General features: G+C 43.8%; 2 protein-coding genes across 4 annotated transcripts; both read left to right on the top strand.

Annotated features, from left to right (window-relative positions):
• The first annotated feature begins 11,421 nt into the window (after positions 1 to 11,421).
• SIRT7 (sirtuin 7) lies at positions 11,422 to 37,357 on the top strand. 3 transcript variants are annotated; one of them, XR_003942364.1, is made up of 12 exons: positions 11,422 to 11,516; positions 13,223 to 13,360; positions 14,214 to 14,318; positions 15,077 to 15,147; positions 17,740 to 17,812; positions 17,934 to 18,032; positions 18,116 to 18,352; positions 18,480 to 18,560; positions 20,891 to 20,997; positions 21,975 to 24,019; positions 25,616 to 25,618; positions 37,345 to 37,357. XR_003942364.1 is itself a non-coding variant. In XM_030205170.1 (10 exons), exons 1-10 carry the CDS (start codon positions 11,424 to 11,426, stop codon positions 22,204 to 22,206), a joined length of 1,236 nt encoding a protein of 411 aa, XP_030061030.1. In that variant the 5' UTR covers positions 11,422 to 11,423; the 3' UTR covers positions 22,207 to 25,809. The 3 variants fall into 3 exon arrangements, 2 of the variants coding, with proteins under 2 accessions (XP_030061030.1, XP_030061031.1); XM_030205170.1 differs by lacking the exon at positions 37,345 to 37,357 and having other exon boundaries at positions 21,975 to 25,809; XM_030205171.1 differs by lacking the exon at positions 37,345 to 37,357 and having other exon boundaries at positions 11,436 to 11,516; positions 13,214 to 13,360; positions 21,975 to 25,809.
• On the top strand, positions 35,120 to 66,812 carry PCYT2 (phosphate cytidylyltransferase 2, ethanolamine). Its single transcript, XM_030205172.1, has 13 exons — positions 35,120 to 35,258; positions 45,220 to 45,308; positions 50,689 to 50,850; positions 51,489 to 51,555; positions 54,838 to 54,922; positions 58,793 to 58,837; positions 59,200 to 59,338; positions 59,924 to 60,006; positions 63,514 to 63,591; positions 64,293 to 64,358; positions 64,466 to 64,531; positions 64,659 to 64,747; positions 66,355 to 66,812. The coding sequence occupies exons 1-13, from the start codon at positions 35,179 to 35,181 to the stop codon at positions 66,467 to 66,469; spliced, it is 1,164 nt and encodes a 387-aa protein (XP_030061032.1). The 5' UTR covers positions 35,120 to 35,178; the 3' UTR covers positions 66,470 to 66,812.
• The last annotated feature ends 2,233 nt before the right edge of the window (positions 66,813 to 69,045 follow it).

The raw sequence follows: 69,045 nt of genomic DNA, 5'->3' as shown, positions 1-69,045 counted from the left end.
TGCCCAGAGTCACAAGGAGCTGCCTGTGCCTGCAGTGGGAATCAAACCCAGTTCCCCAGGACCAAAGTCCACCACTCTAACCACTAGGCCACTCCTCCACTCTTGTAGCAGCGGTCATCTTGGAGCCCCATGGGTTCAGTTGTGTCCTCTATCTCCACCTGCTTGTAGATGGGCATAACCCTTCAGCTTCTGGATTCATCTTCTATGACTAAAGAAAAATAATTTTTCCATCATCCCAAAGAGAGCAGTGTTTTGTTTTATAGGTTCCTTGTGAAATCTGGTTCCCTTGTTGTGTAACGTCCTCATGTGACTGTGTTCCCCCAGCTCTTGGTAGCAAGCTCTCTTTCCAGTTACAAACTGTCTCTTAAGAGATGGATCAATCTGTGAATCTTCATTGATGTGTGTTTAGATAGTACTTTGAAGCTTCTTGTGGTCTGAGACCATTATAGACTCCTTTGATTCTGGATGTCAAACTTCTTCACATGTTTTGTGGTCTCCAGGTTCCTTCCTGGAGGCCCTGAACTATGGCCTGTGCTCATGTGATCTTTGTCTGTCTTCCAAGCTGCCTGTACCTTATCAACAGGAGGTTCTTCCTTGCAGAAGGCAGACTCTTTCCTCCATATTGGAAACTTTTGATATGCTAGTGGATTTAGCTGGTCTTGAAGAGCCTGAATGTGACTTTCTGGGTTTTTGTTTATTTATTACATTTGTATCCCACATTTTCCCACATAGCAGTAGGTTCAATGTTGCTTACAGTTTCTGGAGAGGAGAGTACCAACTCCGGGAATATATACAGAATGGAAAATAGAGTAACAGTAGGTGCAAGGAAGCTGATAAGGTTCCGGAAAAGAGAATACAACTCTGGGACGAATATATAGTAGCATATAGAGAAAAGTAATCCCAATGAGGCTGATAAGTCTCCGGGGATGGGACTACAGCTTCTAGTGAGCAATGCAGAGTAGGATAAGGGTAGAAGTTCACTTAATTATAATTGGAGTGGTAAAATTTGTACAGTTTGAAGGAATAGGATTATGTGGAAGGGGTATTGTTCATTTCTTAGATCGAAAGATGTGATGCATTGTTCATGAATTAGTTCGGGTCTGCTGGGTAGGCTTTCTGGAAGAGGTGAGTCGAGGTCTTTTCACAGTTTGTCTCTGCTTATGTAAGAGGAAATGTGCCTCACAGATTTGTTCTGTTGTACACCGCTCTGCAGCCTTCTGGAAATGCTTGAGTGCCAGGTCATGGTTAACTGGGACACCTCTTCCATACAGATAAGCCATGCCCAGTCCACTCTGTCCAACAGGATTGCCCATGTCAGCAGCTTTCTTAAAGTACTTAAGGGCTGTCTCATTGCTTTGTGGGACAGTGTCACTGGTCTATGGTACCAGCTTTGTTTGAGTACATCGAGTGTTGGGTGCATGCCATACCCTATATGGACTATCCTTCCTGTGTGCTTACACAGCACTGACCTTCATAGCTTCACCAGCCACTTTCAGATGCTTCCAGCACTGGTGAGGAAGACTTGAAGGGGATGGATGGGCTCCTTTAAACTTCTGGTTTGAAAATTTCCAAATGTAAAGAAAGAAACTCTTCCAGGCATTGTGAATAATATGTTGACATTTTCAGCCCTGCCTGCCCTGGCTGCCAAAAAGGCAAATAAGGATGATCCAAAAAGGGTTAAAGAACAAAACTGGAAATATCATTATGGTCTGTATCAGTCTCTGAGTACTGTGTGCAGGTCTGGTCACCTCGAAAAGATATTGAACAACTGGAAAAGAGAAGAGCTGGAAAATTTCCCTTATGAAGACAGAGCTTGGAGAAAAGACGACTGAGAGGAGATATCATAAAAATGTATAATATGGGACGATCTCTGGGAAAAGCTGATCATTGGAAGCAAAAAAATGAGCTTTTAATGAATTCTGTTAATGCAAACAATTTCTAATATAACAGTCCAAACCCCTTCTTTTATGACAGAAGTTCAAACATGCAACTTTTGCAGACTAACGTAATAAATCGTCCGTTCTCAATACTTTGGATCTGCCGCTTTAGTCACCTTTTCCCAGAGATGATCACAAATTATTATTGGGGTAGAATGGTTAAATAGGGAACAGTTGCTTAACAAGAGGACACTCCATGAAACGTATGATTACCAGATTGAATCACGGAAACAGTATTTTTTTTTTCATAGAGTGCATAATTAAGCAGTGGAATACGTTGCTGGAGGAGGTGGACTAGGGGACCAGCATAGCAGGATTTAAGAGGATTGCACAAATTCCTGAAGGAAAAGTCCATAAAAAAAATTATTAGCCAGGTAGACTTGGGAAAGCCATTGCTCATCCCTGGAAGTGAGCTGTTGGAAGTAAATGTACTTTTCAAATCTGTTGGGTACTTGTAACCTAGACTCACTGCTGACAGAGACAGGATGCTGGACTCAATGGCCTTGGTCTGGCTCAGCAGGGCATATTATATGTTTTTAGTATTCATTTGTTGTTATTAACCGTTAAAATGCCTTTAGAAGCATAGATGAATCATTTTCAACAAGCTAATTATTATCTGTGTGATGAGGCCTGGTCAAGACACACAAGGCTTCTCTGAACTTACATTACACAGAAACTCCATACCACGGCTTCTGCATTCTGTTGGGAGGCTAGAAGAAACACACGGTTTATTTTCAAAATGTTTCATACCCAGAAGCTACGTTGAGAGATCTGTATGGTCCCCTCTTCATTCATACTGAATCTCTGGAGTGCACCTTCTAACCCCAAGACTCTTAGCACTTTGTCTGAGTGAATCTGGGATGTTTCTGCTTTTGCAGTTGTATTTATCTGGCTGGTTTTACTGCCATGAAAGGTGAGTTTTCTCCCTCCTTTTCACTCTTTAGTGCATTGAAGTAGAATTTTGCAATGCTCTTTTTGGGAGGGTGCTGAGGGACCCTGGAGTATGTGAGCAGAGGGCAGTCTGCGGCTGTTTGTGCTGTTGCTACTGGACTGGCCTTTACAAAGGTGGTTTCGCTGCCTGCACTCCCCCTCCACAATAGCCCGACTTCTCCTCCTCTTCCTACTGGTTTCCATACCAAGAATATTTGTTAGTACAGTGTGTTTATAGTCCTGTTTTTTCTTTAGCACATACTGTTTGATACGTGTGGTTTTGTGCTTCTGTGCATTGTAGTTTCTTGCTGCTTCTGATGACGTGGGTATGAATTAGTGTGGCAGAGCAGCGAGAGGAATGTAAGCTTAAAAGTGAGTCATTATTCTAAAATGAATTTTCACTTAATAAATTTTCAAAATGTTTAGAAATGCATTTCTGCAAACTCAGCGTTACAAAACATTCAAATGATACGCGCTCTGTGGATTAGTAAGTGGTTTTACAAGTATTTATATGAAGAAATCACTGTATCCTGATGGCAGCACAAAGCCCAACATAAGCTTATGACAGCACCTGCGCCAGCACTTGCACTCAGCCTGCTAAGTAGGTACCCGTGGTCAGTACGTGTGTGGAAGCACTTAGAATCAGGGACCCAGAGATCTTCTGGCTGAGCTAACCATGGTTTACTTCATTGCAGCCATGGACTTGCAGTTGGTTTTCCTAGAGAATTTTAAAGTATAAGACTTAAGCCAGGATGCACATAACACTCCATCCAGCATACGTACACACAGGGAAGCACACTGTCCAGCATGTTTACGAACACACGGAATCTAACATGCATGTTCTAACAAAAGCACAAAGAACCTTTCTGAGCAGGGAAGGGCAGGAAATGGCACTTTTCTGTGTTGGTGGACGCAGACTTGCCATTGTGACTAGGAGTGAGAGGTGCTGTGGATTTTGTGATGGCTGGACATTCCCCTCAATGTGTGGTTGGGGAACAGCAGCAGCAATTAAAGTGACTGAATATTCCCCTTTGTATGTCTAGAGCATGGTTGTCTAACCTCAGTCCTTGAGGGCCACAATCCAGTCGAGTTCTCAGGGTTTCCCCAGTGAATATTCGTGAGATCTGTTTGCACACGCTGCCTCCATTGTATGCAAATAGATCTCATGCATATTCATTAGGGGAATCCTGAAAACCTGACCTGGTGAAGGCCGAGGTTAGACATCCCTGGTCTAGAGGCTGAGTGAAGAGTTCTCTGGATGGATGATCCCCTGTAAATACTCTCTACTGAAACCTTCTTACAATCTTAATGAATGTTCAAACTCTCTGTCTTCACAAATGTTTGATCTTTCTTACTAGGACTGGGTTGATATTGCTCTGTATGTGGGTGGAGGTGAGGTGGGATTAGAGTTGATATTCCCCTGTATATGTGTGAATAGGGTGTAGGAATCGGGTTGGGTTGGTATTCTTCTGTATGGGTTGGGGGGGGGGGGGGGGTTGATAGTCCTTGTATCTGAGTGGGGGCTGAGTCTAGGTCAGTAATTCCCAAATTTTTTTTTTACTATGGTGGAATCCCTAAAATATGTTTTCATACATCGAGGATCCCTCAATTTATGAAAATATATGTTCACCCAATCTAGTTTCTTGAGGAATCCTGAAGAGAATTTGAGGAACCCTAGGGTTCTTCGAAACCCAGTTTGGGAATTACTGGTCTAGGTTGATATTCCCCTGTACGTGTGTGTGAGTGAAGGTGGGACTGGGTTGGTACTCCTCTGTATATGTGGGGAAGGGGTCATCCCTGGATAGGTGAATGGATATTGCCTCCATGGATTAATGATCTTTGATGGGATTCTTGATGCTTCTGGACTTGTGTGAATGAGGTGGGGACAGATGTCAGAGTGGATGGTTGGATGGGTGAGTTTCCCTCTGCATCATGTATGGGCATAGGAAGCTGTTTGAATGAGTGGATGGTTCCCTCCATCAGGCTGTTGCGGTGGGTAAAGGGATACTCCCCTGCATATGTGTTTGCTGGACAGTAGGCTCCCTCCTGGGGTGCTGCTGGGGCCTTTTTTTGGTGGGCTGTATGTGCCAGATACTGAGTGTGACTGCAGCGCTGTCTTCTGAACACTGAAGTATCTTTGAGTAAAAAGTAAATAGCCAATTCTGACATGGAAAATTTATTTTATTAAACTTCTAATAATTTGTAAATATTGTGCAGTAATACGAGTCTAAGCGGTGTTTACTAAATGTTTGGTCCGTGTGTCCTAGAGGGTGTAATAAAATTGCATATCACAGTATGCTGTTCTAATAAAAACAAAATCCAATTAATAATCATATTTATTGCTAAATTATTATACTTTTCATTCTGTAGAGAATTGTCTGTTTCTGACTGTTTGGAATTTGACAGTGTTGCCAGCTGGAGATATTAATTTATTGATGTATATAAATGTATGTTGATATAAGATGTACTTTATTTTGTATATGAGAAATAAATATCTTGTAAAAATCTTCTTTGAGTTTTTCTTGGGATTTGGTGATTGAAGTGTTGTTTTCTGACTGTTCTGAGACTGTTGAATGGGTGAATCTATACTGCCTTTCTTGCTGGATCATAGAAAATGACTAGCAGGGGATGGTGTGGTGGGAAAAGGAGAGAAAAGTTATAGTGTAGTACAGGAGTGGGGAGAAGGATAGTATTGGGGAGGGAAAGAGATAAGGGCAGAGATAGTGTAAGATAGAAGAAATTGGAAAGGGTAGGGAACTGGGGAACAAAGTGATAAATTGAGAGTGGTAGATTATATAGTAAGAACAGGAATGGTGGGGGAAAGGAGGATGGTATGAGGAAATGGTTTAGATCAGGGGATGCAGGGAGGAAATGGAACCAAATGAGTAGGTGGAATGCTGGAGGAGGATAATCTGGGGCAGGGAATAGTTGGGGATAGCGGAGGGTATAGGATGGAGGAATGAAATTAGAGAAAGAAGATGACAGGCAGAAAGCTGTAGGGTGGGGAGATGGTCTGGAGAGAGGACTGATATTGGGGAAGGAGATGGAGCAGTGTAAATAGAAGTGTGGGAGGAGAATGGCAAGGGGGGGGTGGGATGAGGGGGAGCAGGATGCTGGCCACACGCACTGCTTGGAGCAGCCCCACTGACATCTTGAGCAGTCAGTGGGCCTAAAGGGTCAGGTTTGATATACCGCATTTCTGTGATATAATCAGAGTGGTTTCAAGTTTATTATAGGCTGGTACTTTCTCTTTCCCTAGTGGGCTCACAATTTTGTACCAGAGGCAACAGAGGGTTAAGTGACTTAGTGGAGTCACAAGAAGCTGCAGGGGAAACAGCTCACTCCACTAACCATTAGGCTACTCCTCCACTCCTTCCCCCAGCTTGGAAGGGTTCTGACTGGTCTAGAGGGATGTAAAGAAAGAAAATTAGCAGGTAAGACCTAATTTCACTTTCCTCATTGTCCCTTCACTCTACTCCAAACGTGGGATCTACCAAAGTAATGCCTTGGTGGGGCTGACCTATAGCATTGCACAAAGGAATGCAACAATGACCAGTTGGGGCTGCCATATATAATCAGGCAACAGCTTCTGCCCTAGTGGAATGTGCTTTCAGAACTAAGGGCACTGCATGCCCTTAAATGATACACTCTACCGCAATGGCCTACTGGACTACTGTTTCCTCAGAGGCTCCTCCATACAACACAGACTTTCCAAGCAATGAAATTCATCAGTTCTCTTCAGATATCAATGCAAGGCCCTCCTAACATCCAAGTGATGCACACCTTGCCTCCTCTATGAGGCCTGGCTCCCTACACCACTGGTAGTGATTAACATGGAGAGAATACACTACTTTAGGCAAAAAAAAAAAAAGAAGAGACTGGATGCAGAAAGGGTCTGCACCTCTGAAATCCTCATAGCTGAGCAAATAGCCAGAAGAAATAGTCTTCAGCATGACATTTTTGAGGGGACGCCTGTGTTAGCAGCTCAAAAGATGCCTGTACCAAAACTGACAGATTCAAATCCCATAGTGGCACCAACAGCCTCTGAGGGAGTCTTAAATACTTTATCCCCTTCAAAAATGAGAGACATCCAGATGAACTGCCAAGGGAAGTCCCTGTCTTGTCTTCATAGCACGCCACAGTTGCTAACTGAACTCTCAGGAAGGCCAGGGTCAGACCTTTGTCCAAATCATCCTATTAATAATTTCAAAATCTCCTCTGATGACGTTGCGAGCCCAGCGATTGAAACACTGCCTATTACTCCTGCCGGAGGTGACATCACAAGATACACAGATTAAAGCTAATACAATTTTGCGTCTGAGGAGCGCACACAACGACCGGGAGCTTGCCTTTAGTGCATTTTGACTGTGCATCCTGTTTTTTTTTAATCAAAATGCTAATATTTTATTCCTCCATCTTCTGGCAGTTTGCTTTTATTTTTACTACCCACTTTATTTATTTATTTATTTTATTTATAGCATTTATACCCCGCTCTTTCCCGCTCAATAGCAGTTTCAGTGCGTCTTACAAAGTATCACAGAGATGACCCAAAGTATAGTACAAAGTATCACAGAGGTAACATAAAGTGTGGTACAAAGTATCACAGAGGTAACCCTGGTATATAGAGTAGGACAATAGGTAGAGACTTGGGGGAGAGGGTAGGAGTATGGATAGTGCTGGTAGAGAATTAAGTTGGGTTGTTTGGGTAAGCTTGTTTGAAGAGGTAAGTTTTCAGCAGCTTTCGGAAGGGTAGGTGTTCATTGGTTGATCGGATGTGTCGAGGTATGGCATTCCAGAGTTGGCTGCCTATAACGGAGAAGTTGGATGTGTAGTGGGTTTTGTATTTGAGGCCTTTGCAATTGGGAAGATGAAGATTGAGATATGTTCGAGAAGATTTGGACCAGTGCCTGGCTGGGAGATCGATCAACATAAAGCTTGGAGATTCACCATGGAGGATCTTGTGGATCATTGTGTTGGCTTTGAAGTTTATGCGTTCCTTGATAGGGAGCCAGTGAAGTGGTGTTGCACTTTCAAATCATGATTTGCCAAAAATGAGTCTGGCTGCTGTGTTTTGGGCAGTTTGAAGTTTTTTCATGATTTGGGCTTTGCAACCGATGAAGATGCTGTTGCAGTAGTCGGCATGGGTGAGTACTGTGGATTGTACTAGAGTGCGGAAAGTTTTCTGTGGGAGGAATGGTTTTACTCTTTTCAGTACCCACATCATGTTGAACATCTTCTTCGTCGTGGCTTTTGCATGAGTATCCAAAGTTAGGTGGTTGTCTAATGTTACTCCTAGGATTTTTAGATTGTCAGATATTGGGATTGTAACGTCGGGGGTGGTCAGGGTGGTTGGGGGCGGAGAAGCATGTTGTGATGAAAAGTTTAGGCATTGAGTTTTTTCTTTGTTCATTTTCATCTTGAAAGCGTTGGCCCAGGATGCTAGGATGGTCATGGCAGTGATTATTTTCTCCGAGATTTCTGTATGGTTTGATTGGAAAAGGATGAATATTGTGACGTCATCAGCGTATATGAAGGGGTTGAGGCCATATTTGGATAGGGATTTGGCCAGAGGAATCATCATGAGGTTGAAGAGGATCGGGGATAGGGTGATCTATTGGAATAAATCTATTGGACCATGACCCAGAAGCTGTCTCCAGGTAAGATTTCTATCTCCCATTTTACCTGTCCATGTTGCTAACCCTGTAGCTCACACTGTGTAACTATCATCTCGGGCAGACTTTCATCTAATCAAGACTTGGCTATTGGAGCAGAAGTTAGACGTGGAGGGGCATAATCGAATGGAAACGCCTATCTCCATGGGCGTTTATCTCCGAGAACGGGTCCATGAAGGGGCGGGCTGAACTGTATTTTCGAAAAAATGGACGTTTTTGAGCTGGGTGTTTGTTTTTTTTAGCGATAATGGAAACTAAAAACGCCCAGCTCAAAAACGTCCTCATCCGAGCCATTTGGTTGTGGGAAGGGCCACGATTCATAGTACACTCGCCCCCCTGATATGCCAGGACACCAACTGGGCACCCTAGGTCAGTGCAGTGGACTTCAGACAACGCTCCCACATGCATAGCTCCCTTACCACGGGTGCTGAGCTCCCAACCCCCTCCCCCAAAACCCACTACCCACAAATGTACAACACTACCATAGCTCTTAGGGGTGAAGGGGGCACCTACATGTGGGTACAGTGGGTTTTGGAGACCTCCCATTTACCAGCACAAGTGTTACAGGTGAGGGGGGGATGGGCCTGGGTCCACCTGGCTGAAGTGCACTGCGGTACCCACTAAAAGTGCTCCAGGGACCTGCATACACGCAGGCCTCTAGGACTGGTTGCTGCTATATAACATTGGCACACCAGTTGACACCTGAAGACTAATCTCTCCAAAAACGTCCTTTATTGGAATAACCGCGTTTACTCACAGTTAACTACAGATCAGAGGTTGTGCCCCACTGACAACGAGTCTCCCTGGTACTGAGATGAGCAGTAAGTCAGAGCTGGCAGAATGCTGTACAATGCCCTCTTTCAGCCACATTCAAGGGAAGAACTAAGTTCTGTAACGTGGCTAACACAGGAAAGGGAACTAAAACTGGCTTACAAAAATGGCCACTACCGCATGTACTACAACAGGAAACACAACAGGGCACACTCTGACCCAGTAGGCAGGGGGAAAAGCACCATGGGAGAAGAGCCTACCAACTACCAACATCGTGAGACTGTAACACAAGCTAATGAAATCACGGAGCCCAATACCCTACACCCACCACAATGCAATGCTGATGTGACCCTGTACTGCACCCGAGAGCCACATCTGACCCAGGGAAAGGCTGTGACAGGATCGAACACATTCTGCTGTCATGGAGGTGGGTACAGCATTTGAGCCTGGCATAGAGGCTGGAAAAAAAAGTTTGTAAAGTGGGGTTTTTTTGGTGGGAGGGGGTTAGTGACCACTGGGGGAGTCCGTGGAGGTCATCCCCAATTCCCTCCAGTGGTCATCTGGGCAGTTGGAGCACTTTTTTGGGACTTGTTCGTGAAAAAAAAGGGTCCAAAAAAAGTGACCCAAAATCGCGGTAAAAACGCCTTCTTTTTTCTGATTATCAGCTAAAGACGCCCATCCCTCCTCGGCTGATAACCACGCCCCAGTTCTGCCTCCACCATGCCTCCGACATGCCCCCGTCAACTTTATTCGTTTCCACGACGGAGTGCAGTTGGAAACGCCCAAAATCGGCTTTCGATTATACCGCTTTGGGCGCCTTTGCGAGATAAACGTCTATCTCCCGATTTAGGTCGCACTATAGGCGTTTTTCTCTTTCGAAAATAAGCAGGTTAGTATGCCTGACAGAGACTTGGCTCTCTGATGCTGACCTTTCCTTTTAAATTCAGGCTACACCGCCAGGTTTTAAATACCTGTTTAGTAATCCTGTCAGGCAAAAAGGAGGAGGTCTAGCAGTCATATATTCAGACTCAAGGAATAATAGCATTCTATTATTGAAATACTGTCCTTTATGTCAATGTCTCCATTGATTGTGGAATTCTTATTAATTTACCAACCACCCTCAGTGACTTAAAATATCCTAGGGGATTTACAGAACATTATAGCATGTCATACCTCTGATCTCTATATCCAGTGCGTACACGATCTTGCTGCATTGCAGACATTAGATTTTCTCTCATTTGCCCAGTACTCGGCTCTGGTTCAACTCGTTCTGCTGGCTGTACTTTAGATTTGGTCTTTTCATCTAAATATTCTTCTCTTGTCTTAGTGTAGATAGAGTGGAGGAGTAGCCTAGAGGTTAGTGCAGCGGACTTTGATCCTGAGGAACTGGGTTCAATTCCCACTGCAGCTCCGTCTGACTCTGGGCAAGTCACTCAACCCTCCATTGCCCCAGGTACAAATAAGTACCTGTATAAACTATGTAAACCACTTTGAATGTAGTTGCAAAAAACACAGGTGGTATATCAAGTCCCCTTTCCTGTCTTTGCCTTGGACAGACCACCACTGTCATAAAACACCTAGCCACCCACCTGGGGTTACCAGGGTCTATCCCCAGCACAGCTCAGGTCCACCTGCCGCCTGTGCTCTACACGCACCCTCCTCCCACCAACTGGGTCACAACCACATCTGGGCAAGTCTTCTGCTCTCAAATTATCCCCAGTGATTTCTAGGTTAGTGGAGGCCAAACTCCCAGTGGTCCCTCAGTTCCCAGTGTGTATGAAAAGTTATTCAGTTATTATACTTCCTCTGTGCAGATCCGTGTGCTGTGGCACGTTTGAAAAGGTGAGACGAAATAATAAATGCTGCTACCAACAATAAAGATGAACAACGTGGATGCAGCAGCCTTACGTTGATTGTACTAGATGACGGCTGCGCGGGGAAGAGGAATCATAGATTACCCTAAGTGGCTTCAACGTTTTGACGGCATGCCTCAATCACACCTCCTTGGGGTTCGCCAATCAAAAGTATGACGTCACTTCCGTTTTGGCGTGCTGTAGCCAATGATTGTTGCGAGTAGGCGGAAGTCGGAAGTCATTTCTTGTTGCCGGTGCTAATGGCTGCTGGACGGGTGAGTCGCTCGGAGAGGAAGGCGGTGGAGAGGGATCGGATCCTGCGGCGGGAGCAGCATCGAAGCTGGCGTAAGAAGGTATCGACCTCCTGGCAGGGAGGGAGTCAGGGAGTCATCAGAGAATTGAACGGTAGTGACGTTATGGAGCTGTCAGTGAGTCTGGCCCCGCCCCAAATTCCCCAGACACAAGAAGGGCTGTGGATTCGGAGTTAGTCCTACCTCCCTCCTTTTCCTCCCTCTTTTACCTCTCCACTGATATTCTTTGGTGTGATTACCTGATTATTTCTTGTAATTTGTATTTCCGGCCCCTGTTATTAAAACTTAATAAAAAAAATTGCTAAAAATGAAATGAACATATGTTAGTGTATCTGAGAAATTCGTCACTTTGTTGGTACTAATATATTTACCAGTATTTTACATCCAGAAGAAAACATTTTAAGCCTCAAAGTTGAAGGTTTGGTCTACCAACTTCACAGCCCTGCTTACAAAATGTATTTTATTTATTTGTTACATTTGTGTCCCACATTTTCCCACATATTTGTAGGCTCAATATGGCTTACATAATGCCGTGAAGGCATTTTTATCGATAGTTGTCCAATAGCCAGAGATTCTAAGCTGGGTGAACTAGTGCAGTAGAGGCTCGTTCTTAAGTTGTCCAGTGTCAACTGATGAAAAATGAGGAGCAAATTATTTTTTTTCTATAGTGGTGATTAATCACGTTAGTTTGTTTTCAGCACTGGGATTCTAGATCTGTGTGCTTTTAAAACAGGATAAATTATTAGAGCTATGTAACAGTGAATGATGATGGATTCCAGACCACCAACTTAAACATAGAAATCGGTGGTAGATGCAGACCATATGACAACCTGTCCAATCTGCCTTTCCCTTCAGACATCTTTTGAACTTGTTCCATGCTTTCTTGAATTCAGATACAGTTATTGCCTCTCAGTTCTGCTGGGAGGCTGTTCCACACATCCAACAACTTTTCCGTAAAGAAGTACTACTTATCCTCTTTCACCTTATCCTGTGCTCCCTCATTCTAAACCTTCTTTTCAGTTGAAAGAGACCCACCTCTTGTGCATTTATGCCAAAGTGGTGTTTAAATGTCTTTATTATTTCTCCCACCTTTCTTCCAGAATGTACATATTTAGATTTTGAAGTCTATTCCTATACGTTCGCTGAAAATACCTCTGACCATTTGACAGCTGCCGTCTGTGCAGGCTTCATCCAGTTTATATCCTTTTAAATAGGCAATCACCAGAAATGCAAGCAGTACGCTGATTCAAGTCTCACCAGAGATAGAGGCCCCATGACTTATGTTCTGTTGTTAGCATTTCTCTCACTGTACACTCAGTAGCCTCCTGGCTTTGGCTCTTTCACCCTTAGCTGTTTATTCACCTTAAGATTACATATTACAATGATTCTCCTCCCCCCCCCCCCCCCCCCATTTTTTTGTGCACTGAACAACTTGCCATCCATCTGTATTTTTCTCAGTTAGTGCGTGACTGGGAGGAAAAAGAATTCTCAGAGGATTTAATTGTACCTAGTTAACTTCTAATTAATGTGCTGGTTTAATGATTTAAGCTGCCGTTTGTATATTAAAATCAGGAATTTTTGTTGTCCTTTTTCAGTGTTGCAACTATATAATATCTAGTTTTACTCCTTGTTGTCCCCCTACCCCAGCGGCTAGGCAATCAGAAGAAAGGTTAGAATTGATAGTGCCCTGATTTTCTTTCAGGCAAGGCTAACTGTAATTCTCTTTCTCCTCCTGGGAGTGATTGTAGATTTCTTGGATTCTTAAGAAAGCAGTGGAAGAGCGAAGTCATGAGGAATGCCTAATGCTTAGTGAGAGCGAAGATCTGGTGAAAGAACTAGAATGGCGTAGTAAGAGATGTGAAAGCTTAAAGAGAAGGCAAGAAGAGGTGAGTCCCAGAATTGATTTGAACTGAAGTCCGAGAACTTTCTAAATCTTCCAGTTGATTGGAAAAAAAGTTTGCTTTACAAGTGGAAAATTATAACTCATTCTATTGCATGAGTCCTGTACATTTCCAATCACTATAAAAGGCAGATTCCTTCAAGACTTACCACCCCCCTGTGCATGCTGTTATTACATAGGTCAGTGAGATATGTATGACTAGATTACATCAGGTCTTTACTTATTATTCCTAAACATATTACATGGTTTAACTGTCTGCACTAGGGCAAGTCCTTGGTTACATTTCCCTGTAGGTCTGTAGCAATGATCAAAGCAAAGTTCCATGGGTAGAACTTCCTTTCTCAGATGTGCACCTAATTTTGAAAATACAAAACTATGCATGGTGGTGTCTACCCCTGAGCTAAGACTGCTCATACTTCCTGTAGTACTGTAGTATGTGGATAAAAATGTATACTCTTACTCCTGTAAAAGATGGACAGAAAAATAAGTTTCCACAGTTGTATCTGAAGAAATGACTTTAAAAAATGGTCTCTGATGATAATTTGTAACAGATCCCCTAGACTTGGAAGGCTGTGGTTGCATATGCTGCACTTCTTGTGAAGCAGAAGTAACTGTGCTAGTTCTCTGGTTATTTCTCATATGTCTCATTTAATCCACCAACCAGGCTTTCTCATATGTCTTCGGATCAAGCTGTTAGTGCTGTCTTTAAAAGATTAAAAGCACATTGAGTGATTTTTTATTTAGTGATGGATACTATCACTAATCACATGTGTAATTAAATGAGAATCCCCTCCTACATTTGGCAGAGGAAGTTTAACAGCACTTGATATGAACTGTAGGTGTTTGATGAGCCAGAGGAGCTGCGGAGAAAAGTGCGGGAATTGGCATTTGCAGTCCAGAGTGCCAAACACTTGGTGGTGTACACAGGAGCAGGCATCAGCACGGTGAGACCCCTTTTTCAGAATGCATGCGACTGTCAGACTGCCTCTGAATACACATTCACATCTTAGCAGTCTCTTGGTGACACTTCAGCCTGATCCAAGTGAGAAAACAGCAGGATGTACTACTACTACTACTTAACATTTCTAAAGCGCTACTAGGGTTACGCAGCGCTGTACAATTTAACGGAGTTCAAACATGCGTGGGATATGCATAGAGGAATCCTGTGCAGAAGGAATGGATCCTCAGAAGCTTAGCTGAAATTGGTGGCGGAGCAGGTGGGGGAAAGAGGGGGTGGTGGTTGGGAAGCGAGGATAGGGGAGGGCAGACTTATACAGTCTGTGCCAGAGCCGGTGCTGGGAGGTGGGACTGGTGGTTGGGAGGCGGGAAATACTGCTGGGCAGACTTATATGGTCTGTTCCCTGAAAAGGACAGGTACAAATTCAATTCAAGGTAAGGTATACACATATGAGTTTGTCTTGGGCAGACTGGATGGACCATGCAGGTCTTTTTCTGCCGTCATCTACTATGTTACTATGTTAACATAAAAGGACAGGCCCTGCTCAAAGAGCTTACAATCTAAAGGACAAGTGAGTAGACCTGTAAGAGGATCCGGTGCAGCTCATACACCTGAGGTTTAATAGGACCTAGTGTTGCTTATTTGTTTGAAGCTCACCTACTTATCCTAGTGTCAGTCTTTATAGATATGATCAACTTGAACCCTTTTTATGCTACCTAAGTTTTTGTGCTTTTACGGATGCAGGCGGCTTCCATCCCAGATTACAGGGGCCCGAATGGCGTGTGGACCCTGCTTCATAAAGGAAAATCTACTCGGTAAGACGAAGTGGAAAAGTATACTGTGTACATGGTATTGTATTATACAACAGAGGTGTTCTTGTATTTCTTTGAGCAGATATTTGGATGAAAGAAATATTGCTTCTGTATAATGTTGTGCTTTGATCAGAGACACATTGGTTTGTGATGAATTTATTTTGGATTCTGCATTTTCCAGAAACGAAAATACTCTAAGCAGATCAGTTACGGCAACAATGAAAACCCCAACAAATGGCTTGCAGACTACAGAGTACTAATACTCAAAATAAAATATGTCTGTTAACTAGTAGTACCTAACTATGTATATTTACTAAAGGTGGAGAAAATACGTCAGTAAAATAAAAAAGTGCTACTTTTTTTGCATAGCTACTTTGTACACATCACCAGTCAACAAACCCTTTTTTCTATGATTTTAATTCAATTTGCTAGATAACATTTTTTTTTCATTCTTTCACTGTTTCTCTTTCTTTCAAAAGCAAGTACGAAAATCGCAATTTCTTTTTCTTTCAAAGACAAATGCTAAACTTACATAGCTTAAATGGAGACTTCTGCTCTCGTATTTGAATGAAGACTGCTGCATTTAAACTTCGGCTAAAGAAAGACATAGCTCATACTCTACGGAGCACCTCCGTTTCACAGGGTACTGCTTCCTCAGTTGCTGTCGTCATTTAGCCCTGGCGTCTTCCAATTTAGTGTCTTCAAAATATATATAGCTCTGTCTTCAGATATGAAAGGACGATGAAAAATACATAGTTAAATTACTTAAAATAAATATACTGTCATGAACTTTCCCACAGAATGCTGAGGGACTCGCCCCCAATCCCAAACGCTTCAATCGGAGCTTTACTAAATCCCAAAATGGCACTGCTGCTATTTAGACGCTAGTGACATCATATCCCACCAAGCACTGCCATGGGCTTCCATCATATTAAAAGATTTCTCCACTCAAGGGGCTGTTTCGGTAGGGTATGTAAGGCGGGACATGGGCGTGGTTATGAGATGGCCAGCTTCGGCCGATAATGGAAAAAAGAAGGCCGGCTCTGACGAGCACTTTGCCTGCTTCACTTGGTCTATTTATTTTTAGGACCAAGCCTCAAAAAAGTGCCCAACTGAGCAGATGACCACCGGAGGGAATCGGGGATGACCTCCCCTTACTCCCCAGTGGTCACCAACCCCCCTCCCACCACCCCAAAAAAAATTAAAAATCATTTTTTTGCCAGCCTCTATGCCAACCTGAAATGTCATACCCAACTCCATGACAGCAGTATGCAGGTCCCTAGAGCAGTTTTTAGTGGGTGTAGTGCACTTCAGGCAGGTGGACCCAGGCCCATCCCCCCCTACCTGTTACACTTGTGGTGGTAAATGTGAGCCCTCCAACCCCCCCCCCCCAAACCCACTGTACCCACATGTAGGTGCTCCCCTTCACCCCTTAGGGCTAAGGTAGTGTCGTACAGTTGTGGGTAGTGGGTTTTGGGGGGGATTTGGGGGGACTCAGCACACAAGGTAAGGGAGGTATGCACAAGAACAGAGTGAGGGAATCATTGAAGGACAAAGGGGGGAATATTAGGGAAGGGAAGGTACGAAGAGAATGTAAGAAGATGTGAGAGTGCAAGGGGAGGTGTGGATTGTGAGTAAGCAAAAAGGTGGGATTCGATCCTCCTTCCCTTTCCCCATCCTGAGGTTCAAAGGAAAGGTTGTCGCTGTTTAACTAATGAAAGCTTATGAAGCTTTGTTAGACAACATTTGCTACTTGTGTTTTCATTTCTAGTCACTGAATCAAAAATAATTCCTCAAGTATGGACATAAAATAGCAAACACCGCTTTGGGATAAACATGGGTACCCTGCAATTTCCAATCCAAAGGACCTTGCTGTTATTTGGGTTCACCTTTCATTTATTCGGAAACATCTTTTGATTTCTGATAGACGGTGACTTGACCCTTTCAGTCATGCTAACTCATAAGGCAGGAAAATGGAGTCTGAAATGAAATGGGTCAATTCTTCCATAGGGATCTCCCTAAAACATTTTAAACCCCATTGAAGAGGTGAACAATTCTCATGAAAATACAGGACAAATCATCTAACAGATATTGAGGGGGTTTAGGCTGTTGGGGGAATCAGTTGAGGGGTTAGTGGGGGGGAGGGTGAGGGGGGAAGGGTGGGGGGAATAGGGGGGATAAAAGGGTTATAAGCATAATGTTAAAATAAAAATTAAATTGTTGCATTGTCATGTGCTGGAGCCAATGGCGCGTTGTTATGTTTGAGATGTCATTTCAATAAAAATTCAAAGTTAAAAAAAAAATAAAATACAGGACAAAAAATATCTAATGTCTGTTCTCATGGCCTTAGCGGGATCTTTTGTTCAGCTGTTGGTCTTCTGTTCACTGAAATAATTATGCCAACAAGTGTGAAAGTGAATATTTGCCAGTTAGCGTGTGCCTGGTTCTCAGTCTGCAACAGCCCACAAGCCCATTTGAAGGGCTGTTAGATTTCATAAAGAATAAAAACATGTCACCAAATGCCTTCTGGGGGAAAGGGGGATAGGTTGCCTGCACGTGCTTGGCAGTAAATGTTAATTTGCTTCTCTCCCGCAGTACTTCAGACCTGAGTGATGCGGAGCCCACTCTCACCCACATGGCGATTGCCCAGTTACATACACACAAGCTAGTAAGAGGCACTGTTTGTACACTTGGCCTCCTCTCTTCTCTGCATGTGCTCTTCTCCCTTTGTTACTTTCATTTTCTTGATTTCTTTTCTCATCCCTGCTCACTCTCCTCTCTACCTGTAGGTACAGCATGTGGTGTCACAGAACTGTGATGGGTTGCATCTCCGCAGTGGATTATCACGAGCAGCCATCTCGGAGTTGCATGGGAATATGTATATTGAGGTGAGTAGAGCATTCACGGTTCCTCACAGAGCAACCGGAAGACATTCTATTCACGTGTCCTCTGTCTTTGGCTTCTTACACAGGTTTGCACTTCGTGCTCTCCAAACCGGGAGTACATCCGCCTGTTTGATGTCACAGAACACACAGGGCTGCACAGGCACCTTACGGGCAGAAAATGTTCCCACTGTGCAGGGGATCTTCAAGACAGTATAGTGCACTTTGGGGAGAGAGGCATCCTGGCCCAGCCTCTGAACTGGGCAGCAGCAGTGGAGGGAGCAGACAAAGCAGATATGATCCTGTGCTTAGGCTCCAGCTTAAAGGCAAGTGTAGCAATATTTAGGGCACACTGTATGAATCAGCAGAGCTAAAGCCTGTACGTTCATTGTTTCTCCACCCCATAGCTAGAAATACCAGCACTATGCCATCGGTTTCTTTCTATCCCTGTAGGTACTGAAGAAATACCATTGTCTGTGGTGTATGAACAAACCACGTAGTCGTCGACCAAAATTATACATTGTTAATTTACAGGTAAGAGCAGCTGAGAGTGTACTGATCTCTATATTTCTAAATGAATGAACTGGGATGGGGGAGTTTTAGGCCCCCAGTAAACTAGGAGGAGACTGAGTTGCTGGTATTATATATATTTTTTTTTTAATTTAAAAATTGTTAAACTGATAAGGAAATACAAAGACATAAAGCTTAAATGTTTTACCTTAACTCTTCGGTACAAAGCATACAATCCCAGCATACTGAAACAACTAAACTCTCTAACCCCCCCCCCCCCCCCCTCAATCAACCCCTAATGGGGCTATACTCATTGAACAATAGGGGTCCCAGGTGCATTTAAAGTTCATCAGTTGATTCTGGCGCAGTGCCTTGAGCTTGGCATACGATATACAAAGTCAACTTTGGCAGTGATTTGGGATTGAGTTGGTTCCTCCGTCTGTTTCCAGGCTGCCGTCAAGAGAAGCCTACTGGCCGTGGTAATATTAATAGTTTCAAAAACCTTCCTGGAAAATACAGAAAGTATTATTGAACAAGCCAAAGCCCATCATCTTTACCAACGGTTAGAAGACCAAAAACCATATCCCAAAACGTGCATACACGTGGACAAGACCACCAAATATGAATAAAAGTTCCCTGCTGTCCACATTGTATTCGTCACATGTGACTCAAGCGTGCTGGAGTAAGGTACCATTGATAGAGCATCTGCTTTCTATGGATACTCATAATAGTTCTAAAACATTTTTCCCAGGTTTTAGAGTCAAAGCTCTGACCCAAAAAGCATTTCCCACTTGGTAACACATTTAATAGGTTTAATCTTTTGCTGCAACAAGGCTCTGTACAACCTGGAGATACGTCCTCTTCCACTAGCTCCATTCATAGCCCTTTCTAAAGGGGTTTCCTGCAACCATAGTTGTAAAAGATGCTGAAGTTTTAATATATTTGTGCAAGACATCGCTGAAGAGTTAGAAGGAAACGTTTGCCTTTTTGCGGATGACACAAAGATAGCCGACAGAGTGGATACCCTGGAGGGTAGCAGAAGCCATGAAAAGGGATCTCCAAATGTTAGAAGAAAGGTCAAGGATCTGGCAGTTAAAATGTAATTATAAAAATACAAGGGAAAACTAAAAATATGCGTACAAAACCTGTGTACATAATAATCACCAAGATTATCACAGGAAACTAAATAAAAAATTAAATCATGTAAAATATACAATATATAAATACAGTGTTCAAATAAATCAAAAACAAAAGAGGAATACTGTTATAAGAAGCAAACTGGTGTCATGCAAATATTTATTATAAAATACAATACCCACTACGAGCCCCCACTTACATATAAACCATATATCCAAAGCAGGAATAATGTCCCCAATATGTCCAGTGTTGAAATACAGTCTGCATCCAATAATACAAACTGTAAATAGTCGAGCACTAGAACTGATACCCTCTCCTCATTCAAAAAATAAAGCTTGTGTTATCCTTGATGACAAAATTCTTGAACATCTTGAAATCATAGAGGAACACAGCCACAAAATGCTCAATCAAATCCAGCTTCCATGGTTTCCAAAACCATTAAAGTATTCAAGATGCAGTATGAATCCCAGAAAAAAAACTTTTTTGCTTTGGTATTCAAATTGCTACACTTGGGGTACATAATTACAAAAGAGATGCACCGAATAGGAGGGTTGAGATTGGTAAGCTTGGCTCAGGAGAGGGGCCTTGGGGTGATGGTATCTGAAGATCTCAAGGTGACGAAACAGTGTGACAGAGTGGTGGCCGTGGCCCAGAAGGATGCTAGGCTGCGTAGAGAGGGGTATAACTAGCAGAAGAAAGGAGGTGTTGATGCCCCTGTACAAGCCATTGGGGAGGCCTCACTTGGAGTATTGTGTTTAGTTTTGGAGGCCTTATCTTGCTAAAGATGTAAAAAGACTTGAAATGGTTCAGAGAAAAGTGACGAAAATGGTAGGCGGTTAATGTTTTTATTTATTTATTTGCTACATTTGTACCCCACATTTTCCCACCTATTTGCAGGCTCAATGTGGCTTACATTATATTGCAAAAGGTATAATTATGAACAGAGTAAGAGGTTTGTTCTAATTTAACATATTACTATGTAAGAAATAAGGAAGATATGTCTGTAGCAAGATGTACATGGAACGACTTCTGACCTCAACATGTTTACCCTGGAGGAAAGGAGAAACAGCTGTAAATGGGTCCATGAGGCTGTTGGAGGATGGAACCTTTCCAAACCTGAATGATGATGTTTGTTTTAGAAGGTTCACATCTGCAGAGAACCAAATGGAAGCGAAGTATGTTTTAAACAAATGCTGCTTTCTTTTTTTCTGTTTCAGTGGACTCCAAAAGATGACTTGGCTGAACTGAAGATTCATGGCAGATGTGATGATGTGTTGAGGCTACTAATAGGAGAACTAGGGCTACAGATTCCTGCTTACAACAGGTGATATTCTGGCAGTGGTGTCCGTGTATGAGGGAAGGTTATGACACTGGTAGCTCTCCATTCAGAGTGGCCTGAGGTTGGCAGCATGGGGGGTGGAGGGAGAGACTGGACTAGAAATGCCCACCACAGTACAGTGGAGGTGAAACTGTGCTGTTGGGAGAAGCGATGTTACTGGTCACATGAAAGTGTCCGGCATTTCACTTGCACTTTTGCACTCCACCCACTGGTACGCTCCGTCTCGTTCTCATCTCTGGTGCTTTATGTTTTGGTCTTGTGACCTGTTATCACAGGAGCTTGTGTTGTGTTGCTAGTTACCATTTCCTGGTTTGGAAATGCCACTTCCACAGCTCTCTGAGCTGATTCTTTTTGTTTGGTACAGCCTTTTTGCATCTAGTTTTATCTGTTTTACTTTGTACATCACCTTAGTGCAGTGGTTCTCAACCTGACGAACAAAATTCACATGCATGACACACTAAACACTACAATTTCCAACTGATCAAAGGAAAAAACATTATCAAGCTCATTTTCAAAGCACTTAGCCTCCCAAAGTTCCATAGAAACCTATGGAACTTAGCCTCCCAAAGTGCTTTGAAAATATGCCTCTATATATCATTTAATTGTTGCTAACAATGATGTAAGGGAAATACAGATGTAATGGTGGGGATTGCCAGGATGGAAGAGGGGGTGAGATGCAACATTTATCTGACACTGGTGACAGAAGAAGGGTCAGTTGTGGAGATTTCAAGTACCTGACTTCCTGGCACATAGTTGTTAAGAAAAGCAAAACGTTTTTGGTGACACCAGTTGAGAACCACTGCCTTCGTGGCAAAGCTATTAAAAGACTGACTAAATGAATCTGTGAAAGAAAATAAGAGACGGGACTAGAAGAATTGACTAGGATCTTAGGCAGAAGCTCTGGGCTTAGGAGCTAATACTGAGCTTGCTGGAAATCTTATTTTCTGCTTTTCCTTCCCTAGATCCCAAGATCCCATTTTCTCTTTGGCAGTTCCTCTGCAGCCTGGTGAGGAAGCCAGTCTCAGTCGCAGAGCTGTAAGAACTGCAGAGGAAATGGACAGATCAGAAAATGGAGGTCACCTGAAAGAGGAACACAGGGGCCTGGAGACACGTCAGATCGGTGCGGTTCCGCCCAGTGCTGGCTGGTTCGGTAAAGGCTGCAGAAAGAGCACTAAGAGAAAAAAGTGCTTGTAATGGATGGGAACAGAATAAGCTTTTGCAGGGGTTGGGAACACGGCTCTGCTGCCACCAAGACTCGGAAGAAGGTAGCAGTGCCTTCAAGCACCAGGTACAGCCGCAGCTCAAACAATAAATGCCAGCCCGGTGGTTCTCATCTGTATTTTATTTGAGACATTTGTATTTAAAGGGTTTGAAAGCGGCTTCTGCTTTTCTAAATTCTATCACATAGACTTTTCGGTAAATTGATGGCTGCTGTGCTGGTAATATGCAGTTTATACAGCCAAACAAACTCACAAGAAATGTCTGCACACCTTTGTATTCTAAAATATAATAATTCACGGGAACAAATCGACACCTAGGAGGCAGTAAAAAACAAACAAACCCAGTGTAACTTTGAAATGGACATTTTATTGGCTAATTCTCTTCATTCTGCATAACACAACAGAGAACACACCAGTGTTGTATTACAAGGAATGGATTGGCGAACTTACTCCTCACCTCGTTACACACTTCCATTCTTTTGAACTGGAAAGGACGTAATTTTTACAGCCTGGGCTCCTGTGAGGCTGCAGTAAAGTGCTGTGGAATTATTGTAGAACTGTCAAGGCCAGACTTAAACAGAAGCTTCCGGGGAAGCAGGTCACTTTCTTTCTCCATCCCATCCCGTCCCCACTCTCTCATGTGCTCCCCTGAGGCTTGGAGGACAGCGTCATTACAGTGCTTCGGGCTGCATCCTTCCCAGCTGTTTGGGACAAGAGCCACACTTTACCATATGATTCAAAGCAGGACACACTTACTCAGCAGCACAGAAAGAGAATGTGGTCCCAGGTGCTGTGCTTCATTCATTCTTGAGTACTTAACCGCCTGGGAGGAATGATGGTGTTCAGGAGATATGGGACGAGTGAATGAAGTGATAGTACCAGTGGATGAGGGGAGAATGATGGAGAGACAGGGGGTGGGGGGGGGGAACAAGAACAGAGTGAGGGAATCATTGAAGGACAAAGGGGGGAGTATTAGGGATGGGAAGGTACGAAGAGAATGTCAGAAGATGTGAGAGTGCAAGGGGAGGGTGTGGATTGTAAGCAAAAAGGTGGGATTCATTCCTCCTTCCCTTTCCCCATCCTGTTCTATGATCACTTACCCCTACTCCTATTCTCTGACCCCCTTTTCTCTTCCCAAAACTGATTACTAAGATCTGTTAACATCCAAAAAGAACCAAAGGTTCAGTCCTCCTCTCTTTTTCCAAATCTGAGTTATGTTTAGGAACAGTGGGTGTTCCTTGCCCTGAGTCTAAGGATCTTGTGTCCATGTGAGTTCATGCTTAAATAGGCCACCATGAGAATAATGGAACTTGTATTAACTGATACATTACTACAGGTTTGTGAGGGTGAAGTGACTTCCCCAAGGTCTGGAGGAGCATCGGTGAGAGAAACAGGATTGGAAGGCTGCTTCCCTGGCTTTCAGCTCCTGCTCTAACCAGTAGACCACTCATACCATTGAAACAGACAACTTGGTAGCATGGAATTTTTGTATTGTTTAGGTTTCTGCCAGGTACTTGTGACCTGAACTGGCCACTGCTGGAAGCAGGGTACTGGTCTGACCCAGTGTGGATATTCTTCTGTTTTAACTTGACTGCTTAAGCACCTTATCTTGTACTGATGTACTTGAGTGAGTCTGGTCTCTTCCAGGAAGTGAGGCAGGGTTTTAGCTTGCTTTTAAAATCTGTTAACACAAGCTTTGTCCCAAGCTATTAATTCATCTGGGGGTGGAGTTTCTTGGATTGAGATCACAGCAAAAAGAGCCCAAGAATTTAGGGACTAAATGAGATGTGGGATGAGAGGTGGGATTTATAGTTACCGGTTTTGGCGCCTCTGTTTTCTTCTTTATAAAGATAGGCACTAGAGGCAGTAGTTTCCTGTTATAGAGTTTCAGTGTCAGGGCCTCTGAATGCTCCTCCTTCCTTCCTCTATAGTTCTGAAGGGGTTTTGTCTTCATTTTTTTATGGTTGGGATTAGGTGTTGTAGTCCTGTTGCTCCAGCTGACTATGGTAATACTTTCCATTGAGCTAAATACACTGAGGTAGGTGTAACTTCTGCACACCTATGGAGAAATACTGTCAGTCCAGTGAAGAGGTGTCTTAATCCAGCTTCCATGGAAGTAATCTAAAAGAAGCAGACCTTAGTGACCTCTTCGGTGCATTATAGATAGCTTTGTAGAATTTTACCCTGCCGTATTACAGGCACCTGTTCTTATTTTTTCTTGGGGGCCTTTCATTAAGAAATCAAAGCTACCTGTTTCTGCACATGGTGGGGAAAAGCCACAGCTGGCTCAACTTGTTCCCCTCAAGGTGGAGTTGGATATGGTCCTCCCACTTAGAGATTTCCTTCACTGTACTGTCCACTGTGAACTGGTCCTACAGGTACAAAAAATATGGCACAAGACAGTTTGTTTCTTAGAGCTACAGTGGCATTTTATAGCTCATTTGAGAGGAAATATTTCAGTGGCATTCATCACAGGAATATGCATCAGTTTTCTAAACATATATAAATAGTTACATGAGACATTCAGTAGATCACAAATGAGGTCCTAGGAGAGCCATTTGGCTGCCATGTAATTGTAAACTGCTCTTGGTGTTGGGTCATGAGAGAGGAAAGGGGTGGTTAACATCTTGACAGGATCGATTCACTTGAGCTACACTCCCATGAAGCCATCAGTAGCAACTGCCAAGGGCGTTTTCCACCCCCCCCCCTCCCTATTTTTATATCACCTGTCACAGGGATGGTTCTTGGTTATGAATTGTAATTTTCCAGTACTGACCCTAACATGGCTCCGAAGCCTCGCCACTTGCTATTGATCAATGACTGAACCTAGCTTCACAGCATCCTGTCCAGCCCAGGAAATGGAAGGACCTAATCCTCTGTTTTTGCATTGTGTGGTTCTTAACATTGGCAAGTTTAAAAAAATATATTTATACTAGTAGGGTTTGTAGATTTGGAAACATAAAAGCAATGGTAAATGATGCTTGTTTTGAGTTTTTCTGCTTGAGCTGAGGTCTGCCACGTTTCAAACTTCCTGTGCAGATGGACCATTAAGTTCTCTTAAAGGAAAGGCTGTGCAAGGGATGGAACTAGTGTCCAGGACACGGGCCGGGCCATAACAACAGGGCATCTGAAAACGCAAGCAGTAGATCCAGAATTGGTTGGTTTTGTGAAGGGTTATGCTGGATAACTAAAATGTATTAGCTTGTACAATAAGGGAAATTTTCATAAGCAATTAAAATAGGTAATGGTGTTCTTATCTTTGGTTTGTTCTGTATTTTCATAAACCCCTCAAACTTTTTTGTGTGTGTGTGTTTGTGTTTTGTGAATCTGGAAAAGCTGTACTTGGCTTTAAATGTTCACATTTCCATTTTTCAGAGTGCAAGAATGTTGTGTGGGATTACCGACTGACGTTTCTCAAGCTTAAATGTGCAAAGCATAAATATATAGCATCACTTAAGTCTTCTATATAGATTTATTTTTTGGAATGTGGACGTAGTTTGTGATCACTTTATACTTACAGCTGTTACTGACAACTTTTATTAAAAAAAAAAGCTATGAAGTCTGATGTGTGGGTTAATTATTATTTATTTTATTTATGTATTAGGATTTATTTACCGCCTTTTTGAAGGAATTCACTCAAGGCAGAGTACAGTAAGAATAGATCAAACATGAGCAATAGGCAATTACAGCAGTAAAAATATTCAAATACAAAGTATGGCATAGTATACTACTTACAATGACAACACAATACGTAATAGAACATTATAATTGGTAGTGAAGGGTAAAGCAAAGTTGTAACATATAGATGGGTAAGAAAGTAGGAAGAGTTAGAAAGTAAGGTGATTGATTTGAAGAAAGTTGCACGTGAGGTCAGAGAGATGGTTAAATATTATCTCAGCTAGGGTAGGAGTGGATAAACATGTCCCACTGCAGTATGTGCAGCCTGAGTCAATCCTTGTGTGTGTGAGTGAGACTTACAAGTTAGTTACTTCTTCCATTAAAGGCTTGGTTGAAGAGTCAAGCTTTCATCTGCTACCTGAAGTAGAGAGAGTCTTGTGTTAAGTGGAGCCTTTCAGGCAGTGCATTCCAGAGTGTGGGGGCTACTCCGGAGAAGGCTCGCTTGCGGGTATCACATCGTGTAATGTCTTTTGGACAGGGTGTAGTTAGTGAAAGTCCTTGGGAGGACCTTAGTGTCCTTGGCAGTGTGTGGAGGATCATCTTATTCTTCAGATACTCGGGGCCATTTCCTTTCAGGGCCTTGAAGATCAGACATAGAGTTTTAAATTTAACTTTCTTTACTAATATTAGTAAAGAAGGTAGTGAAAACTAAGCCTCTTTATGAGGTTTATAGCACTTTTTACTGATTGTGTTCTTTTGAATGTGAGTATGGTAAAGTTTAGGAAGTTTACACAAAATCTGAACTTGGTAGATTAAAGCATGGCAGAAGTGGTTTTCAGACAAGCTGATAAGTACTTCTGCATCGGGTAATCCTAAAGTATGTTCAAGTTTAATCAGTTTTTGATGTACCACTCCTTGGGAATCCTTCTCAGCACTTTGCGTATTTCCATAAAAATACCAGAAAAAGACAGTGGAAATAACAATCCATCACACTAGGGTTGCAGACCTAGATGTGGAAACCAGCAACCGTACATCCCAAGGCTGAGCCCCTGAGAGCTACAGCTCAGTTCTACCCTAGTCTCAAGTCCTGGATTTCAAACATCCTGACTTTAATAAAATGGGGGAGTTCCTGAAGAACAAGCTGAGCAGTTGGAGGACATAAAAGTGGAAAGACAATGGTCTACGCTGAAAGCTCTAAGAGAAAAATGAAACCGATACAGTTCTTCAAATGAGTGGCTGAAAAAATGGACAAGAGGTAGGAGTCCATAAAATGCAAAACACAGGAATACTGGATAAAGCTCAAAGTGGTGAAGATAAAATATGGCCGGTGAAAGCACAAGCAGAAGAAAAAAAATGGCTAAAGATGAGACTTTTTTCAGATATGTTGGGGAAAGGAGAAAGGCCAGCTAGAAATGGACTGAAAGATGCTGAGAACCACTAAGTGGAAAGTGATGTGGAAAAATCGGACATGCTGAGCAAAATACTAATGTGTTCATGGAAGAAAATCCTGCAGAAGGACCACAGTTGCCTGACAAAGGTACATAGGAGAATGGAGTAGATATTGCACCATTTACAGAAAAAAGGGTTCATGAATAACTTGAAAAACTGAAAGTGGACAAAGCCATGTTGGGGTGGATGGGATACATCCCAGAATACTGAGGGAGCTGAAAGGGTCTTCTTAAAGATTTGTTTAAACCTTTGAAGATGGGAGAGGTTCGGTTCTGCAGGGCTGGAGAAAAGCCATTGTGGTAATGGAGAAAGAAATTACTGGTCGGTAAACCTCACTCTGGTGGTTGAAAAGGTAATGGAGTGTCTGCTGAAGGATAGGATAGTGAACTTCTGGAATCCAGCAGGTTACAAGATCCAAGTCAGCATGGTTTTACCTAAGAAAAATCAAGCCAAACAAATCTGATTGATTTCTTTGACTGGGTGACCAAAGAACTGCACTAGATGTAGACAACTTGGATTTCAGCAAAGCCTTTGACACGGTTCCTCACAGGAGGCTCATCAATAAACTGAGTGGGCTGAACCGGATTAGAAACTAGGTGACTGACAGGCAACAGAGGGTGGTGGTAAATGGAATCTATTTGGAGGAAAGAACAGTGAGTATGAGGGAGAATGCTAGATGTGGTATATTTAGATTTTAGCAAAGCCTTTGACATGTTCCACATAGCTTATAAATAAACTGAATGTGATGCAGTTGGAGACCTTGATGATAGATCCACTATGTTTGCCATAAATTTCTGTTATGAAGTATTTCGATTTCCTGCTCCTGATAGCGAAACACAGTAGTGTTGGGCTGTGAATTAGATTTTTTTTTACATATATTCTGGCATGGATACAAGCTATTCTACTAATTTGTGGCATTGTATGATATGAGAATATTATGCAGTTGATCACAGTAAAGAATTTGAACACAAGTGTGAACATTGAGGGAATTCCCTTGGGTTTTAGAATTAGAAAACTACTTCTGTATCAAAGACTATCATGACATCGCTGAGAGACTCCTATGATACCTATGTAAGTACTGTTAGTTTGACAATATATTAACCTCGGCTTTTTTGAGATCAATTTGTCAATGTTTACGAAAGATATTTACTTCTGTGGTTAGAATATGTACTGTCAATTCCAAGGTTTTTCAAATTAAAAATTGTTTTAAATGAATAATAGCATTTTGTTGGTGTTAAGTACTATGAGCTTTTGTAGATTAATAATTGATTGACTATTTTCTCAGTTATTTGGATTTAATATTTTGCCCTCAGTATGGAACATAAAGCGTCTGGGTTAGGAATCGTTTTGAGTGGAAGGCAACAGAAGGTAGTAGTAAATGGAACTCACTCTGAGGAAAGGGATGTTACCAGTGGTGTGCTGCAAGATTTGGTTCTTGGACCAGTTCTTTTTATTTTTTAACATTGTTGGAAGCGATATTGTCTATCTCTTTGTGGATGATACCAAAATCTGCAATAGGGTAGGCAACCCTGATGGTATAGATAGCATGAGGAGGAATCTTGTGAAGCTTAAAAAAATGGGCTAGAATTTGGCAGCTAAGACTTGATGTTAAAAAAAAAAAAAAGAAGAAAACATTGCAGGGTCATGAGTTTTGAGCTACACGAACCCAAGGGTGTGGTACAATTTAGAGTGAATTCTGTGCATGGAAGGAGGAACAGGACTGTGGTCTCATCGTATGTGGTGATCTTAAATGGTAAACAGGTAGAAATGGCAACCTCAAAAGCCAGAAGGATGCTTGGCTGCATAGGGAGAGGAAGGAGAAATTAGATCTTACCTGCTAATTTGCTTTCCTTTAGTCCCTCCGGACCGGACCGGACCAGTATTTTCTCAGTCTCCACCTGCTGGTTGGCGTGCACAACCCATCAGTCCAATCCTGGTCCGGTCCGGAGGGACGCTAAGGAATGGCCAGTAGGAAAAAGGAGGTGATACTTCTGTATAAGTCTCTGGAGACCACACTTCAAAAAGATATAAATAGGATGGTCCAGAGGGCAGCAACTAAAATGGTAATTAGTCTTCATTGTCACGAAACGCCTAGACCCACCTGGGGTTTACCCTGCATCCACCTGGAGGGTCTGTCCCCAGCACTGCTCAGGCCTGCCTGCACCTGGACATGTGCTCTACACTGCACCCTCCTCCCATTTGCCTCTGGGCGAGTCTCCCACTCAAGTTATTCCCCAGTGATTTCTAGGTTACTGGGGCCACACGGTTCCTGAAAAGCACCTACAGACCTAACACACAAAACACTGGGATTCTTAGTTTATTGGCTCTGTTGTCCTGGACTGACTAACAGGTTTATTGTTACAGTAAAACAGTGAATGTTTGAAAGCAATAACAGATAACCGAAACAAAATCAACATTAAAACGACCACTTCTTACTACCTGGGTAGAACCTGGGGAGTTACAGACAATAGCTGTTCCCAAGTTTGAACAGGGTCTCAGGATAGAGATGTTTGTCCTCTGTTCTTTCATACTGAGACTAAAGAAAAATTCAGTACCTCCTGGCCAGATTTGAAATCCAGGACCAATCAGCGCCCACAGCACCAACCAACCAAAGTATCTGGTCAATGGTACTGCAAGTTCCCTTTTCATAGGCTATATTGAAAAAGAAAGTTAATCTTCTCTGCAACAGCTTCAAAACTGTAAACAACCACCATCTGCTGGTCGATAAGGAGAAATACACATGAAATTATTTATTACCGTTCGCAGGCTTGAAACCCCACAGTTTTTGTCACATTCATCATAAAGCATATGGGGGACAGACTTTAAAGATCTCAATATGTATACTCTGGAAGAAGGGAGATACGATAGAGATGTTTAAATAACTCTGTGGAATAAATGCAGAAGAGGTGAGTCTCTTTCAACTGAAAAGATGCTCTGGAGGCATATTGAAACAACCTAACGAACAACCACTGGCAACTCCAAATTTAAACCTGACTGAGTTCCTTGAAAACTCTCTGGAGCTTGTAACAGAGAGGACTACAATGATAGTCTCTTTTGCCCTTGAACTTGATAGAAATAACATTTTGAGACTTTATTTTCGCCATTTGAATGAAATGTTTATGGGGCAAAAGATTCAAATTTTTCCAGATATGGCAAGAAGTACACAGAAAAGAAGGAAAGAATTTTTGTCTTATAAATCTAGAGTGGTTAATTTGGGTGCTACTTTCCTGCTAAAGTTTCCCTGTAAATGTTTAGTAACTTTTGAAATGAATAACTATATATTTTCCCCAATGAAATTATTAGAATTCATCTCATCTAAAGAAAATGTGAAGTCACCTACTGTTTTGCCTCCCTAATTACAGCACTGTTAACGTTGGCTGTAGGCACCTAGATAGCCCCTCCCGTTGTAAACTTTTTGCTTGACTATATAGTCTTTATATTTCCTAGTATCTTGATCTATATATTGGGGACAAATGTAAACTCTTTTTTTCTATACCTTAAACCGATTTGGTTATAAGCATATTGAATTACCTTATTTTGATTTCTGATATTTCATGTTTATGTTATTAGACGTAAGCACAAAAATTTATAAAGATTAAAAAAAAAAAAAGATGCTCTGGAATGAGGGGGCACAGGATGAAGGTAAAAAGGGACAGACTCAGGAGTAATCTGAAGAAATACTACTTTACAGAAAGGGTGGTGAATTAACCCATTAGTGCCCAATGTTCCCATATGGGCACTTATTATGGGAACATCCAGCTTCTCCTATATAAGCACACAACTATGGAACGCAGTACCAAACGCTGTGAAAACATATGACCACCTAAACTTCCGGAAACTACTAAAAACTCACATGTTCAAAAAGGCATACCCGAACGATACAACTTAAATGCCTCAACTCTGCAACACAACAAAACCAAAGCTCGTATTGGACATAAATTGATCCTGGCTTTAAATGGTCTGTAACTAGTCTTTCTAGGCATGGACAGTGGCACATCATTTAGATTGGGGGGGGGGGGGGGAGGGGTGAATCAACCTCTGTCCCTGAGCCCTATGCTCCCAACTTCTGATGCTAAGTAGAGCAACCAGTAGGTCAGGCCATGACCCACTTCATTCCATTGTTTGTAATTGTCAAGCCCATCAAAGATCTGGGGCCATTCAGGAAACAAGTAGGTGGAAATAAAAGGTTATCAGACAAATTGTAGGGGATGACTTTTTTTTTTTTTGATTAGCTTAATATTTATTTACAACACTGGGTTGCAAGACCCCAAAACAGCATGGTTTTACCAGAGACAGTTTGCACCAAACAAATTTGATTTGACTTCTTTGGGTGGGTGACCAGAGAAGTACATAAAGGGCATGCATTGTATGTGATATATTTGAATTCCAGTAAAGCCTTTGACATGCTTTCCCATAAGAACTTTTATAAACAAACTGACCAGTCTGGGGGTGGACAACTGGATCAACTGCCCCGTGCTTTCTTAAATTCAAACACAGTCCTTGTCTTCACCAAGAGGTGGATATGTGTGGACTGTGCAACTATTCATGTGGGAATGATATTCAAAAGAAAAGTTTTTTTTCTAGGCATGTGGTGGATATGATTCAATGCAGAAAATGTACAGAGCGCTGTTTACATCAATCTTCTTTGTTGATCTTATAATGTGTTTTTCATGTATTAGAATTTTATAATAATTTAGTAGATGAATGTGGCTTAAAAGGCAGATCACTCTCGAAACATTATGGGTGGAGAGTCAGTCTTAAAGGACACTGTCACACCCCCCTCCCTACTCTCCACCTCTTTCACTGACATATTAACATCCAGAAAACAAACGAGTGGGTGAGTTTACTATTTAAATTGAGCCTAACTGCATTATTTGTTCACTAACCTCCTGGAGAGAACAGAGTTTCCCCAACCTTCTCAAAGCAATATTGTGTTAATACCAGTGCTTTCTTTTGTAGAAAAAAAGGTGCTGGTACTCATTATGGACAGGGTCACCACATATGGCTCTGCCCCTATGAGAGCCATGCCCACATTAGCCACACCCCTTATACCAGCCATGGCACATATAGACATTGAAAATATTATACTAGTATAGGAGAAAAAAAATAACATGATTTTTTTTCATTATAAATCATTTCTGTAAGCTGTTACAGCTCCAGTATACCCAGTGCAAAATAAGAGAACAGATGTAAATTCTCAAATTGGACCTATTCCAAACACTGAAATGAAAATAAAATGATTTTTTTCTACCTTTGTTTGGTGACTTTATTTTTCTATTCATATTGGTCCGAGTCTCTGATTCTGCTGCTCTCTATCTGTTCTCTTAACTCCATTTCCAGGGCTTCCTTTCCATTTATGTCTTTACTTTCCTCCTTTCTTGCCCTACATCCAAAAGTAAAAGCTGTGTCCTCCTCCGTGGAATTGACTGGAGGAGGTATAACGTTGATCCAGCGTTTGCCTATTTTCTCCATCCATGTGCAGTTTTTCTCCTCTCTTCCCGTTCCCTCATTTCCATCCATGTGCATCTTCTTCTTTTTTCTTTCCTCCCCTCCATCCATTTCCAGCATTTCTCCTCCCTCCCCTCCATTGGCATCTCCTTCCTGTCTTCCCTCCCCTCCATCCATGTCCAGCATGTCTCCTCTATCCCCTGTCCTCCCCTGCCATCCATCCAGCGATTCTCCTCTCTCCCCTTCCCTCCCCTCTCATCCATGTCCAACAATTCTCTTCTGTTCCCTGCCCTCCCCTTCCATCCATGTCCAGCGAATCTCTCTTCGCTGACCTCCCCTCCCATCCATGTCCAGTATGTCTCCTCTCTCCCCTGCCCTCCCCTCTCACCATGTCCAGCGATTCTCCCCTGCCCTCCCCTCCATGTCCAGCAATTCTCTCTTCCCTGCCCTCCCCTCCCTGTCCAGCATGTCTCCTCTCTCCCCTGTCCTCTCCTCCATGTCCAGCGATTCTCCTCTCTCCCCTGCCCTCCCCCATCCATGTCCAGCATGTTTCCTCACTCCTCTGCCCTCCCCTCCATGTCCAGCGATTCTCCTCTCTCCCCTTCCCTCCTATCCATGTCCAGCAATTCTCACTTCCCTGTGTTCCCCTACTACTACTATAAATCATTTCTATAGTGCTACCAGTCGTACGCAGCGCTTCACAATTGAACATGAAGAAAAGATAGAGCTTACAATCTAAATCAGGACAGACAGACAGGACCAATAAGGGTAGGAAAGACAGAAGGAAACAGGGAAAGGGACTATTGAAGAGAGGAAGACAAGATAAAGGTTACAAGCAAGTGACAAGTTAGGAGTCAAAAGCAGCATCAAACAGGTAGGCCTTTAGCCCGGATTTGAAGGTGGCCAGGGATGGAGCTAGACGTAACGGCTCAGGAAGCCCATGCCAGGCATGTCCAGCAATTCTCTCTCCCCTGCCCTCCCATCCAATCCATGTCCAGAATGATTCTCCTCTCCTCTCTCCCCTCTATGTCCAGCGATTCACTTTTGCCCCCAATCCACCCCTCCCTTCCATGTCCACTGATTCGCCCCAGCCTCCACCCGCCCCCGAGATCATTCAAACCCCAGTCCCACCTTTCCGCTCCCTTCCGTTCGTGCACCCGGCTGTGCTCCCTGCGTTGCAAAACTTTTGTTTACCCAAAGTTGTGACGAACTGGCAGTGAAAGCAGCAGCAGGCAGACTCACCTCGTTTGCCTCCCTTTCAGCATGTCCCGCCGTCACGGAAAAGAAATTACATCAGAGGAGGGCGGGATGCGCTGAGAGAGAAGGGACGTGAATGACGAGGAGGCGAGCCTGCCTGCTGCTGCTTTCACTGCCGGTTTGCCGCGACTTCGGCTAAACAAAAGTTTTGCAATGCAGGGAGCATGGCCAGGTGCACGAATGGAAGGGAGCGGGCAGGTGAGTTGGACTGCACAAAAAAAGCACTGGTTATTACCTTTATTTTAGTAGAGAGGTAATCAATAGAAATAAAAGAAAATAAGATGATACCTTTTTTATTGGACATAACACATTTCTTGATTAGCTTTCGAAGGTTGCCCTTCTTTGTCAGATCGGAAATAAGCATTCCAGTGACAGTCTAACAGGATGGGGGTGGATAGGTGAGAGACAGGAAGAGTGGGGTGGATGAGGGACAGGGAGATATGCATGGAGAGAGGAGGGTGACAAAGCTGTACAAATTTATGGTTTATAATGGGCTAGAAAACCCAGAGCTTTAAGTCCTGTCTGGTGGGTGTCAAAATATTTAATCATTCTGACTTGAAAGGTCTTCCATTCCTGTATTGTTTTAAAGTTCCCTTTTAAGATTCTTACTATGAAATTACTGGTACAGTGTTCTGGTTTTCTAAAGTGCTGCTCCACAACTCCAGCTTCCACCCTTCACATCCAAAAAGATCCATTATTACAGCCAAGCCACAAGATACTGAGATAGGACACCTGAAAATCCTGACTGCATCCTTCCACTAGAAAGGCTGCAACCCCCAAATAATCTCCAACAATGGAAGTTACCTTTGCCCAGAAACCTTGACTAAAGGTGACCTGACCTTCCATGCTCAGAACATTTGGGGTTGAGCACACTTGATCCACATGTTGCAGTTGAAAAGTGCCTTTGAATAGGGGGAGGGGAGGGGAGGGGTGGGGGTGGGGCTAGTGGCTGGGGCGGAGGGGGTGGGGCTAGTGGCTGGGGCGGAGGGGGTGGGGCTAGTGGCTGCGGCTGCCTCATTCGTCAATAGTTTATGGCTGCGGCTGCCGCGCGATGAGCTGCACTTCCGGTGCACGTCGTGTGCCGCAGTAGTAGACCCTCCCCTGGCGTTACTTCCGGGGCGGGGCTACACCGCGCTGGGTCCGGGATGTTGCTGTCCTGTCACTGACAGCCGCGATGATCAGAAACGGGCACAAGGCGGAGGCGGGAAGCCCGGAGCCACGCAAAGCCCCGGTACGGGTCTGGTGCGATGGCTGGTAAGTGACAGGGAGAGACGAAGGGCTCTGCTTAAGGGGGGGGGGGTCACTGCCCCCCCACGAGTTTCCACTCCATAGGCGAGCTCCCCCCCTCTGTCACCCCTCATCCGTTCCCCCTCCCCAGGCCAGGTTTAAGCTCTTGGTGCCCATGGCTCAGACCTCAGAGTCAGGAGGGGGGGGGGTCACTGCCCCTTACACCCCCGCTGCCCCTTACACCCCCGCTGCCCCCTCCTCCCACCAGAGTACCCACTCCACAGGAGAGCTCCCCCTCCGCCCTCTGTCACCCCCCCCCCATCCGTTCCCCCTCCCCTCTCTCCAGGCCAGGTTTAAGCTCTTGGTGCCCATGGCTCAGACCTCAGAGTCAGAAGTATATGAGCTTGGGAGGGGGGGTGTCACTGCCCCCTCCCCCTCCCCCCCCCAGAGCTCCCAGTCCAACGCAGAGCTCCTCTCCCCCCTCTGTCACCCCTCCCATTCCCCCTCCCCTCTCTCCAGGCCAGGTTTAAGCTCTTGGTGCCCATGGCTCAGACCTCAGAGTCAGGAGGGGGGGGGGTCACTGCCCCTTACACCCCCGCTGCCCCTTACACCCCCGCTGCCCCCTCCTCCCACCAGAGTACCCACTCCACAGGAGAGCTCCCCCTCCCCCCTCTGTCACCCCCCCCCCCATCCGTTCCCCCTCCCCTCTCTCCAGGCCAGGTTTAAGCTCTTGGTGCCCATGGCTCAGACCTCAGAGTCAGGAGGGGGGGGGGTCACTGCCCCTTACACCCCCGCTGCCCCTTACACCCCCGCTGCCCCCTCCTCCCACCAGAGTACCCACCCCACAGGAGAGCTCCCCCTCCCCCCTCTGTCCCCCCCCCCCCCATCCGTTCCCCCTCCCCTCTCTCCAGGCCAGGTTTAAGCTCTTGGTGCCCATGGCTGAGACCTCAGAGTCAGAAGTATAGGAGCTTGGACAGCTCCTGTTGTTCTTGGGGTTTTTTTCTCTCCAAAGAACATTCCTTACCTTAATTCCCTTTAGGACACTTGTCCTCCACCACCCTTCATCTGCCCTGGGACGCTAATATTTGTAGGTAGGACAGTGATCAAGCTTTACTCGGAGGCTCACTAGTGTAGAGGCAAGTTATTTTAAAGGTTTTCATTTTGAAACCTTTATCAGATTGCAGAACTGCGAATTACAGCAGTACTGCTGATAAGAAGCAACCTTTGTATTTAACTGCTTGCTTTGTTTATTCTGTTTGGCATCAGCTTTTCCCTTGGTAGTGATGCAAGGGCAGGATTAACTTATTTGGTGGACACTAAACAGACAACCAGAATACTATACAAATATGTGAACAGTTCATTAGCTGTCTATTTACCAGTTAGGGCAGCAAAATTGACTATCGCCAATGGAATCATTGCTTCTACATTAATGTGGGTGTTTAAAAATACTCGCAGACACCAGGAACCACACTCAACCCTCTTATCCCCCGGGCTGGAGTATGAACTTTCCCCAGTCTCTAAAACTCCTAGCACATGTTGACTGCTCACTGATTATTGCGCCTCCGGGCGCTGTGATTTTGCTCTGGAGGCTGAATACTGCAGCAGGCCAGAAGGAAAGAGGAGCAAAAACATAGTGGCTGCTAGTGACACCACCTTTCTTCGGATACTGCTCTAATGACTTTGAGGTGCAGTTGCCAATGAGTGGCATCCATTCATGCCTTATGTACTGTTCTAGGCAAGGTATAGTGTAGCTTAAACTGCCAGCATAAACCATCCCCAAGCAGAAACTTCATCAGTAGACTCTCAATTCTTAAGCAAATCTTCTTTATTGTAGTATTTATTTATTTTATTTATTTGTTGCATTTGTATCCCACATTTTCCCACTTATTTGCAGGTTCAATGTGGCTTACATTATGCCATAGTGGCGATCGCCATTATCGGAATGAGAAATACAGAGTGCTATTGCATTAAAGTTCACAAGTGACAGAGTAAATTAAGCAATCAAGTATTGAGGGTATTCAGAATAAACAAAAGAAAATCCAATTTACAATTCAGTTGCTCATAGAGTCTGTATCTAGCCACTTCAGAGGCAAGGAGATGGCCAGAACCTCAGCCCAGCTGAGAGGAAAAGCTGTAACACTCAAGGAAAATAAGGGGGAGAACGCGGAGAAAATAAATGGGGAATTACATGGGGAAAGTGAAAAATCTTGATGGAATTACAGTAGATTAAGGAGGGATCAGCCACTAGAACAGCCAGATTGGGCTCTCTCACACAGAGAGGGAGGGCTTGCCCTATCTCAGAGCTAACAGCCAGTAGGAAAAGCTCACGAGGAGTCAATCACAGGAACTGCAAACTATAGGAAAAGCAGTCCTAATATACAGTGCTATCTATACACAAACAATGCAATTAAATTAAAATAATACGCAACAATGTACCCTGCCTCCATGAATATGGGGACAGAACACCTTAAGTAACTCATGACCCCTTCTCTTGCCTGTATGGGCTGAGACTCAGGCAGGGCTGTAGTATGATGTATTTGACTGGCCTCTCCAACCCTTTGGACTTCTTGGGGTGCACAGTAGATGATATGCAGAGATTGCTTTGTAAAAGAGTCAGGTTATATAGGAGGTGTGGAGGGGCATTTTCAAAAGGGACGTCCAAGTTGCAATTTGGACATCCTTGCAAAATGGCAAAATCCAGGGGCGGGGAAACCCGTATTTTTGAAAAAAGATGGACGTCCATCTTTCGTTTCGAAAATACCGACAGAGACGTCCAAATTCTTAAATTTGGCTGTCCCTAGATTTGGATGTACTACTACAACTACTACTACTACTTAACATTTCTAGAGCGCTACTAGGGTTACGCAGCGCTGTACAAATTGACAAATAAGGACAGTCCCTGCTCAGAAGAGCTTACAATCTAAAGGACGAAATGTCAAGTTGGGGTAGTTTAGATTTCCTGAGAAGAAGTGTAGTGATTAGGTGCCGAAGGCGACATTGAAGAGGTGGGCTTTGAGCAATGATTTGAAGATGGGTAGGGAGGAGGCCCGGCGTATGGGCTCAGGGAGTTTGTTCCAAGCATGGGATGAAGCGAGGCAGAAAGGGCGAAGCCTAGAGTTGGCGGTGGTGGAGAAGGGTACTAAAAGGAGGGATTTGTCTAGAGAGCGGAGGTTATGGGTGGGGACATAAAGGGAGATGAGAGTAGAGAGGTAAGGAGGGGCTGCAGATCGAGTGCATTTGTAGGTGAGTAGGAGAAGCTTGAACTGTATGTGGTATCTGATCGGAAGCCAGTGAAGTGACTTGAGGAGAGGGGTGATATGAGTATATCGGTTGAGGCGGAAGATAAGACGTGCGGCTGAGTTCTGGATGGACTGAAGGGGGGATAGATGGCTAAGTGGGAGGCCGGTGAGGAGTAGGTTGCAGTAGTCAAGGCGAGAGGTAATGAGAGAGTGGATGAGAGTTCGAGTGGTGTGCTCGGAGAGGAGGGGGCGAATTTTGCTAATGTTATAGAGGAAGAAGTGACAGGTCTTGGCTATCTGCTGGATATGCGCAGAGAAGGAGAGGGAGGAGTCGAAGATGACACCAAGGTTGCGGGCAGATGAGACAGGGACGATGAGGGTGTTATCAATTGAGATAGAGAGTGAAGGGAGAGGAGAAGTGGGTTTGGGTGGGAACACAATAAGTTCCGTCTTGGCCATGTTTAGTTTCAGGTGACGGTTGGACATCCAGGCAGCAATGTTGGATAAGCAGGCCAGTACTTTGGCCTGGGTTTCCGCAGTGATTTCTGGTGTGGAGAGATGAAGCTGGGTGTCGTCAGCATAAAGATGATAGTGGAAACCATGAGAAGAGATTAGGGAGCCTAAGGAAGAGGTGTAGATTGAAAAAAGAAGGGGCCCAAGGACAGAACCCTGGGGAACTCCAACAGAGAGCGGGATAGGGGAGGAGGATGAGCCATGAGAGTGTACTCTGAAGGTACGATGGGAGAGATAAGAGGAGAACCAGGAGAGGACAGAGCCCTGGAACCCAAAGGATTCCAAAGGATGTCCCTAGATACGTTTCTGACTTTCGGCAATTTTTGAAACCAAAGACATCCGTGTCAAAAACGGCCAAATGCAAGCCATTTGTAGTGCACTGGTCCCCCTGATATGCCAGGACACCAACCGAACACCCTAGGAGCACTGCAGTGGACTTCATAAATTGCTCCCAGGTACTTAGCTCCCTTACCTTGTGTGCTGAGCCCCCCAAACCCCACTACCCCCAACTGTACACCACTACCATAGCCCTTACGGGTGAAGGGGGGCACCTAGATGTGGGTACAGTGGGTTTGTGGTGGGTTTTGGAGGACTCACATTTACCACCACAAGTGTAACAGGTAGGGGGGTATGGGCCTGGGTCCGCCTGTCTGAAGTGCACTGCACCCACTAAAACTGCTCCAATGACCTGCATGCGCTGTCATGGACCTAAGTATGACATCTGAGGCTGGCACAACATATTTTTAAAGATGTTTTTTGAGGGTGGGAGGGGGTTAGCAATGGGAGGTCATCTCCAATTCCCTCTGGTGGTCATCTGGTCATTTCGGGTACCTTTTTGTGCCTTATTCGTAATAAAAACATGTCTGGGTGAAAACATCCAAGTGTTCGTCAGGGACGTCCTTGGTTTTTTTGATTATGGGTCAAAAACCTCCAAGTGTTAGGCACGCCCAAGTCCCGACTTCGCTACGCCTCCGACACGCCCCCTTGAACTTTGGCCGTCCTTGCGATGGACTGCAGTTGGAGATGGCCAAAATCGGGTTTCGATTATACCGATTTGGACGTCCCTGGGAGACAATTTATGTTGAAAGATGGACGTCCTTCTCTTTCGAAAATGAGCCCATTAGTCTGCTTCTGAATCTTCATCCTTTTGAAGGTTCCAGATCAGAGATTTTGGGATATAATCTCAACTTTCTGGCCCCAGTCACAGATTGTAATGCTGAATTATAGGAGCAAATGCTTTTGCTAATTCAAAAGTAGCTGCTTCTCTACTTTGCAGGTTGTTCATATCCAAACCCTTATTTTACCCCCTTGTGATAGACTAGAAAATGACATGGGGACGGGGACAGATCCCAAGGGAACGGGGTGGGGATGGGGACAGAGCCCACAGGAACTTTGTCCTTGTGTCATTTTCTGCTTTGAAGCCTGTTCATGAACTGGACTGTTAATTTATGTTTCAGTGATGCAGACAAAGATATTTTGGTTTTTTAAAAAAACAAGCAAGCAATCAAAATTTGCATGGGGATCCTGTTCATCCTGCTACCAGCATATCTTCTAAGAAGACATCTTCTATTGCAGGAAGGACTGTGGAAGACACAGGAGAGCTAGACTGAATCCTGAGATTGTTGATGATTTCTTATTCATCCACAGATTAAATCATAACAGTGCTTCATAGGGCATATTTCTCCCCTCTAGGGCATACAGAATGGGTTGTATTTTGTACCCTTGGACATTTTAACAGTGTGAATTAGGATTCCTTGGTGTAGTAGAAATCAGCTATTGTTGGGGTTGGAAGGGTAGAGGGTGGTGGTGGAGAGGGTTATTATAGCTGCTCGCTGTTATTATTGTTTTCTATTTGTAATTTATACACAACAGTTGCACAGCATATTATTCCTTTTTATAGTTTAATAAAAAGATTTAAAGATAAAATCATAATTGTTTGAGGCTTCTGCAGATGAGGACAGAGCCCATGGTGACGGGGTGGGGATGGAGTCGGTCTGTGGGGATGGGGCGGGGACAGAGACAGAACCTGCGAGGATGGGATGGGGACAGACAGAACCCATGAGGACGGGGTGGGGACGGGCACAGAACCCGTGGGGACGGGGACAAGCTTTGTCCCCGTGTCATTCTCTTCGATAGACCTGAACCTCTGCCTTAATAAGAACAACAACTAAGCCCTGCATCAAAGTTCAGACATTGCTATGCAGTTCAGCACCTGGAAATGTATTTCATACTTGCTTGGATAAGCAGCATAAAACGTACTGTTTTGGGATCTTGCCAGGTATTTGTGACCTGGATTGGCCACTGTTGGAAACAGGATGCTTGGCTTGATGGGCCTTCGGTCTGCCTCAGTATGGCAATACTTATGTACTTATACCTTCTAAACAGGAGGAGGGAAGTGCTCCCTGTTAACTTGTAGGAGATACCATGCACTGATAGCAACATTCTGTTTTGTTAGAGGCAATGGCTTAGTGTTGTCAGGAGTGAACCCAACTCATGAGCCAGGTTATACTGAATAATTTCAGTCTCTAAAGTTCACTGCTAGCACTAGTCTCGGCACTGGCATCGTGCCACAGACCTTAGATTTCATGAGGGCTAATTTATACAGGCAAGGTGTGCGTAGAGTTTCTTTGTAAACAAGCTGGTAGCACCTAGTACACCTGGGACAATTTCTGAATCTTTCTGCCACATTTTCTTGGTCTCTTTGTTAGTGCTTGAGGATTGTTTTTTCTCCACGCATCGTACACACTATTGTACTTTTCTTCTTTGCCACATTGCTGATGTACTTGCACCAAGCTTTTTTTCATTTGGAATGGAAATGTCTCTGTAATGGTCGTCATATCTGCATTTCTTTTATAGCAATTCTGTAGGGTTTACACAGTTTACGGGGGATGAGCCATGCCATCTTCTTGTGCCTTTCCGTTTAAAGGCCTTCTGACATCAGCAGGCCTTGTCCAGCAGTGGGATGTGTAACTGAATACTGTGCTAAGGAATCTGCATTTTTCTGTTCTGCGATGGCTGTGAACCATCTTGTCCATAGAAGCCTGTCCTGTGCTGCAGCTGATTAGTGTTCCGTCACCTGTTCTGTGTCATGATTTGATCTCCTTGTAGTTGCTGAAGGTAGCTCGTTCTGTTTGTTCTTAGGTCATCGATAGTCCTTATTTGCTGGTCTGACTCCTTTTGATGAGGTTTTCCCCTGGTAGATTGTTACTCATTTCTTATACTCTTTGCAACTCTTGCCTGGGCTAACTGAGATTTTGGCTGTCCACATTGTACTTAAACACTTTTTGAATGGCTCTTCTGATGCTGTTAGGTATGGCTGGATGCCTATCCAGATAAAGTTTGGCCGTTCACCACCTCCGCTTCTCCCCAGCCACCATCAGAGTCAGAGCATAAGGTGACTGGGGAAGAGATCATCCTGGGGGGGGGGGACGGGACTCTGAAAGATCTGACTCATCAAAACTGTGGTCACATGTGACAGGATCCAGATTCTCAAGACTTCTCCCTAGTCTTCAACTGCTTCCCCTCCTTCTCAGATTCCCAAGGAGACGAGAATTTAATCTTTGGAAAATTTAAACTCGGGTGTTTAATCCCAACCATGTTTTCCTGGGATTCTATCTTATTATGCATGTTCAGAGATCTGAAAAAAAGAGATCTTGTCGTGTCCTGTGTTCACTCCTTCCCAAGGAAGGTTCTCAGGGTTCTCATTTTTCCTCTGACTGAAAAGGGCTTAAAAATTGAATCAAGTTTCTTGATTTGAGCTAGCAAATTTGTTTTTCAGTGTATTGTCATTTGCAGCTTCTATATGAAGTAACCACAGTTAGTGAGAACCTTTCAACTCGGTCTCGCACACAACCATATTTCTGCTTTCCTGCATTGTCCTTTAGGCCATGGGAGCATTGGTTGTGCTTCTTGGCATTTTTCCTTTTGACATGTTCATCTCTCTCAGCAGCCTGCACTCTGCGGGTTCACTGAGCTGAGGAAAGGGTGTTACCAGTGGTGGTCAGCAGTGCTCAGTCCCTGGGTCCAGTTCTTTGATTCATTTTTGTAAGTGACAATGCTAAAATGCTGCTGGGAAATGTCTGCCTATTTGCAGATAATACCAAAATCTGCAAGAGCATAGACACCCTGGAAGGTGGATAACATGGGGAGGGGATCTGATGAAGCCTGAGGAACAATCTAGAAGGTAACACCAAAAAAAGTGTAGGATCGTGGATTAAAGCTGCAGAACCCCAAGAGTGCAGTATAGTGTAAGAGGTAAAGTTCTGTGCATGAAAGAGGAACAAAATCTAGGGCTAGAGCTCACTTGTATCTGATGATTTAAGGTGACCAGACAGGTAGAAAGGGTGATGGCGGATTGGAGAAGGGGTCTATGATGCCAGTCCTCCAGCTCTACAATCCCTTCTTCTGAGGGAGAAGGAGGGATTGCAGAGCGGATCAGTTGGTATGGATGAACAGACAGGATGAGCCAGATGGTCTTTTTCTGCTCTAATTTTGTGTTTCTTTTTTTCTTTTTTAAAATCTTTTTATTGAAATATAATATCAGTTACAAAACCCAACTTATGAACAAAATCATATAAAGATGCCAATACACAAGCAAATAACATACTGTGATTCTTCATGTGTCTAATACTACTACTTAACATTTCTAGAGCGCTACTAGGGTTACGCAGCGCTGTACAAAATAAACAAAGAAGGACGGTCCCTGCTCAAAGGAGCTTACAATCTAAAGAACGAAATGTCAAGTGGGGGCAGTCTAGATTTCCTGGATAGAGGTGTAGAGGTTAGTTGCCGAAAGCGACATTGAAGAGGTGGGCTTTAAGCAGAGATTTGAAGATGGGCAGGGAGGGGGCCTGGCGTGTGGGCTTGGGGAGTTTGTTCAATGCGTGGGGTGAGGCGAGGCAGAAAGGGCGGAGCCTGGAGTTGGCGGTGGTGGAGAAGGGTACTGAAAGGAGGGATTTGTCTTGAGAGCGGAGGTTATGGGTAGGAACGTAAGGGGAGATGAGGGTTGAGAGGTAAGGAGGGGCTGCAGATCGAGTACATTTGTAGGTTAGTAGCAGAAGCTTCAATACAATACAATACAATACTAATACAATAGCAAAAACTGAAATTCTGTTATGGACCATCCCCAATAGGGGTTGAGTGGCCCAGAAAAGCACGTAATCAATGTAATGTTACCAGGGGTGTAGCCAGACAACAGATTTTGGGTGGGCCTGGGCAAGAAGTGGGTGGGCACCAAGTGTTCTCCCCACCCCCACCCCCCCCCAACCACCACCAAAAGAATATCTCAGCTGGCGGGAAAATGCTTCTTTCCACCTTAGCAGTCTGCAGCAGGTATGCACTGAAAAATGAGCATGCTCAGGTGCCAGTATCATGGAGAGTAGCGTTTTCGTTACCATCAGGGGGAAGTCTTCAGCTGGCTGAGCTTGGGATCCCCACCAGCCACCACTAAACATGTGCTACTGTTGGGTGGGCCTGAGCCCTAAATGGGTGGGCCCTGGCCCACCCAGGCCCACCTGTGGCTACGCCACTGAATGTTACTGAGATTGATTGCCCGTTCGGGGTCAGCACTGTTGTCTCCTGCCAGGTGATATAACTATCCTAAATTTGGTAGAAACATTTAAGAGTGTTTCTTTTAAGTGCTGTCAATTTTGACATCAAGTAGACATGGTATTTCCTGAGAGAAAAGTCCATTGAACATTATTAAGAATAATTTTTTTTGGGGGGGGGGGGGGAGGGGCGGTTGCTTGGTTCTTGAAGCCTGGATTGGCCACTGTCGGAGACAGGATGCTGGGCTTGATGGACCCTTGGTCTTTTCCTGGTATGGTGGTGCTTATGTACTTATATACTTATATGTACTTATGGTGCACTTTGGCTATTACGATGGCCTTACCTGGGTTTCATTTTGTGTTTCTGTATTTCTACCCTCCTCTCCCTTGGCCGACGGATTTCTTGTAGTCATGTGACTGTACTTGGAAATTCTTCACACTGAAACGCAGCCTTTTTCTAGTCCTTTACCTTGAGGGTATCTTGTAAATACAGGCTGGGCTCTCTGCCTCTCTTTACCGAAGACAAGATCAAGGCTGCAGTTTAGGGGCCATAACAGCAGGGAATGGAGAAGGGTGCCAGTACATGGTCTTCATGGCTTGTTACAGAACTTCCTTTTGATGCCAATTCACCACTGTTTTGTTTCTGGTGGTACATTCTTTCATGAATTTATTCTTTACCTTTTCTTCTAGCTATGACATGGTGCATTATGGGCATTCAAATCAGCTGCGGCAGGCTCGTGCCATGGGTGATTACCTCATCGCTGGTGTTCATACAGATGGTAAGATGTGGCCTTTGCATTCCCTCTAGTGAGCTGTGTTGATCTTTGTCCTTCTGGATTCGCTGGCTGGGTATGGGTGGGGGAAGGATTATGTGGATTAGAGGTGATGAATAAAGCAGCCTAGACAATTTATCTGTCACTGTGTGGAAGTTGAGGACCTTAGAGTGAGTAATACGGTTGGCATCTGTCAGGGCTCCATTACCTGCAGGATCAGTATTAAAATGGTTCATACCCCGTCCTCTTCTCAACAACTATCCTTACCAGCAAACACAGAGAACAACTTTCAGAGCTGTTTACATGAGTAAAAAAACATCTTACCTTGCTGTCTGAAAAATTCTCTCCCTCAATTTGGCTGAAAGTCCCCTTTTCTTACATAGTTTCAAGTTTTATTCAATCTTGATAGTTCAGTCACTGTCTGAGCAGTTTACAATAAAATACGATTATAAAAAAAAACTACAAATAACAATAGAAAAGTAATAGGATAAAATAAAAAGAATATAATAAATAATACATCCACTATAAACGTACTGCTTGTGGTTGATGTCCCACCCGTCAGGGGGCGAGACAAAGGAGCCCGAAGCCTGAAAGGCAGGTTTGTAAGTCAGGTTAGGTTGTGGGAAAAAAGCATCTCTAAACAAGAAAGTTTTTAGCTCCGATTTTAAAAGTGGAGTGGGATTTTTCCAACCTTAGGTGTAACAGCAATGAATTCCACAAAGTCATTAACATTATTCCTGAATCATACACAGGCAACCCTTTCATTGTACACCTGTTCATACCCATTCTAACCAATCAAAATTACTTTTATTCTGTGTAATTATTGTGGTGCTTTAGTTCCAAGGCACAACATCTGGAAGCTAAAGGCTTGTCCTATCTGTCTTCAGCTTGCTAGTTTAAAACAGGAGCTCAGCAAACTTAAGCAGGAATTGGATGCAATTAAAACAGCTTCTATCACTGCACACGATCATCCCAATTTCTCAAAAACTGCCTCAAACAATAAAAAGATCTAATAATAGATGGATCACAGTAGGCTCAGGTAGACTATGACAGGTGACACGAAGCATCCACCCTCACAATTGTTGCCCTTACAGAATTCTTTTGCTCCATTACAGCACTGTGATGATCCAGAAAATAGAAATAGGGTGGGGGGGGGGGGGGTTGCAATCTTGCTTCATTCTTCCTTGCAGGTTCAGGTGTTGAAAACCAAGCGTGACCCTGCTGGTAGATTTTTGCTTCTACACGTATTATTGAATAATTTAGCTTTTACCCTGTCGCTGTTTATGCACCCAACGAATCTCAGGGGGAATTTTTTGGCAGGATGGTCCAATCTGATCCCTATGGTAAACTGGTGTTAGGAGGCGACTTTAATGCATCTTTTGACCCAGCCTTGGATAGGTCTGGTGCAGTGTCGGGAATAGATGTTAAAAATTCTAAAGCGTTGGTTGGTCTGGCTCGATCTCTAGCTGTGTGCGATGCGTGGTGTCTACATCATCCAAAGGGAAGGGATTATTCTTTCTATTCCTATGCTCATGATTCATACTCCCGTATTGATCATTTGTTATTTGAAATCTCATTGATTCAGGGGGGTGGTCTCTCAGGTATTGGCCCCATTACCATTTCGGACCACGCTCTGACCTGGGTTCAGCTTTCATCCTTTTGTGAGGAAGATAAGAACAGTAGGTGGACTTTGAACACCTCTTTGCTGAAGGAGGATAAGATCTTAACCAACTATAGAACACTCTTGAGGGAATATCTTGATACTAATTTGAACTCGGGTCCTTCTCTGGGGATTGGGATGCTTTAAAGGCTGTAACGAGGGGGTTCTTTCTAAAACAGGCAAGGGCACGGGCCAGGCGAAAGGAAGTTGCTGACTGCATTTCACAGTTGTCCCACTTGGAGGATCTCCATAAGTCCTCTCATTCGATCTACTCTGAGGCAGATCCAAGCTCTCCGGTTAAAATTAGACAATATTTACTCGGACCAATTGCAATTTATCCGGTGTCAACAACAGCAACTTCAGTATTTTAATCATAATAAGCCTGGGCATTTATTGGCCCTTAAATTGAGGCAGCAAAGATTTGATCGTACTATTCTTCGCATTGGAGACGGTAAGAACACAGTGCTGACTAGGTCTTCTTTGATTTATGTGGCGCCCTTTTTTCTGAGATTCTCAGTTATAATTTGAAGGATTAAAACACTATATTTGTCCAAGTTTAAGAGCGGTTTGGTACGATCACTTGACCTATACAGTGGGGGAAATAAGTATTTGATCCCTTGCTGATTTTGTAAGTTTGCCCACTGACAAAGACATGAGCAGCCCATAATTGAAGGGTAGGTTATTGGTAACAGTGAGAGATAGCACATCACAAATTAAATCCGGAAAATCACATTGTGGAAAGTATATGAATTTATTTGCATTCTGCAGAGGGAAATAAGTATTTGATCCCCCACCAACCAGTAAGAGATCTGGCCCCTACAGACCAGGTAGATGCTCCAAATCAACTCGTTACCTGCATGACAGACAGCTGTCGGCAATGGTCACCTGTATGAAAGACACCTGTCCACAGACTCAGTGAATCAGTCAGACTCTAACCTCTACAAAATGGCCAAGAGCAAGGAGCTGTCTAAGGATGTCAGGGACAAGATCATACACCTGCACAAGGCTGGAATGGGCTACAAAACCATCAGTAAGACGCTGGGCGAGAAGGAGACAACTGTTGGTGCCATAGTAAGAAAATGGAAGAAGTACAAAATGACTGTCAATCGACAAAGATCTGGGGCTCCACGCAAAATCTCACCTCGTGGGGTATCCTTGATCATGAGGAAGGTTAGAAATCAGCCTACAACTACAAAGGGGGAACTTGTCAATGATCTCAAGGCAGCTGGGACCACTGTCACCACGAAAACCATTGGTAACACATTACGACATAACGGATTGCAATCCTGCAGTGCCCGCAAGGTCCCCCTGCTCCGGAAGGCACATGTGACGGCCCGTCTGAAGTTTGCCAGTGAACACCTGGATGATGCCGAGAGTGATTGGGAGAAGGTGCTGTGGTCAGATGAGACAAAAATTGAGCTCTTTGGCATGAACTCAACTCGCCGTGTTTGGAGGAAGAGAAATGCTGCCTATGACCCAAAGAACACCGTCCCCACTGTCAAGCATGGAGGTGGAAATGTTATGTTTTGGGGGTGTTTCTCTGCTAAGGGCACAGGACTACTTCACCGCATCAATGGGAGAATGGATGGGGCCATGTACCGTACAATTCTGAGTGACAACCTCCTTCCCTCCGCCAGGGCCTTAAAAATGGGTCGTGGCTGGGTCTTCCAGCACGACAATGACCCAAAACATACAGCCAAGGCAACAAAGGAGTGGCTCAGGAAGAAGCACATTAGGGTCATGGAGTGGCCTAGCCAGTCACCAGACCTTAATCCCATTGAAAACTTATGGAGGGAGCTGAAGCTGCGAGTTGCCAAGCGACAGCCCAGAACTCTTAATGATTTAGAGATGATCTGCAAAGAGGAGTGGACCAAAATTCCTCCTGACATGTGTGCAAACCTCATCATCAACTACAGAAGATGTCTGACCGCTGTGCTTGCCAACAAGGGTTTTGCCACCAAGTATTAGGTCTTGTTTGCCAGAGGGATTAAATACTTATTTCCCTCTGCAGAATGCAAATAAATTCATATACTTTCCACAATGTGATTTTCCGGATTTAATTTGTGATGTGCTATCTCTCACTGTTACCAATAACCTACCCTTCAATTATGGGCTGCTCATGTCTTTGTCAGTGGGCAAACTTACAAAATCAGCAAGGGATCAAATACTTATTTCCCCCACTGTAAGCTGTGCTTAAGTATATCAGGAAAGAGAAGCCGGCGGAGGGGGGGCCTCTTGCCTAACCAGCAATTTGTGAAAACTAAAATGTATGTCCTACTACTACTATTTAACATTTCTAAAGCGCTACCAGGGTTACGCAGCGCTGTACAATCTAACAAAGGAGCTTTCAATCTAAAGGACAAAAAAGTGCAGTCAATCAAATTGGGGGCAGTCTAGATTTCCTAGAACCCTCTCCTTTTGGTAAGATCCCCCTTTTCTCTCTCCCTCATTCAGAGCGCCTTGGATACTGAGGATTCCCCAGAGGCTGTCCTACCCCACAGGCTTATGTGCTTAAATATTTACATCCTGCACATAGATTCATATGACTTACAAAAAGGAATACTTTTATTGTGTGGAGGAGTGGCCTAGTGGTTAGGGTGGTGGACTTTGGTCCTGAGGAACTGAGTTTGATTCCCACTTCAGGCACAGGCAGCTCCTTGTGACTCTGGGCAAGTCACTTAACCCTCCATTGCCCCATGTAAGCCGCATTGAGCCTGCCATGAGTGGGAAAGCGCAGGGTACAAATGTAACAAAAATAAAATAGATACTATTGGAGATTCTACATGGAATGTTGCTACTATTGGAGATTCTACATGGAATGTTGCTACTGTTGGAGATTCTACATGGAATGTTGCTACTATTGGAGATTCTACATGGAATGTTGCTACTGTTGGAGATTCTACATGGAATGTTGCTATTCCACTAGAAGTCGGCCCTTGCAGATCACCAATGTGGCCGCGCAGGCTTCTGCTTCTGTGAGTCTGACGTCCTGCACGTATGTGCAGGACGTCAGACTCACAGAAATAGAAGCCTGCGCAGCCTTCTACATGGAATGTTGCTAGTGGAATAGCAACATTCCATGTAGAATCTCCAACAGTAGCAACATTCCATGTAGAAGGCTGCGCAGGCTTCTGTTTCTGTGAGTCTGACGTCCTGCACGTACGTGCAGGACGTCAGACTCACAGAAGCAGAAGCCTGCGCGGCCACATAGGTGATCTGCAAGGGCCGACTTCTAGTGGAATAGCAACATTCCATGTAGAATCTCAAATAGTAGCAACAGTGGAGGAGTGGCCTAGTGGTTAGGGTGGTGGACTTTGGTCCTGGGGAACTAAGGAACTGAGTTCGATTCCCGGCACAGGCAGCTCCTTGTGACTCTGGGCAAGTCACTTAACCCTCCATCGCCCCATGTAAGCCGCATTGAGCCTGCCATGAGTGGGAAAGCGAGGGGTACAAATGTAACAAAACAAACAAAAAAAAAAACCAACCTGAGGAGAATACAGCTGAAAGCATACCTCAGAAAAATGAAACTCCCCTTCAGGGGCACAACAGGCGGCAAGAGAGTCCCTATTCTCAGAGAATGAAGAGAGGAAAGAAACTTCTGTTAAAGTAAAATAAAGCAGAGGGAGTGGGGAGAGACGGAGAGTGGGACCATTCTCCCAGTGCGTTCTCTCCATAGCCTGCTATGCTGTCTCTAATCTTTAAACTTTGTTGTGTCTTTTGAACTAGAGGAGATTGCTAAGCACAAGGGCCCCCCAGTTTTCACCCAGGAAGAGAGGTACAAAATGGTGCGAGCCATCAAATGGGTGGATGAAATCGTGGCCGGTGCTCCATACGTGACGACGCTGGAAACCCTGGACAAATATAACTGTGACTTCTGCGTGCATGGAAGTGAGTGGGATTTCACTGCTTTTAGTCCAGCCTTAGATTCCTTGTTCTCACTTTCTTAGCTCTTCCTATTTACTGTACGGTATGAGCACTGTTCCTTCCTGCCTGTTGTCATTATTTTTTTAATTTTGTCTTTCTTGGACTCATCTGTTTCTATATTACTTTGTTGTTTTATCTGTCTTAATTGAACACAAGAATAGCTATACTGGGTTAGACCTGTGGTCCCTCTAGCCCAGTATCCTGCTTCTAATAGTGGCCAATTCAGGTCACAATTACCTGACAGAATCCCAAATATTTATTTGGATTTTGCTCACACCCTTTTCAGTAGTAGTAGCAAGATTCATGCTTTCCCCCAAGTCTGTTTTAATAGCAGAGTATAGACATTTCCTCCAGGAACTTCTCCAAATGTTTTTTTTTTAACTCCAGTATGCCACAAAGAACTTCCCGATCTTAGCTGTGGTACTGGCTGCAGAGGAGAGGTGTTTCCCAGTGACAAATCACAGAACCAATGAGGGAGGGGGAAAAATGTCTCTGAGTTTTCTGAAGAAAATTATATGGTTATTTTTGTCTGGGTTCAACCTCACCTTTAACTGAGCAGTAAATCTCATTTTTCATAGAGTTCTAACATTTCTTTTTTGCAGATGATATCACATTAACCATTGATGGCAGAGACACATATGAAGAGGTGAAGAAGGCCGGAAGATACAGGTGAGGGGTGGTGGTATATGCAGAGCAGTCACAAGAGTGAGAGAGAAGGAGGTGAGTGAGCATTGTGTTAGAGGGGGGGAGAGCAGTTTGGCAGGAGACAGGAGGAGAGTACTAAAGGAAGAGATCTAGAGAAGGTTAGAGAGGGAAGCAGTCACATTGGGGGTGGGGGGCTATGATAGAGCAGTGGAAGTAAGGGAAGAAGGTGGCAGCTAGCCAGTAAGATGTGGGGTAGGAAAAGGACTTTTTGTTTTATTAAAGTTTCTATACTTCCTAGATTCTAAAATCTGCAACCCTCGTATTATCTGAACCACCTTCATATTGGCCTATTGCTAGTATTCTATTGTTTGTGAAAATAGCTGAATCATTGGTGTTGGCCAATTGGATAATCTTGCAGTTTTGGAAAAATTTCAACATGGATTCAGAAGTGTGCTTAGTATGGAGACCTTGCTTCTCTCATTGATTACTTCAGTGAAGAACATTTTAAGCAAAGGAAGTCGGGCTTTGTTACTAGTGTTTGATTTTATCGGCTGCGTTCAACATGGTTGATCATGAAATACTTTTGCACAAATTGTCTAAATGTGGTATTGGAAGCACAGTGTTTGACTGGTTTTAATCGTTCCTATGCAGTGAAAAAAGACGGAACTTTTTCTATTGATGCCCACCGTGTGGAGTCCTTCAGGGTTCCCCCTTGTCACCTATACTTTTTAATATTTGTATTGATTCAAACTAGTCAAATTTGACCTTCACATTTCCATTCTTCAAGAGAATAAGGTATAAATGATTATTGGAATCAACGTTTTTCTTATAAAGCCATAGAAGTATGGAACGGTCTTCCTTTTTTAGTTAGACGTCAACCATCTTAGGGAGTGATGCTGGACCCTGGTGGGGGGGGGAGGTTGGGGACGGTCTTAAGAAAGGAGAGGGAATGGTGCTGGACTCGGTGATGGAGAGTTTGAAGAAGGGAGAGGGAATGGTGCTGGACCCGGTGGTGGAGGATTTGAAGAATGGAGAGGAAGTGGTGCTGGAGCTGGAGGGGATGTTTGAAGGAATAGGGAGTGGTGCAGGACCCGAGGTGGGGTTTGAAGGAGGAAGCAAGAGTGGTACTGGACTCATGGGAGGCTGAGGGAAAAAGAGGGAGATCCTGGACTAGGGATGGAGGTGGAAGATGATGTGCTGGACCCATGGAGGGGAGCTGGAGGGAGGGGGAGAGGTGCTGAACCTGGAGTGGGGTAGGGGGACAGGAGAGATACCAGAATATGGGAGAGGGAACTGGGTAGAGAGGAGGAAGATGGCAGAGTGCTGGGCAGAAGGGGGAGATGGTGAGAACTTGGAGGGAGGGAGAGAGTAAGAGAAGGGGAGAGATGCTAGACCCACAGGAGATGCAGCTGTGTAGGTGGTAAACCACAATTATCAGGTTGCCACTACAAGTTAATAAAATAAAAGAGGAGGAAAGAAATAGTATATACAATATACGGAATGAAATCTCTATAAACCTGGGGGATGTAATGGTGCAATTTGACAAACTGAAGAGTAGCAAATCTCCTGGACCGGATGGTATTCATCCCAGAGTACTGATAGAATTGAAAAATGAACTTGTGGAACTATTGTTTGTAATTTGTAATTTATCTTTAAAATCAAGCATGGTACTGGAAGATTGGAGGGTGGCCAATGTAGCGCCAATTTTTAAAAAAGGTTCCAGAGGAGATCCGGGAAATTATAGACCAGTGAGCCTGATGTTGGTGCCAGGCAAAATGGTAGAGACTATTATAAAGAACAAAATTACAGAGCATATTCAAAAGCATGGATTAATGAGTCAAAGCCAACATGGATTTGCCTCACCAATCTATTACATTTCTTTCAAGGGATGAACAAACATGTGGATAAAGGTGAGCCAGTCGATATTGTGTATCTGGATTTTCAAAAGGCATTTGACAAAGTACCACAGGAAAGACTCCAGAGGAAATTGGAGAGTCATGGGATAGGAGGTAGTGTTCTATTGTGGATTAAAAAAACTGGTTAAAAGATAGAAAACAGAGAGTAGGGTTAAATGGTCAGTATTCTCAATGGAGAAAGGTAAATAGTGGGGTCTGTGCTGGGACCGCTGCTTTTTAACATATTTATAAATGATCTAGAGATGGGAGTAACTAGTGTAATTAAATTTGCTGACAACACAAAGTTGTTAAATTGCAAGAGGATTGTGACAAATTACAAGAGGACCTTACGAGACTGGGAGACCGGGCATCCAAACGGCAGATGACGTTTAATGTGAGCAACTGCAAAGTGATGCATGTGGGAAAGAGGAACCCAAATTATAGCTATGTAATGCAAGGTTCCACGTCACCGACCAGGAAAGGCATGTAGGCGTCATCGTTGATGATACGTTGAAACCCTCTACTCAGTGTGTGGCGGCGGCTAAGAAAGCAAACAGAACGTTAGGTATTATTAGGAAAGGAATATAAAACAAAAATGTGGACATTATAATGCCTTTGTATCACTCCATGTTGTGACCACACCTCGAATATTGTGTTCAATTCTGGTCGCCGCATCTCAAAAAAAGATATAGTGGAATTAGAAAAGGTACAGAGAAGGGCGACGAAAATGATAAAGGGGATGGGACGACTTCCCTATGAGGAAAGGCTAAAGTGGTTAGGCCTCTTCAGCTTGGAGAAAAGATGGCTGAGGGAGATATGGTAGAGGTCTATAAAATAATGAGTGGAGCGTAATGGGTAGACATGAATCACTTGTTTACTCTTTCCAAAAATACTAGGAGGCACGCAATGAAGCTACAAAGTAGTACATTTAAAACGAATCGGAAAAAAATATTTCTTCACTCAACGTGTAATTAAACTCTGGAATTCTTTGCCAGAGAGTGTAGTAAAAGCAGTTAGCTTATCGGGGTTTAAAAAAGGTTTGGATGGCTTCCTAAAGGAAAAGTCCATAGACCATTAACACGGACGTTGGGAAAGTCCACTGCTTATTTATAGAATAAGCAGCATAGAATGTGTTGTACTGTTTTGGGATCTTGCCAGGCACTTGTGACCTGGATTGGCCACTGTTGGAAACAGGATGCTGGCCTTGTTGGGCCTTCGGTCTGTCCCAATATGGCAATATTTATGTACCTATGTACTTATGACTAATATGAGGCTCTTTTCTTTAATGGTTTTTCAGTTTTCTTCCTATCACAGTATTTTGTTTAGGATTGATGTCTCTAAAGATGAGGAATCCTGTAACTAGACCCTTTTAATCACAGGAATGCATGAGCCCAGTGTGTTTTTCTTGCAGGGAGTGTAAGCGCACCCAAGGCGTCTCCACTACAGACCTGGTGGGCAGAATGCTTCTCATGACCAAAGCACACCACAGCAACATTGTGAGTAGCCACACCATGCCCATGTTTGAAGCACTTGTTGGTCTTTTCTGGTTTTATAGGGTTTTCCATGAGTTCAGAGATTGTTGTAGGATCATAATATGTTTCTATGAACAGGGTTTACATGCATGGAGATCTCATGTAAATGCCTCAGGCATTCTTGAGAAGCAGAGCCATGAGCTCATGGGGCAGACAGACTAGCCTTGAGCAGTATAACAAGGTGCACAGTTAACTTTTATTTAAAAAGCAGTGGCTGGTATGCTTGGTTGCAGGTCTATTGCTCCTTTCTACATTGCTCTAGCTAAGATTGTGTCCCAGCAGATTTCTCAGCTATAGAAGTGTGGCACTGAAAGGAATCATTTGAACCATGTAAACTGTGTGTGTCCTTTTAGGGTGAGGTCAAATTTATCTTATTAGATTTTTATTTATTTATTTAGATTTTGCTCACACCTTTTTCAGTAGTAGCTCTAGGTGAGTTACATTCAGGTACTCTGGATATTTCTCTGTCCCAGGAGGGCTCACAATCTAAGTTTGTACATGAGGCAATATAGGGTTTGCCCAAGATCACAAGGAGCAGCAGTGGGATTTGAACCGGCCACCTCTGGATTGCAAGACCGGTGCTCTACTAACCACTAGGCCACTCCTCCACTGTGTTGGATTGTAATTGTCAGGCCTCTTAACACTTAATGTCTCTAAAGCCTTAATATCCTGGAGTATAACATTGGCACACCAGCACACACCTGAAGCCTCTTTATTTTCTGAAATTTCCTTTATTGAATAAATATAGATAGTTTACTCACAGTCAGATGTTCAGAAGTGTTGCCCCAGGGTAGGGTTACCATATGGCTCCAGAAAAAGGAGGACAGATTGAGCCAGCCGGGTTTTACTTCCATTGCTTGAAAGCAATGGAAGTAAAACCTGGCTGGCTCGATCCGTCCTCCTTTATCTGAAGCCATATGGTAACCCTACCCCAGGGCAACAGAGACTCCGTAATTCTGAGAGCTGAATCAGTGGTTGGAGGTAGAAATCTGAAGAAAGGCAATGTGGAGTAGAGGAGTAGCCTAGTAGTTAGTGCAGTGGACTTTGATCCTGGGGAACTGAGTTTGATTCCCACTGCAACTCCTTGTGACTCTGGGCAAGTCACTTAACCCTCCATTGCCCCGGGTACAAAATATGTACCTTTATATATGTAAACCGCTTTGAATGTAGTTACAAAATATCTCAGAAAGGCGGCATATCAAGTCCCATTTCCCTTTCCCCCTTTCCCTTATGACTTCACAATATCAGAAGTGAGCCAAGTATTGGGCAATCAAGCCATTGTGACATCACTGATGAGGTTGGCTCTTATTGGTGGAATGAGTGGAGGAGTAGCCTAGTGGTTAGTGCAATGGACTTTAAGCCATTGTGACATCACTGATGAGGTTGGCTCTTATTGGTGGAATGAGTGGAGGAGTAGCCTAGTGGTTAGTGCAGTGGACTTTGATCCTGGGGAACTGGGTTAAATTCCCACTGCAGCTCCTTGTGACTCTGGGCAAGTCACTTAACCCTCCATTGTCCCTGGTACAAAATAAGTACCTGAATATATGTAAACCGCTTTGAATGTAGTTGCAAAAACCTCAGAAAGGCAGTATATCAAGTCCCATTTCCCTTTCCCTTTATTGTAGAGGTGAGAAAATAGTTAAACAGATGCCAGGTGGTTCAGAGCTGGGTGGCTAGAATATGCAATACCTTATTAGAGAGTATTAACGAGGTAAAAAACGAGTTCATTACAGGGAGTTTAGCAGGAAAAGTGCTGTCTAAAGCAAGATGCAGAATGCCTCATAGTAAACATAGTAGATGACGGCAGAAAAAGACCTGCACGGTCCATCCAGTCTGCCCAACAAGATAAACTCACATGTGCCATTTTTTGTGTATACCTTACCTTGATTTGTACCTGTGTTTTTCAGGGCACAGACCGTATAAGTCTGCCCAGCACTATCCCTGCCTCCCAACCACCAGCCCTGGCACAGACCGTATAAGTCTGGCCAGCACTATCCCCGCCCCACCTCCCACCACCGGCTCTGGCACAGACTGTATAAGTCTGCCCAGCACTATCCCCATCTCCCAACCTCCAGCCTCGCCTCCCACCACCGGCTCTGGCACAGACCGTATAAGTCTGGCCAGCACTATCCCCACCTCCCAAGCACCAGCCCTACCTCCCACCACTGGCTAAGCTTCTGGGGATCATGGAGGAAGAGAGGCCAAGAAGGGGCTTACAGGCCCAGGGAGGAGGAGGTAAAGGAACCAATAGGGACAGAGCCTGCCATCAGGTAGCAGGGGTGGTCCCAGAGGGCAGCCTTGATTGGAGGGAAAGGTCATACCTGGCTGACCTCCCGGGACAGATAGTAAGAATGACCAGGAAATGATAGCAGGTAGACCAAGGAGCCAGGCTTGGTTGAGAAAGAGAAGAGGTCTTTGCAGCAGGGTAGACCAATAGTAACAGTTCTTATACAGACAGGCAGGGGTGACTCCTTTACATGTGAGACTACATTACACACAATGCTTTGCTCATATATCTTTGCAATATGGACTTTAGCAGTAAAATCCTTAGAAGTTAAACATATTTTAGGGTCACATTATAAACTAGTGTAAGGCTGTTGGATGACAGAACAGTAAACCATGGGGGTGTGGAGTACAGCGTGACATGCTATAACTGCGAAACCATAGAGGGATCATATCTTGATAGACATTTGGAAATCTCAGTTAATGATTTATTACCAGTATCGAGGCCGGTATTCAGGAGCGGCTCCTACCTGGAGAAAATTAAAACAGCAGTAAAAGAAATATAAGGTGATTCCTTTTTTACTGGACTAACATAATACAAATTTGACTACCTCTTCTTCAGGTCAGGGTAGTAGCAAAAGGGATTTAGCTCTTGAAAGTTAGTCAGAAGTACGTTAAGTACGTTAAGTAGTAGTAGTAATCCTGTAAAAAGGTATCCCTTTATATTTTGTGATTATACATTAACCGTTTATTTCTATACTAGTGGAACCCAGCCCGTTTCCTCAACAAAGAAACGGGCCCTAGGAAGGCTCTCTTGTAAGCGATTTTTTTGTCTCTCCCCTGCCCTCCCCTCCATGGCCAGCGATTCTCCTCTTCCCTGCCCTCCCATCCGTGTCCCACAATTCTCTTCTCTTCTCTCCTGTCCTATCCTGTCCTCTCCTCCCATCCCATCCCATCCACGTCCATCGATTCTGCTCTGCTCTGCCCTCGATGTCCCGCGATTCTATCTTCCTTTGTACCTCATCGTTTTTTGGCTGGCCTGACTGGCTTCCCTTCCGTTGGTAACATCCTGACGTCAGCTCGCCTCCAGCGTTCCCTTCCCTCTCACTGTTCCGCCCTCTGACGTCATTACGTTTTGACGTGAGGGCTCGGCAGTGAGGGGGAGTGGAACGCTGGAGGCTGGCTGACGTCATGAGATGTTACGAAGCCAGACAGCGATGGAACGTTGGAGGTGCAAATTATTGTATAGGATATTCAAGAGGAATAAGAAACACATCAGGCACACTACTTTATCCTAGAAAATAAATATGCACATAACTCCAACCAATTTGGTGGGGGAGGCAGAAAATGGAGTTCAAATTCTGTCGCAGAAAGCAAGAGAGAAAGTTTTGTGAATGTTTATGTTCATCTTAGGTAAAGACCTTTTACTGAGCTTTGCAGCAGCCAAAGGAATGAGTTTTCTTTCTTGCTTCTGTCCTGGTATGTGATGCAGGGGGCAGGTACCTCATTCCTCCCCCTGACCTGCACAGTAGAGTGGCAGGTACTTTCATGGTTTGGGGATATTATTACTAGCTTTCTAGCTATTCCTCTAACCTGAGTCTTTCTCTTCAGGATGAAAATTCAGATTACCAGCAGCACACAGATAACTTTGGCAAGGTGAGTAGATGCCCATAGCTCTTTCTACAAAATAAACTCAGGATTTTGCTTAATCACTTGTAATTTGCTCCACTCCTCCCATAGAGGAGGATGTTAGCTTGTTTTGGGGTTTTTTGTGGGGGTGGGGAGTAGGTGATGTTCTGCTTTGGGTAAGCTTCCCATGGAGAGTGAGGGGGAAGTACAGAGCTGTGTAATGACTAGGAAACATGGTTTCACACCACCTGGTGTTTACATCTTAGTTCTTAGGTGTCCTGCTTCTTTGTGGACAGACAGTGTTGTCCTGTGACTTTTAGTTAACATAGTCTTGTGCTTGACCTTTGGTGGTCTTTCTCCTCACTCCTGATTTTCTTTTCATTTGTTAGGGTCCAAAAGGCCACAGCCCCTGGACAGGTGTGTCTCAGTTCTTGCAGACATCTCAGAAGATCATCCAGTTTGCCTCTGGAAAGGAGCCGGAGCCAGGGGATACAATCATATACGTGGCTGGAGCATTTGACCTGTTCCGTATCATTAGGCTCAGGTTGACTGGGCATGGAATATTATTGTAGAGACTGAGGAAGAAGAATGTGAGGGTCCCAGTGCTACACCCTTCTATTTATTATGGAAGCCCCTGGGTGCTGCAAATTTCTTCTAGCTTTGCAGTTCTGACTGGCCTGCCACTATGATCTTGTTCTTCTCTACCAATAGTTGCCCCTAACACCTCCTCCACTCAGGCACCACCTCAAGCTGCCCCTACTAATACCACTACATCCCTCTCTTCTGCCAACTGTAGTTCAGACCTCTCCCTCTCACCTAACGTGCCCACTGTATGCCATACCTCCAGCAGTGCCTGCCCTCTGCATCACATCCCACCTGCTAGACACAGCAGCTCTGCATGAATGCTCCATCTCAAATTGTGATCTGCACAAGATTGAGTCAGTACAGATTTTTATTCATTATATATCTGTTGCTTTGGACACTTATTAATATGAGGTAAGAGTTGAGTGAAGAAGAATAGTAAGTCAGGTTTTGAGGCAAGAATAATGAGTTAACCTATTGCTGGTTTAGAAATTAGTACACGGTAACTGAGATCCTTAACCAAAGCTGCAGATATTGGGCATGTGGATTTCTTGGAGAAGGTGCATAGACTGGCAGAAAAACCCTACATCATCGTTGGACTCCACTTTGATCAGGTTATAGTACAGCCCACTGGAACTCAAACACCTGGTGTCTGGGCATGTAGGGGAGCATGAATGGACAGAGATAGAAGGACCAAATGGCACAATGTGTTTGGAGGGGGGGGTGGGGGAGAAATAACAGCGCCCCTAAAAGAAAGATTCCCTACCATTCTCACCAGACCAACCTAGAACCTGTGGGTTATGCCACAGATAGACCAACAGATAGAGGGGGGAAAAAAGTCCTGCACCATGCAGTCTTAAATGCTCAGTATTTCTCTGCCTCCAGCAGTTGGTGACGGGCAGACCATGCAGAACTTGGACTGGTTACTGAAGCAGCTCCTGACCTAATTGGAGAACTCAGTTGAGCAGAGGGTACTTCACTTGAGGTTTTAAACTCCCAAAACAAACAAACAAAAAGGACATATAGCAAATTTAATTTGATCTGGGGCAGGATTGATACTCTGAGGATTCCGAGTTCTTCCTCTTTCTTTTTCATCCAAATAGAGTGCATCGTCTCTAAGCTTGAATGCTGTGCATCCTCCTGTACGTTTGTTCTGTCCTGAATGGAGTTTGATTCTGCCACTTAAGGCAGTGGGACTTCTGTCCTTTGACCTCCTTTAAGGAGTGTCTTGGAAGAATCTCACCCTTTATGTAGTTATTCTCGATTTCTATCTAATCTTTGAGAATTTTCAGCACAGGTATTAACATGGACAGATCTTTTCTCCGGTTCACGGAAGCAGGTGTGTTGATTTAAATAATTCTGTACTTTCTTTCAGAGGGAGTGTCCTCATTTTAGGTAGATCAAATCTTTACTTTTGTTGCTTGACCATTGTGTATGTTAGAAGTACAATGAAGTGATCTACCGATTTCCAAGGTTGGACAGATTGATTTTTCTCTTTGCAGGTTTCAGGTAAGGTGAACCAATTTCTAAAACTTATTACTCAGTAGCTGAAGTAATATTCATTGGCATTAATATTTAATTTCAAAAGGAAGCAACCTCCTAAGGTTTGAAAAATTTCTACCAGAGCTATTTCAGCTTTATGGGCAGAGTTGCGAACGATACTTCTGATTCATAGCTGCAAACTGGTGATATAGTCATTACTTTTTACATTCACAAAGCTTCAGACTCCAGGTAGAAGCATTACTGTATATTGCATTTGTGACTGAATTTTTCAGGCAGAAATTTTAGAGCCCCACCTTTCTTGGGAACTGTTTTGATATATCCCATAGGTACTGGACTGGCCTGGTGAGGACACTAAGAAAAGAAAAATTAGGTCTTATGTGCTAATTTTCTTTCCTTTAGTCCACCAGACCAGTCCAGAGGCCCTCCCTAATATATTTCCAGTTATTAAACCACTTTAATATACTTTAATATTGCTTTTTTCACTCTTTAATCAACAAGTTCTGTTCAGGTTTAATGTTCATTCTTTTTTTCTCTGTTTAACTTAAGAACGTAAGAGTTGTCCTTCTGGATTCGATCAAGTGTCCACCTAACCCTGTACTCTGTTTCCAATAGTGGCCAGTTCAGGTCCAAAATGTAGCAGTGTTCCATGCTACTTAACCTCAGGTTTAAGCGGTGGCTTTCTTCAGGTCTGTTTTAACAGTCTATGCACGTTTCCTCCATGAATTTGTCCAAACCAAGCTACATTAACTGCTTTTACCACTTGCTCCAACAATGTTGAGTGAAAAATATTTTCTTCACTTCTTCTATTTGTTTTAAATGTACTTCTAGTTTTTGTTCTTTTTGAAAGCGTAAACAATGGATTCAGGTTTACCTCTTCCACTCCATTCAGGATTTTCTTTTTTTTTTTTTTTTAAATCCTTTATTGCAACACTCAACAAGAATAGCAACAAATATTGTTTCAAAAGTCTCCATCGTAAATTAAACCAGTGAAACAGTCACTGTAACACAAACAAAACAATGATTTTCATTTCTTTAAAGTTTTTACATCTCCCCCCCCCCCCCCCAAGTCCTTGCCCAATTATTTTACTGAAAGAGAAACCAAGGGCCACACAATCCCTCTTCCATGCTGGATTTTATAGATCTCTATCATATCTCCCCTCAACCATTTTTTCCCAAGCTGAAAGCCTTTTCAATGTTTTTAATGATGATATGAGTATTATTAGTACAACAACTCAAGTGAAATTGAAAACAGATGGTCCATTACTGTGTCATTTGAAATACTATCTGGTCAATATTCAGAGTGATTTAAACAGCCTGCTTAAATTGCAGTTTATATGCTGGGTGCCAGTATTCAGTAGCAGTGAACTGGGCAGTGCCACTGAATATTGACTGGCCACTTTTCAAGTGGTCCAGAGAGGGGCATTCCAGAGGCAGGGTTGGGGAGAGGCCAGTAGTTATGCAGGCGCTGAATATCAGCCGGCACCTGCATAACAACTAGGCTGCAGCCTGAAGCTGCTTCGCCTTCCATCCCTCCCCAAGTATAGTTGTCACTTCCTCCTCCTGGCCCTCCCCTCATGTAATAGCAGTCCCCACCAGGACCTATCTGAAAAGACCTTTTTTAGTGGTGGTCAGGCAGGAGTGAACCTTATTCACTCCTGCCTCTCACAGCTCCAGTTAAAAATGGCTGCCATGACCTCTGCAGTAGCCTTGTGGTCCCACCGCTAGAAGCTGACCCGTAGAGGTAGTACCACAAGACTGCCACTAGAGGTTGTGACTGCCTTTATTAATTGGAGCCACCCTGTCCCAATCATCACTTGATCAGGTAGGCTTGAGGAGGGGTGCTACTATGACTGGGGGGCAGAAGGGGAACAGGAGGAAAAAACTGTTGACTGCAGTTATGCGAGTCCTGGACAGTATTCAACCAGGACCTGCCTAGGTTCTGGTGGTGAGATTGTCTGGTGAGAGCCAGATATTAAGTGCCAGTGCCTAGACATGGCCCAACATTGATGGGACTAATTTTAGCCAGTGACAGTCAGCATTAAAAAAAAAAATGCTGATCACCGCCATCTGAATATGGACCAGTAAACATGTAAGGCTGCATGATGCCCTTATTGGGCGAAGCACACAGGACTTCTTTTATTCTCTGTCTCCATTTGCTGGTCAATGGGAACACCCCCGTTCTGGACTGGTCTGGTGGGACTAAAGGAAAGAACATTTGTAGGTAAGACCTAATTTCTCCATCTTGTCAAGTTTTCGGTATACCCACAATGAATATTCATGAGAGAAATTTGCATGCAATCGAGGCAGTGCATGCAAATCTCTCTTACAAATATTCATTGTGGATATCCCAAAAATCTGACAGGACTAGGTTTAGTAACCACTGTGTTAGGGGAAGGAGGAAATTGGGATAGCAGAGTCCCAGAGGGACAGCAGGAGTCCTAAGGGAAGAGACCCATTAGGCTAAGTGACAACACAGCGCCCAAGAGATACCATGGTGAGACGAGTGACTGGGAGATGAGGGGAATGGCTGTCCTCCACTGAAAGGGATTTTGTTGGAATAAATTTCTCTCATCGTTTTTGGTCTTCTGTCTTGAGGTTATTATCAATTGTGTCTGCAGGAGGTGAATCGTTACAAAGGGAAGAACTATCCCATCATGAATGTGCATGAGAGGACACTGAGTGTGCTGGCCTGCCGGGTAAGTGTCACTTCTGGCTTCTCTCTGTTTTCTCTCATTCAGTATTTCTGCCATGAATATTGATCCCATCTTTCGCAGTTACCCTTGCAAATGCACTTCAGAATTTAGCTAGTTGGACTTGCATTCACCGTTTTCTCCTTGGCGGTTTCTGCTGTGATCTAAAAAACAGGGAGACGTAATGGGTCTGGTAGTGAATTTCCATCTCATACTGAGGCCCTTGAAAGGGGAATGGGACTTGATCTACTGCCTTTCTGTGGTTACAGTCAACGTGGTTTACATATTATATACAGGTACTTATTTTGTACCAGGGGCAATGGAGGGTTAAGTGACTTGCCCAGAGTCACAAGGAGCTGCAGTGGGAATCGAACCCAGTTCACCAGGATCAAAAATGGTTGTTGCACAGGGGCTAGTAGGATTGACCATTGTAACCAGCTTTAGAGATAAGGATTGACCATTGTAACCTGCTTTACAGATAAGGATTGACCATTGTAATCTACTTTAGAGATAAGGATTGACCATTGTAACCTGCTTTAGACATTTCACTCTTACACTTTTTTGTCAGTAGTGGTTTTAATAATTTTATTCTGGGTCACAGCCTTGAAACATTTTTGAACTTGCATCTGAAGTGGAAGGTTGAACTAATGGTTGTCCCCAAGCCTGTAGCTTTTCAGAAAATTACCAGAGTGTGTTTCTGCTTGCAGTATGTGTCTGAGGTTGTGATTGGCGCCCCTTATGCTGTGACAGCAGATCTGCTGGACCATTTCAAGGTGAGTCCCAGAAATTAAGCATAAAGAACATTGGACAGGACAGGGTGAGACGAGGTGAGAAGGGCAATGCTGAGTACAGAATAAAGTACAAATTTGCCATCTTGCAGGTAGAGTGGGTGTGTCATGGGAAGACCGAGGTCCCTGCAGACAAAGATGGTTCTGATCCCTACCTGGTAAGTTCCAAACTGCTACTGCTTTGCACTTTCTCAGAAACAAAAATTGAGGGAGGAAGTGTGTAAGGAAACCATTTTTCTGGTTGTGCATGAGGTCTGTAATATAAGGTTTCTTTTATGTTTCCAGGAGCCTAAGAGACGTGGGATCTTCCGCAGTGTGGACAGTGGTAACAGTCTGACCACAGATGATATTGTGCAGAGGATAATTAAGAACAGGTTGGTTGTGTGGATCTCTTAGTGCTGTTAATGGTGTCTGACTGTGGATTTGTTTTTCATGTAGAACGAAGGAAGAGTCTGAGCATGAGATAGGAGGTTATGCTTACTTAGCCCTTCTTTGAATACAATTGTGACTTATTGAAGATAGGCAATAAAACCAATTTGACACATTCCTTTGTTTTGGCACTACATATTCCTCCTTCAGGAGTCAAAAAAATTATCTCTGCAAGAGATAACATACAAACTATAAAATTACATAAAAGTATGATAAAAGTGATAATAAAAATTGAAAACAAAATTATAAATAAGCCACAGATGATAAAATGTAAAGGTAAGGGCTAGAGCATCCAATGATAACGCATCTATTTCAGACAAGGGTAAAATTCACTGAACTAGAAGCAAATAGTTTTAGAAAAAGTCTTGGAAAAAGCAAAAATATGTTGACTATGAAGTACTGTGATAGTAATATGACACAATATGGGATATGAACCATAACTTGCTACACAGAAAAGCACGGTTTAAGACATTTTTGTTTTAAATGGATATTGAATTGGGGATCCATATCAAGTTCTAATGGAAACCGCCATGGAACAGTCTGGGGCAAGCTCAATTCTATCCGCACCATAGCATGATTGGATAGTTTCTATGGTCCTATTTCTGCCAAAACGTGGGGCCAGAGGTCATGTGAAGGTAGAATATAGTCAATTCGGGCTTGGGTATCATGGACTCTAGAGTGATGAGTGTAGTCTTGCCAGTCAAACAAAAGGTCCAGCAAATCACAAAGCCTGGGGACTCCCTTAGTCTTATCAACCTGAATCTGAGCAGGAGCCACCGACTTATCTAAGGTGGGGCCAAACACCCCATTGAAATCTCCCCCCAGGACTAGACCCTCAAAATCCTAAAGGGAGTGGAGAAGTTGGTTATAGAATTGTTTGTCGTAGTTCTGTCCACAGTTAAATGACGTATAACGTATCTTCAGTCTCCAGCTATCACACAATGGTGGTGGCATCTAACCCCTTACGTAACAGGATAAATCACCCCTGCTTTTCTTTCCCCACAGCAGGAGATTCATTCAAGCCCCCAACCACCACTTGACCAGCTTGTTATGTTCAGGGAGGTTAAATGTGTCTCCAGTAAAAATACTATGGAGTCATGGTGTCTGTCCAGCACTGCCAATATCTTTTGGTGTATTTTTATGTCATTTTATAGTTTGTATCTTATCTCTTGCACAGATAATTTGTTTGACTCCTGAAGCAGGCGTATGTGGTGCCAAAGTGCAGAATTGCATCAAACTTAAGAATAGCCATACTGGGTTAGACCAGTGGTCCGTCTAGCCCAGTATCCTGCTTCCAACAGTGGCCAATCCAGGTCACAAGTACCTGACAGAAACCCAGTTAGTAGCACCATTCCATGCTACCAATCCTAGGGCAAGCAGTTGCTTCCCCATGTATGTCTTAATAGCAGACTGTGTACTGTTCCTCCAGGAACTTGTCCAAACCTTTTTTAAACCTAGAGTCAATTTTATTGCCTATTAAGCCATCTGTTGTGGAACCACGGTCGGTCTACCCCCTTATTTTATATTGCTGCTGTACAATTGTGACCTGCAGGTTGGAATTTGAAGCTCGAAACCAAAAGAAGGAAGCAAAGGAGCTGGCAGTGATGGAGGCCATAAAGAAACAGGAGCAGGAGAAGCAGAAGTTGAGGGAGGTGTTGCAGCTTTAGGAAGATGGCGAGAATTGAGTCTCTGCAGCCTGGACATACTGCCCTGTATCTGCATCTCTGGGGATTACTTTGCTACAGTCTGGTCCTCTGGCCCTTTGGAGGGCTGGAGAAAAGGAGGTTTTATTTTTAATTTTATTGAATTTGGTATTTAACAAAAAATAATTTGGTGATGCCTGAGCAGGGTTAGCCTTTGCTGGTGCCCTTGACATTTGATCTTGAATGGTCACTTAGCTGTAAGCACTAATTTCTATTTAAAGTTTTGCCTTTCTGTTGTATTTGAACAGCTGCAATTTTAAAATATCTCATAATAAAGGTAACAGAAGTTTCCCAGTGCTAAACAGTTTGATGCAGCAGAACCCAGAGTTGTGACTTTGATGGGCTTCTGCTGCCCTGACTTCCGTTTCTTTTCTCAGCTCTGATATGGGTGGGATATTAGAATCCAGAGTGACCTCTTCGTGGGTTAGGACCCATTTTACATCAAAATCTCTGAGAGTGATATTCAAAACAATGTAGACACTTAACTAGGGCTGTGCTTAAATTTATGCTGCTAGTTTCACTGAGCTCCTAAGAAGTGGGTGGATTTAAGGAGGGGGGGGGGGGGGGAGAGGGATAAGTTAAGAACTTAGCACTGATTTTTCAGCACTAGGCCACTATAATATAAGCTGATGTCAGGCAGCCCTAAATTTAAAAGCATAACTTTTACACTCCTGAATTTAGGTGAATTTGAAACTAAAAACTAGGCACCTATGCTATGGCTTAAAATAAAGGACAAAAGGGTGTCTTTAAGATTAGTGCGTGTTATCTGTCGGAGGAACCATTTTATTCCTATGGGCCCTACTGCAGAAAAGACCCCCCTTAGCTACCTAAATGTAAGAGCTCAACGTTTTGTAGTGTTTTTTCTTTTTAATATCAGGCCCTCTGTTTTTTTCAGAAAAAGAGAAAGATTACAACCTGATAAGATTTTGGAAACTTATAAGCATATGGAAGCAGAACTAAAATTTTCCTCATGAAACTTCTCAGGAAATGAAAGAGTAATGTCATAAGAGACGGTGGAGAGGGGGAACTAGATCGTTTAGGGCAGTTGTCTTGTTAAGAATCTGGAGAAGAGAGAAACGAATGAAGTGATCAAATCTGCAGATGACACAAAACTATTCCAAGTAGTTAAAGCAGGAGACTAAGGTGAACTACATTGGGATCTTGCCAGACTGAAATAGAGAAATCGTCAATTAACCCCCTGTTTACTAAGGTGCTCTAGTGGCTGCCGATACAGACCATTTACTTTGAATGGCCTGTGTCTGCATTGCAGCATGGCTTAGTAGGTGGGGGGGGGGGGGGGGGGGTGTAAATGTGGACAGTGCAAAGTGATGCACATAGAGGGAAACAAATTTTAATTATACAGTCACGAGAAAAGGTTTGTGAGCCCTCTATGGTGGTCTGTATTTTAGCACATTTTTATACTCGGAACATGGCTGGATCCTGAATAAATAACTAAGATAAAAAGAATATTTTCTGATTATTTAACAATATGTTTCAGTAAGTATTCTTGTGTGAAAAAGTATGTGAACCCTTCGTTCAATATCTGGTGACGTCTCCATGAACAGCAACAATGTCAACGGAATGTTTGCTGTAACTATTGATCGATCTTACATTGCCCTTGAGGAATTTTGACTCATTATTCCATCAGGAAATGCTTCAATTTCATGGCATTTGAGGGCTTCTTTGCATGAGCAGCTCATTTCAGGTTTTGCCACAACATTTCGATAGGATTTAGGTTGGAACTTGAACCTGAGCAGTTCAAAACACACAATCTGTTTTATAGGAATTTCAGCTTCAGCGCCAAAATCAGCCTGAAATTTATGTTCTGCCTTGTCTTGGATGAAAATGCCAGTGCATTTTTGGCTGGCTCCCTTAGCTCTCCCTCCCTGTACATGAAAGAGCCCCCCCTCCCCCTGGGACCTACCATCATTCCCTGGTAGTCTAGTGGGTTGTTGGGGCAGGAGAAATCCCAGTTGCTCCTACCCATGTCCTCTTTACAGTGAGATTGGCTGCTGGAGATCATGGCAGCCATTTTGTCTGTGGAAAGGACCATGGACAAGAAGGATTGGAGATCGCGCATTGTCAGTGTGCAGTTAAAGATGAACACGGGGGCAGTTTAGCCTCTTATAGGAGTTGCTAAGTTCTCCTTCATGATCCAGTTAGTGTAACATGGGAACGCCCCCTCCTCACTCATGACACACCTCTGCTAAAAGTGTTTTAAAAAAAAAAGGTAATGTGCAGGTTACCGCATGCCAACAGGCAAAAATACCACAAAACACTTTAACGCATTTTGCGATAGCCTTTTGGCGTGAACTAACCACATGTTAAGGGCTCCTGAGCTGTGGTCAGCCTGCAGTGAACAGTGTGCTTTTTTGACTGCCCTATTACCTCTCATGTGCCTCACCCAAGTTGAGCCCTGATGGTTGCTAAAAAGAAGTACCATAGCATCCCTTCAAACTAGGGAATTGCACAGGGACAGAAATCTAGCCCGTTCCTGCTGCAAACACTTGAAAATGGCCACCAAGACTTCAAGTGGTGGT

Source organism: Microcaecilia unicolor, chromosome 6 (genome assembly GCF_901765095.1).
Source record: "Microcaecilia unicolor chromosome 6, aMicUni1.1, whole genome shotgun sequence".
Taxonomy (NCBI): domain Eukaryota; kingdom Metazoa; phylum Chordata; class Amphibia; order Gymnophiona; family Siphonopidae; genus Microcaecilia; species Microcaecilia unicolor.
The sequence above is the reverse complement of the archived record's forward strand: the minus strand, read 5'-3'. Positions and strand labels throughout refer to the sequence as shown.

What these genes read in the sequence shown, in the direction of transcription:
- SIRT7 (XM_030205170.1), top strand. Translation starts at nt 11,424, where the DNA reads ATGGCTGCTGGACGGGTGAGTCGCTCGGAGAGGAAGGCGGTGGAGAGG. An exon ending in ATCGAAGCTGGCGTAAGAAG is followed by an intron (nt 11,517 to 13,222) that starts GTATCGACCTCC and finishes GAGTGATTGTAG; the next exon opens with ATTTCTTGGATTCTTAAGAA. An exon ending in CATAAAGGAAAATCTACTCG is followed by an intron (nt 15,148 to 17,739) that starts GTAAGACGAAGT and finishes TCTCTCCCGCAG; the next exon opens with TACTTCAGACCTGAGTGATG.
- PCYT2 (XM_030205172.1), top strand. Translation starts at nt 35,179, where the DNA reads ATGATCAGAAACGGGCACAAGGCGGAGGCGGGAAGCCCGGAGCCACGC. An exon ending in CGGGTCTGGTGCGATGGCTG is followed by an intron (nt 35,259 to 45,219) that starts GTAAGTGACAGG and finishes CTTTTCTTCTAG; the next exon opens with CTATGACATGGTGCATTATG. An exon ending in TGACTTCTGCGTGCATGGAA is followed by an intron (nt 50,851 to 51,488) that starts GTGAGTGGGATT and finishes TCTTTTTTGCAG; the next exon opens with ATGATATCACATTAACCATT.